At 34.6% G+C, this 72,089-nt stretch overlaps 1 protein-coding gene across 1 annotated transcript; it reads left to right on the forward strand.

The window, feature by feature from the left end:
• The first annotated feature begins 821 nt into the window (after window positions 1-821).
• Window positions 822-36,158, forward strand: LOC124356767. The gene is made up of 6 exons (XM_046807956.1): window positions 822-1,060; window positions 22,624-22,704; window positions 29,122-29,412; window positions 30,372-30,581; window positions 31,171-31,390; window positions 35,983-36,158. The coding sequence occupies exons 1-6, from the start codon at window positions 965-967 to the stop codon at window positions 36,099-36,101; spliced, it is 1,017 nt and encodes a 338-aa protein (XP_046663912.1). The 5' UTR covers window positions 822-964; the 3' UTR covers window positions 36,102-36,158.
• The last annotated feature ends 35,931 nt before the right edge of the window (window positions 36,159-72,089 follow it).

Below are 72,089 nucleotides of genomic sequence, written 5' to 3' on the forward strand. Positions count from 1 at the left end.
ACTTAATAATTGCTTCATGTTGTTTTTTTAGTTCATCACCTTTCATAACGGGCTGATAGCAATATTTTTCGATATCAGCATGGGCAGCATTGAAAGGCGACGAACAAAAATATCCCAGGGTCAAGGACGTAGCCAGCGAGGAGGTCCAAGGGGTCCGGACCTCCCTCCTAAAATTTCAATTGTTTCAATTACTCTGTTAGTAAACGATTATTATTCTTTAAATCATTCAATATTACAAGCATTTACTGCAAAAGATCGTTGTCAACACAGATACGGGTTCTAGCACTTTTTAAAGAACAACACGGGGTCTTATTTTTGTCCACTTTGAAATGGAAAATATCTGTTTTCTTGACACCCCTCCCCAAAAAAATATTCCTGGCTACGTTCTTGTCCCTCGATTTAGTGCCTATCAGTAAAATAACAACATTTTAGATGGTTCCATCACTGATTGAGAGTTAAAAATAATACTAAAATTACATAGCCACTATATTTTGCGTAGTAACATTAAAATTGTGGAATCTACAAAAACACGTGAGATGAACACTTTATAATAATAATTCCATTTTTTTTTTACATATTTTGGAGTTTCAAACTTTTCGTTTTTACATTCCAAACGTCTAACGATAAAAATACAGGATCTCAATTTGAAATATATTCATGTAATACGGCTTACAAAATTTCTTCTGTCACATGTGATCAAATGCAAGGCTGGGATGATAGGACAGTGGCACTAGCACTATTAGTATGTGTGTGGAAGGGTTTAGCCGTGTGTGAGGGGGGGAGGAGGAAGTCCCCACCCACTCACCACTCTGTCTGCTAGTTCCGCTCAGTTCCAACTCCGCTCCGACAGTCAGTTGCGCCTCGTCCCCGTACCTGTTCGGCCGGTCGCCCCTGTGTGTCCCCGACATCGTGCCGATGTGTGCCCCCGGGCCGGTGTAGCCATGTGTGGACCCCTGGCGGTGCTATGTGTGTGCTAGTGACAGTTATGTGTTTAGGCCTCGTGGTGCTGGAGGGTCTCGCGCTGCCGTCTACCCTTCACAGATCAGCGTGTTCGCAACAGGTATGTTACAACTAACTACCTACAAGAGTTCTGTCACCCATTCACGAGTTTGTTCATTCATTCGAATGGTACAGTGCACATTTAAAAGGCGTTAAAATAAAAATTCATTCACTGCTCTCTAAGGCACAATCCCTAATAACAATAACGTAATTAAACTAAATTTTGTAGCAAATTGTATTCCCATATTTTATAAACAATTATTTTATTTAAAAAATAATCAAAGAAGTTGATGTATTTCACAATCTAAGAAGGCAAAGATGGACAGTACATTTTTTTAAACAAGATTAGAAATTGAACCAAATTTTGAATTCATCATTTAAGTGACACTTGTTTCATAGCAATGTTGAACCGCTATAAACGTATAATATTACTATAAATTAAAATAAAAGTTTCAGTTTGCTCCATCGATTTTCATATATACCTGATTGTTTGGCATGGACATAACTATATATGCACCGTGAGAGAAAAGTACAGAAATAACAGTACACATTTAAAAAAACATTAAAATAAAAATTCATGCCTGCTTTCTAAGGCACAGTTCGTAATAACAATAATGTAATTAAACCAAATTTGTACCAACAAAATTTTATTCCTATATGATTTTAATTAGCAAATAGTAAATAAGGTATTTTTGCGCTTATTTAATCGAAAAAGTTGACGTATTTCACAATCTAAGAAGGCAGAATTTTAAATTTATAATTTTAGTGACACTTCTTTCTTAGCATTGTTATATAAGTGTATAAGATTGCTATAAACCAAAATAAAAGATTCAGATGCTCGTCCCATTCCCATAAATACCTCATTGGTTGGCATGGACATAGATAGCTATATACGCACCATGAGAGAAGAGTACAGAAATAAAAGTAAGCAGCCTATGTTCAAAACCAATCCATTGCTAATATCGTATGCTACCATAACCTCAATTTAGTCAAGAGGTCAATTCAGTCAAGTGAGTTATATTGTGTTTTGAGAAGTGTTGTCGAGCATAACCGTGTAATTAATAATAATAATAATGACATTTTCACATGAAAAATGCATAAGGGCCTATGTACAACAAAAATGAGATAATTAAGACACCTAGATTACAAAATATGGAATATAGTGTACTCCAGGTGAGTTGGCATTCTCTTTGTCTCATCAAGTGCACAATTGTCGTAATAGTAATCTGGAACCGAATCTATGTAAATTGTTCGTTTTGAGCTTCTTGGTCGTCGAATTTTTTTCAATTTCTTGAGACGAACATGGCTCCAGATTCCAGGAGTCGAGTCTGTAACAGCATCATTTTTCAGACCTGCACGAAGAGGAAGGTGAACTAGAGCTAAACCCAGCATTCATCAGAAATCTACCGTCACAAAAATCGATTTTAATTCACGTAAGCTCAATCTTTTAATTTGTGTTCGACTTAAAAAATGTCCTGTGAAAAATCAATTAGGACTACAGACCCTTACAGACAAAAATACCTAAGTGTAAAACGCCAAGTGCTTGAAAGTCACTTAGTGAAATATATTCTCACAAATTTCATTCTCATTCGTTTTGACACATCCTAGTATAATAAGATATCTCAAAATGCGGAACGTGTCTATGAACCCATGAAGCGTAAAATATTTGTAAATTTTAGACGTGGCGTAGGTGTAAAATAATTCACCTTATTTGTCCTTTTAACAGTTAAAATAGACTTTTAAAAAATCAAAGAATTTTTTAAGGGCTCTAGGTGAATGAAAGGTGTCAATTTTATTCACAATTCTATACAGCTAACTCAAAATTGATTCAATTAGTCTACTTAAGAGAACCCAGTACCCCCTGGGCGATCGTGGTTTTAGCTCTCCTGAAAGTACCTAAACGTGATAATGTGACGAAACAAGCGATATTTTGAAGCTTATGTACGTTCAATGGAATGCCAGTGATCAGATTTTGGTTGTTAAAATTACGTAATGGTGAATAAAACCCAACTAAAACACAATCACAAAATTGCATGTAATAACTTTTCAGTGAGGTTTTTTGGAAAAGTAATTACCGGATTCTCAATACAGTTCTTTAACGAATAAATTATGTAAAAATCGTATGAATCCGATTAAAGATTAGGTCAGGACCACAGCTTGAAATTAACATGAGATATATGGGACTAAACTCACAATAGTTGAGGTGTACTGCGCCTTCTCAAGTGAACTTTAAGAGAGTGTTGGGATTTTAAACAAACTATGCATCTCTTTGACGCGGTTGGTTCTTCTTTAAGGTTCATAAATACACAAAGGTTTTGTAAAGCTTCAATACCTCCCTCAAACACTCGTAATAAAACCCGTAATAAATCTAAAATAATAGTTTTGTTAACTATTATTTTAGTGTGCTTTGATTTATTTGTTACTGTCAAACAACAAAGAAACATTGTTATCCAGTTATCACTTTCGCTATCCTGACCTGTCTTTTTGATAACTTATCATCGCTTTGAGATAACCTATCACTACATCGAACATTTTTCCAAATAAAACCCAATATACGCAAATAATCCACAAATACATTGCAGTATTATAATACCAACACTTTGTTTACTTACGCCGTCATAACTGCAATCAGCTGATCGTGGCCTGTAGGCTATTGACGACATTGAGCAAAATAAAACAACCATCATGAAAAACAATAAAAACATAATTATGTCCCTTGTTTTTTCTACAACTTTCTCTTACTTACTTAGTCGGAATAATTCAAGAATTGGCCCCAAGGTAGAACCACACGATGGGCTATCGTTGCGCGTTATGTGCACGTTAAACCACATAATGAGATCAGTCGCGCGTCCATACAACGTCAAACCATGCCAAAGAGTTAACTGTTGACTTTTAAAACAAAGATTTCCACTACATGTTCTAAAGTGTGTCACAGTAAACCTAATTAACTAATTTAAAAACAAAACGTGTGGATAGATATGAGTTCCCTTAAGGAAACTAAAATAAGACGCGATATGGTAGTTATTTGCGTGCTGTCCGTAAATTGTGAACCAGTTCCAGCCCTTAATTCGATCTCAGAGTGATAGTACTTCCCTTGCGATATAGGTGTGTCCAGCGCCACTGAACTTACGGAAACTGTGTACTCGCAGCTCGTACCTAGATAAAACCCGTACCGTATTCCAGACAATAACTAATTTCAGCGTGACAAATTTAAAAATGTAAAATGGAAAATAAGTTTTTATATAATATACGTTATGCATATAATTATGAATGATATTTTCTAAGATAGACGTATCACTTAGCATATGGATGTATTTTAAACATTTCCTGAAATACCACTGAAATAATTAAATCTATCTCTCAGCTATTCACTTAAATTATCACAAAGTCAACACATCTAGAGACTTTTCACTGTTTCAGTGGTAGCTGTAAATTGACTAACAAATCAAGTAATCAATTTCGTCTTCTGCACATATTGTGAAGTTTTCTTTAAGTTTGATATACGATGCTATTAGTTTTACATTAGGAGATATTTAGGGTAAAACCATAAAATGTGGAAAATAACATTTTACACGTTTTGTGGAACAATAAATCAGTGTTTATTCCCTCCCAATTGATTACAATACGTTGCTATAAAATATATAAAGAAATGCTATTGATGTAATTTTTTAGTGCCCATAAAGAAACGGAGGTTCCAAGCAGATATGAGTTATCTTGTGCTTAATAGCAAAAATACACGCACAAAACCAAATTATATCGGGTAAAGAGATTCTGCATCATTTTTACGAACCATAATCTGCATTAAATGTAAGGCCTACCTTTAACCTAAATACAATACTTAAACCTCTGTCTCTTCTAGATGTTCCTATAAAAATTACTATAAAGATGCTTTTATGAGTATAAATTTATCGATATAAGCATTTAAGTCTTGAATGGAAAAAAATAATGCTACTTATTAATGAACAAAACTGTAAAACAGTAATTTAAATTATTTAAGTATTTTTTTTCATATAACCTGATAGTTTTTCTCTATTTTCAGATCCTGTGCTTCAAAAATTGCTGTATAAGAGTTAATTACTGATTTAATGTAATGTATCAAAATAAATTTTACATCACGAATATTGGCTCTTCCAATACAAATACGGTAAAATAAATTCAATTGAATATAGCACGTATTATACCACTATAAAGCTAACCTCACATGTAACATTTAAATTAAAGTATGCAGACTGCTAAGAATTTTTATTCACTGTAATTAAAAAAAAAACACAAATGGTAGATACTGTTAGAATTTTGTCTTTCATATCAAGAGTTCTAAACTTACGTTGTAATTTTATATTGGTTTTTTTCTTGTCATTAATGATAGAGGGAGGGGATTTCACGAGGTCAAAATTAATTATCGGCCAATCGTTAGCGAGGGGGGACAATTTTTTTCCTGTCCACACGATAACTCTAGAACAAACTGACTACAGGATTGAAATTTTGCATGAACTCCGTGGGTTTTGGCTGAGTGTTAAAAATGTTACATTGGTCTTACAAGTAACCATGGTGGTAACAAGAAAATCACGGAATAAATGAGTTGCTTAATCGAAATAAATACAGTAATATGGCATTTTAATACAGGAAGTAGTAACGCATGTGGATTTGGCATTGGTCTAGAAGAGTTCTATGATGGTGCTTGTCCATCTATGGGATTTGACTGAGCGTCATTGAAACCACTCAAAGGCTGGAACATTCTTTTCGTCTGCCATGCTCTATAAATGATGTTTGTCGTAAGAGCTATACACTTGAAACGTTGCTTACACCAGAAGCGAAACCTGTTATGCAACATGTTGTGTGGCGTACCCCTAGTTCGCCTATTGGTCGAAGAAATCAAGTGGACAAATGTGAGAACTAACTTAGAGCTCTAAGGTCTGGGAATTGGGTCAAGCAGTTAAGACTCTAGGTCTTGAGGTTTCTATTTTGGCAACAAACGAGAAATCAAAATTCACGGTGCTAGAGACTGGTTTCGAAGCGATCGTAATCCGATAACGCTCAGGCTTAATCCCACATAGCCTAGTGGGGAATTACCCACATGCCGGGGGCGGAAAGTCCAGCAGTACCATCAATAACAGTTTAGATATTACTTTAGATAAATCAGTTGGTACAATCATTAGATAGTATGTATGTATTTATAAACAAACAATATGGTAAGTAGCCTGCACTATTCCTGTAAAGTCGTCAAACCATTTATAGAGGTAATTAGCTACACTATTAGCTAATCAATTACAGTTCTTGACTCATTGGTCAAACCAATCCTACTAAATCTCAAAGTAAAATTGCTACCACAAAACGACGTAGAATCTAAGACGTACCAAAGTACAGCTATTGTTCTAAATGTTAAGTATCGACGAATTTAGCTGTTAATAAACTTTCTTACGCCACTATTTTGGATCCTCAATGTGTATGAAAACGTTCCTTGGATAAAACGGTTTAATTGAGGCAAGGTTCATAAAACCTTTTAGCTTTGCTTAATATAGTACCTAATATACGATAGCCAACAAAGATCAACGATTCTTTGTTTAAATTTTGTTTTGCCAGTAGAAAGATTGTGAAGTAACATGATTTTTTTCGGAAATTTGCCAACATTTTGTAATACAAAAATATCAGTAACACAAAGTTTCGGGATCTGCAATCTAATATCTACCTCAGGTGGATAGCATAATTAAAATACATGAAGCATACCAAAGCGTTGATACACGCCTACTACAACCATGCTGTGTGTCAACTTCATGTACACCATCTAAAAGACATGCACTTGATAAACCAAACACTAATTATCATCAACTGAACTATATATACATGTATACATATTCTAAATATACTGAATGTGTGTAAAATACGAGTAGGTCTGGTAGAAGTACCCGATCACTGTGTTTTTTTTTTTTTTTTTTTTTTATAAATCCGTATTCTTTAGGACCCTTTCCTGCCTTTTAATACAGACCAATCCAAACAAGAAAGCTTGTTTTGTAATCCGCACTTCTGTTGTAAGAAATACTACTATAGAAGAAGAAATACTATTAATGTAGTCCAAAAAATATTTTAGTTTAGTGCATCCATGAGAGAAAATGGCTACTATACACATACGAGTATCTCCACCAAATCTTCAGTTTGAACTGTCTGGAAGCTCAAAATCCTCAATAAAGGTATTAACGATAATAGCGACAACGGAGATTTAATTTTCATCCTTCATTTTGACGATAAATTTTACTCTCTAACTCAAAATAAAAACATCGATTGCATAGTTCTCCTGGAAGTTTAAGCTTTTAAGTCTTCTTCCAGATGTGATTTAATGATTCCAAGATTTTCTGGAACTGGTATATTTGTTGAGGGATTTTGACTTTCCTACAAAGTCCTTAGAACTTTTGATAATACGTGTTTTTTTTCCTACCAGTGGTGTTAAAATGAACCAAAAGTACATAGACATTTACTTACTAGTTGAATCACGAGAGCTTGTTATTGGTAGGAGAGAGATGTTGGGATTGTGGATGTTGTGGCCTTTTTGATTCAAGATTTTGGAAAATGAAGTGAGGAGATAATGTGGATCTTAATTTATCTGAAAAAACTTCTTTTGTGTATCCTTCCTTAGAGCGTTCGATACTTAATCTTCAAAGGCATCAACTGGGTCTTAATTAAAAATGTTTATGTTTAATCATTACTTACTGATGCTGTAATCTTTTCTGTATATCCTATTGAGTCAAGTACACCAGCAGTGTGTGTTAATAAGCTGGTATGCTTAGTTTAGTAACTTTAGTTTTAAAGTATGCAAAATTTAAAAAATAATTTTTTCCTCTTTCGCTTGCATACTAACACCGCCACGTAATTATCCATTTGTGACCTGATATTTACCCGGGTTAATTGACTTTTATATATAACCAAGGAGCCAAGAGCCACACTGCATTATTTCAGCTATTTTACATTAGAGTCAAATAGGTCGTCATCGCGCTAGTTTTGATGGAGGTCGAGATGGTGGGAGTCGAAAAGGGTGAACATAATATATTTTATTATTGACAGCTAAAGAGATAAAAATTTACTATTTTGGATAGAAATATTGACTTACAGTCTCTTGATCTCGTTGGCTGACGCTGGTTATATAATAAATTAAGTGTAAAGCTAAAAAATACGAACTATGTTTAAGAAATGTAACATTTCCTATTTTTAACTCTTTTGATGTCTTCCCATTTCGACATCCATGAAAACTAGTTTGGTTGCTAATTTTTGACGTGACAACGTCTTAAATTAGGTTGCGGCTCGGAGTCACTCATGAAAAAGTGTAACGCCCGGTAACGTTACGATGCCCGTCCAGTGGATCCGCCGCACGGGATCCGCACGGGATAAAGCAGATAACTGTGGGTCCGCCGCACGGGATAAAGCAGATAACTATGTTTATTCGTGAAAATGTGGAGTGCTTAGATTCGTCATTTACAACAACTACAACAATAAAGGTAAATAATTGTACACTGATATTTCATTATCGTAAACTATGATTGATTGATTAATTGTTAGATTGACACAAAAGTTGAGAAACTGAGTTTATAGGTTATGTCATACTATTGACAAATGTTGATAGTGTTAAGTAAATTATTAGTTTAAATCACTCTGCAATCAATCGTAATTCAGTCGATTGAGAAGAAACAGTGCGTATTGCTAGTCAAACATTTAAAATAACAAATTATAACCTCTAACCTGTCATAACAGTGCGACCAAACAAACGAACTAAACCGACCAATCACCACGCGCGGAGTTATAATTTAACTGTGTTTAGCAAGAATTTCAAATTCCAATTTTAGTAAATGTTTTATTCAACTTTACCATTTACAATAACAAATTTTAATTAATTTCAAATTATGTACAATGTTATAGTAAACAAAATATATTTCTATAGTTAAAATTTGTGCAATTCTTATTTTCATTCAATTCCTTGTTCCTATTGTGCAATTTAATAATATTCATATCAATAAATATTCTACCGAGAAAAAGACGTTGTCACGTAAAAATCTTCGCCCGTAAAACCGACTTTACAGGCAACCATAATTTTTTTTTTCTTATAGGAAATTTCTCTATGTCCTCTCCTCTATTGATCTCTTGTTTGATTTCACAAAACACTTAGTTGTGTGCTACCACTTGACTCCAGGACTAGGGAGCGGAAGGAGTATCAACGAACGACATACGCGCCCGATTTGCCTACGGACCAGTCCCCAGGTCGGTCTGTGCTGCGACAAGGTTGACCCAGAACAAAGCCGCTGATCCATGACCTCATCAGTCGCCGCGGTTCGAGACCCTTTGTCAGACTCTAAAACACGCCACGGAATATAATCTGGGATTTCACGAGTTCGTTTCCGAGAAAGTTTCACACCCGCCGCAGGTGTTCCTTTGTCAGGTTACCCAAGTTACATATTTATATTCGTCTGTTCCTTCGATAACACGTGGAAACCTTGCATCCGACACAGCGCGGCGTGACCCGGCGCGGGCGGCGTTCACACCACGACCTTCATGGCCGGTAACTACAGTAATTTGTGTTTGTCATTTGCTTAGTTTCTGTAATGTGTATATATTTGGGTCTCTTCAGTACACAACACTTCAAAACCCTTGGTACATTACATACACCAAAACTGTGTACAACCCACTTTTAATAAAAATCTTGAGATTTTGAGAATTGTTAGTCTTTTAATTTTTTGATTGATTTGATATCTCAACTTTTAAGGTGTTACACACATCTAACAGGTTTTGTATTTTTAGTGTGTGTTGTTTTTAACTGAACGTTTTAAGTCGAAATGGCGTACTTTGCGATTATTTGAGTATCAATTTCTGACAAAGTGTTTTTTTTAAATATCGAGAACATCTTTTCATGACTTGAGCATTGTAATTTTTTTAACCGTTCAATATTCATGCATAATTCGTATTAAATTAATGTATATTTTACATCGATTGACCGTGCAGTACATACTCGTATACCACATACCATTATTACCAACATACCATACCTTATTATGGTGGAAGAGGATTATAAAATTACTGACACAGATCCTATTTTTTCAGAGGAATATGTTAACAAGGACGGTTTAGGTGGTAGCCTGCTTATCATTCTAAGGAAGTAACTTACGGTAGTGTGCTCAAGGGAACCCTAACTTTCATTACGGACGTTAAAGTCCTCATTATCGAAATCGCGAGTCATTTTGTCCACCGATCAAATGTAGATCTTGAATATTTAAATGGATAAACGTAAAATGTTCTGTAAGTGTGTAATGCGTAGCAAATAACATGATTAAATTATAATGTTCTGTACACAAACATGTATTATACCGAGATGTTGATACAGTTTGATCAGGAACCTTTGGGTATTTTTTTAGGTAGCACCATACACTGAATGGATCATGCAAGTTTTATTAAACAAATTCAATTCTACTTCTAAAAACTAAAACACACATGTTGTGTATGCAAGGTTAATGTAAAAAAACCTTCTGTCAAAAACTTTAAAATTTTAATATTTTTTCAGCGACTCTACAAAATATTATCTTGTCTATATTGCAATACAACTCAGTCATATCTACCAATTCTTTGTATTGCAGTATTCTACATATATAGAGTACCTACCTACGAGGTCTTCGGTTATAGCTGGAGAATTTGATCTTCGGGTCAGGTCTAAAAGAATGTAATTTAAACATAGGCTAGAAATGCTTAATTTTCCATCAGCCTGTTTGTATGTATTTTATAGTTTATATTTTATTGCAGGAACGATTAAAGATATAATTTCAAAATTGGCACATATATTGTTAAAATTAAGAAAATTATATTATTAAATTTTAATATTACGTTTCAGTATGGTGGATGGTTAAGATTTGTATAGCTCAGTAACGTGAAAACTAACAAGAAAATTAAATTTTTAAAAGACGATACAAATGCTAAATTCAATTACAAACACTGTCATTCATAAATAGAATATAGAAATCTGTCTGGGCACCTAGAAGATAATAAATGTAAATTTGGTACAGTTATTGTTCTTGCAGTCTCAAATTAAAACAAATTTAATGCTAGATTATCTATTACCTTTCAAGATGGTGAAATTAAGTTTTACTATAACCTTGAATTAACATTTAACAACACGGTTAATAAATAATTCCGCAAATCATGAAAATAATTCAGTGCATTAAAACAGTCAAAAGCTTACATCTATTTTATTTCACTATATTAATGCACTGTTCTGTACTAATTATCGTATTATCATTTAGAAATTTCATAATATGGTTAGTGTTACGTTAATAAGCTTTAACATTTTCAACTATCCACCATCTTGAAACGATATAATATTTTAATAATACAAATTTGTTATTGACGATGGAAAATTTGAAATGAGAACAGGATTTTGGACATTTGCCATCGTTACAGGTTACAAAAGGTATAACACAACGTTTCCTATATCGGAATCTATCATTTTCTTCAGGTTAGGGGTACTAATACATAAAGAAATAAAGAACAGAAAGAAGAAAAGAGGAATAAAAGGATCCAACACATCCGAATTCTGCTTGGAGTCCAGTCCAGGCATTGATATAGCCTGTACTAATTTAGTATTTCAAATTCCAGAGAGGTTGCGTTTAAGATAATGAAACATATAAACGCACAAAAATCTAAGAGATAACATTTTAGTAAAATTATTCAGTAAATTTGTATAGTAAATTTTGAATTTCAATTTAAAATTACTAAAACGTAAACGTCTTGCCCTACAACTGTGTAAACATGTAGAAACGTTTAATCTCATGCTGAATGCTGTTAATTCACACCTTCTTGTATTTTTAGACCTTTTTTCAGTTAGTTAATTTTTGACGCTAAAAAGTTGTCAAAATTTTTTACTTATATACAATAACGAGTTTCGCTTATCCTATATAATATCGTGTCTGATGTGCGAATAATATTGGATAATGCGGGCAAATTAAGAAACTTATAATTTAGATTGTGTACATTATTAATTACACTGTGGGCTTATTGCAAAAAAGTATGAATTCAAAGAATAATCATTTTATTTTTGTATACTATATCCTACGAGGTTTGGTTAGGACCTGTAGACATATGTGGGTTTGTAGAAGGGACCAAATCTGGATGGCGCACTATTCAACAAAATTTATTAAAAATTAAAATATACACAAATGTTGCTTTTTGAAGTACCCTAAAAATGCTAAACATTTAGGCTTAATATAAAACTTGAGCTAAACATGGAGGTGGCGATCTCGATTTATTTTCTTCTAACGAAAGGAAGGGTAAAGTGATTTTATTGTTTTATTTATAAAAGCTGAGATTGTCTTGTTTTACATTTGGTCTTTATTTATTCTCTAATGAACTTTAGATATCTTATTTAGACTATTATAAAAGTTAAACTGAATTATAAATTAATGAAAGAAGATACGTTTATAAAAAGATAGTCACCATCTTGTTGGTATCAGCGCAGATCTCCAAACCATTTCAAAAGAAATCCGTGCAAGTAAAAGAATTAATTGCATTAGATTTCGAATAGCCTCTCGTGATTCACAATCGAAATTCGGAACTCGATATGACCGATTATTCGGTTGTACGTATTCCCAGAAGCGTATTTATTCCCTTCAATAGCGTCAGAGCTTCAGATGTGGAAGACGAATTATCTCAACAACAATCTATGGGAACAATCCAATTTTTTTCTTGGGGCTACGTCAATTGTTTTATATTGAATTGAAATAAGTGCATATATTTTCTATTACACTGGTATATTTCGATATAAAGTCCATATAGGAATATTCACATATTTACTTCGGCAAAACTTTGGCGTTTCCAAAACTATTGGTTGTTCTCAGAAACGTTCCTACTATTTCAAATTGTATCGAAAATCAACTGCTTTCAGATAAAAACTACGGCGTTTCTAAAACTGTAGTGGCTCCCAGAAATGTTACTACTATTTTAAATTGTGTCGAAAATCAATTGCGTTTGGATCAAAACTCCGGCGTTTCTAAAACTGTAGGTGGTTCTCAGAAACGTTACTACTATTTTAAATTGTATCGAAAATCAATTGCGTTCGGATCAAAACTCCGGCGTTTCTAAAAACTGTATGTGGTTCTCAGAAACGTTACTACTATTTTAAATTGTATCGAAAATCAATTGAGTTCAGATAAAAAACTCCGGCGTTTCTAAAACTGTAGGTGGTTCCCAGAAAATGTTACTACAATTTTAAATTGTGTCAAAAATCAATTGCGTTCGGATCAAAACTCCGGCGTTTCTAAAACTGGAGGTGGTTCTCAGAAACGTTACTAATTTTAAATTGTATCGAAAATCAATTGCGTTCGGATCAAAACTCCGGCGTTTCTAAAACTGGAGGTGGTTCTCAGAAACGTTACTAATTTTAAATTGTATCGAAAATCAATTGCGTTCGGATCAAAACTCCGGCGTTTCTAAAACTGGAGGTGGTTCTCAGAAACGTTACTAATTTTAAATTGTATCGAAAATCAATTGCGTTCGGATCAAAACTCCGGCGTTTCTAAAACTGGAGGTGGTTCTCAGAAACGTTACTAATTTTAAATTGTATCGAAAATCAATTGCGTTCGGATCAAAACTCCGGCGTTTCTAAAACTGGAGGTGGTTCTCAGAAACGTTACTAATTTTAAATTGTATCGAAAATCAATTGCGTTCGGATCAAAACTCCGGCGTTTCTAAAACTGGAGGTGGTTCTCAGAAACGTTACTAATTTTAAATTGTATCGAAAATCAATTGCGTTCGGATCAAAACTCCGGCGTTTCTACAACTGTGGGTGGTTTCCAGAAACGTTACTAGTATTTTAAATTGTGTCAAAAATCAATTGCGTTCGGATCAAAATCTAAAAACTCCGTTACTACGCGAAAATCAATTGAGTTCTAAAACTCCGGCGTTTCTAAAACTGTATGTGGTTGGTGTGTCCAAGATCAAAACTCCGGCGTTTCTAAAACTGGAGGTGGTTCTCAGAAACGTTACTAATTTTAAATTGTATCGAAAATCAATTGCGTTCAGATAAAAACTACGGCGTTTCTAAAAAGTATAGGTGGTTCCCAGAAACGTTACTACTATTTTTATTGTATCGAAAATCAATTGCGTTCATGTCAAAATTCTGGCATTTCTAAAACTACAGGTAGATGCTGGTTTCTCCCAAAATGTAATAATATTTTCAATTGTATCGAAAATCAATTGCGTTCAGATCAAATTATACTCGGTGGATGTCTGAGATAATTGAGTTCCTTAAAGAAAAAGCAGACGAGATGGTCGACATTCTTGAGGGAAATTATAGACGACGCTTGAGGCCGGAGGGTGGGGGAGGGGGTGTTTTTAATCTGCGAGACACCCTCCAGCGACACTCAGCCCTGTCAGGGTGCTACCCCTACCGTTGGCTGGGCTGGCACATTTCATTCCGAATTATAGTAATTTTCAAGATAAATACGAATATCAAAATGCATCATATTGCAAGGGTAGGATTTCGATTTCTGCAATGCAAGGTAAGCGATATGTTAATCACAGTGTACTAAATTCGTTTAATGGACAATTGAAAGGAATCCTACATATTGTGTCTATTACATCGAGTTCTAACAGAAGTAATTAAGTTAGCATTTAATAATAATGTAATTTTATCATCATACTAAGTTTAAAATTAATACTGTTAAAGTTTGAGCAGAAGTAAATTTGGAAACAAACTTGTACAATTTCGTCTAAGTGTTCTAAACATGGCTGTTCGTTCAAATTTTAATTAAGAAACTCAAACAATTGTTATAGCTAATTAGGTATATTATTTAAGAATAAAACACGACAAACTTTAGAAAGTGTTTTTAAAAACTTAGAAAGCATATTTCTTCAAAAATTAACAATCGAATATGATATACTGTGGATTGGACCACCTTAATAACGGTTTTAAAATAAAACTTAATTGATTTAATATGATGAAACAATTATTTTCCTTTTTATGTTAGATCGAAACTGGACGATAGTTACAGATTATTTATAAAACCAAAGAAAGCTAATTAAATTAAACTTTACAACTACGACTGAGTATTTTCTAAATTTGTTGTAGTCTATGTAGTAAAGTAGCCAAATAATTGTTTATCTCGCATGACATTTTTAATATTTTTATACATGTTCACGTTATTTTATATAATTACTACAATTTTTCTGTAAAAATTAATAATTTAAAAATGTAGATAAACAAAACGGCAAATAACTGCATTTGTATATTCACTACCTAGACCTTCCCTTATCAGTGTACACTATTTTCACAAGGAGATTATGTTAAACGAATACTAATGTATTTTAAGATTTGTAACTTAACGGCAAGTATGTAAATTGTATGATAACAGTACTTTTAGAAATACGATCATAAAATCTCCTTTTTAAAGAATATTTCATAATTAAATAACCTAGAAATTAATATTTAAATAACTTTAGAGCCACTGAGGCTACAGCCAGTGAACGTTAGGTGTCAGATATGCGTTTTATTAATATAATATAAGTTTAATAACATACAATTCTATTTCCCATTCGATCTCATCGGTACATTTGTTGTATAATACAATACAAGTGGGGTAATTAGAATCTGAGTGCCCTCATATACGATGAAATTGTGCAAAGTGTTTCGATTTCAGCATAATATATATATTTTGAGACTGTTCCATTATTTTGCAGGAATTTTCCTTCCTATTTAAGACTTAAATTACAATTTAAAAAAAAAAACAATTTAAATTACAAATTGTTCCAAAAGCGAGGTTGTGTGTTGTTTAGTGATCTAAAAATTTCAAAACATACTAACACTAATGTATGTAAATTCCTTTGAGTTATTTTAATGTGCGATTTTGACACTTAACTCATAGACATCCCTGCAAACGTAATATTAGAGATTATTGGCTATTTTAGTGGTCATTTAATTTTAAAACCACCCTCACTTATAGGTTTACGAGGGATGGGGGGAGGGGAAGTTTTGATATTTAAACAAGCAAATTTAATTTTTAAAGTTCAATTTAAATTTTCTCCTCTTTTGATGCAACAACAAGGGGTAATTGTTGAGAGATTTTAACATCTCAGAAGCTCTGACACCATCTCTTTTTGAAATTCATTGTTGAAATCTTGAAACAGAGAGTCTTGGAATACTGTGTCTTTAAAATTTAATTCAACGTATATGATGAAACAGATAGATAAGATTTCCTTAATTAAAATAAAATAGAAATTATACTATTATCTATAATATTAAATTAGCAAGGCCAGGAAACAAGAACTGTAGTTTTTGGTTGTTATAGTCATACTTGTTACAGCAAGCTTCGGAACAGTCGGAACTCTCCAAAAGTCCGAGATATTCCATCGCTAACTTTAATATTTCTTTGTGATAAAGTTCCTTCATCGCAAATAAAGCTAGGAATAATTATTGTGATCAAAGAATACTCCTTTACCAGAGTTTATTGGGGTGGATACTTCCCTGATCAAAGGTTACAACCCCGGTCTGTAATGAGTCAGTATTGTAAGACATCCACCATCTTGGTTTACTTAGACACAAAGCAAGATGTTGGTGTCCTCCCACCTTGCCATTTTCTCAACCAAAGTTCATTGTCGGATAATTATAATGTAGCCTGGGTTTCTTTATTAATATTTTCCTGCATAAAACATCTTCTGTTAGGGGTATCATTATATTAACTTCTGTGCTTCATGATTTAAAATGTCACTAAGACTTACTACTTTGATACTATTGTGGTTTTCTATATTAAGTAAAATTATTGTACAATCTAAACATTATATTTATTCAGTATTAATAAAATCTATGTTGATAAATATACTCGTTTATGAAATTAAGTACTTCATTATCGCGCGTAAAATATACAAAGCAGAAGTAGCCTACGCCAGACCATGTGTAACCGGCTTCGCTGTTTTGAGGATATGGGCGTTATATAAACCACAACTTTATGGTTAGTTCCATTGTCCGAAAAGCAAACCACAACTTTATGGTTCATTCCATTATCCGGAAAGTAAACCACAACTTTATGGTTCATTCCATTGTCCGAAAAGTAAACCACAACTTTATGGTTCATTCCATTGTCCGAAAAGTAAACCACAACTTTATGGTTCATTCCATTGTCCGAAAAGTAAACCACAACTTTATGGTTCATTCCATTGCCCGAAAAGAAAACCACAACTTTATGGTTCATTCCATTGTCCGAAAAGCTGCCTAACCTTACTACCACAAAATGTACTAAACGTTATCTGTAATATAAAAGTCGGACTACCGTGCCCCCGGACCCCGCTGCTTAAAGGATGTGCGATGATGAATTACAGAGTGCGTATACTTGAAGGTATCCTGACCAGCACATCCACTAAAGAAACATCAATTCTGCTTATTGCAGAAAAAAAAATGTACTTCAAAGTTCCGAGTCCATAGCTTAATTTGTTCTCAATATAACCCCATTAGTGATATACGATAACTTCACTAATACTCAGCCAAATTTACAAAAATCCAGGCCTATATATCAATCCGGTTTTGATATATCATGCGGAAATTTAGGCTTCGCTCACGCTCAGCCAAAGTCCCGTGGAGATACACAAACCATAGTCTAACTCAATGTTGCCTATAAAGAAACTTTTATGTCTATACCTCAATATTAGTTTTCGAGATAGACAGTGGACAGATAGATATCTTCGCTAACGCTCAGCCAAAGTCCCGTGGAGATACACAAACCATAGTCTAACTCAATGTTGCCTATAAAGAAACTTTTATGTCTATACCTCAGTATTAGTTTTCGAGATAGACAGTGGACAGATAGATATCTTCGCTAACGCTCAGCCAAAGTCCCGTGGAGATACACAAACCATAGTCTAACTCAATGTTGCCTATAAAGAAACTTTTATGTCTATACCTCAATATTAGTTTTCGAGATAGACAGTGGACAGATAGATATCTTCGCTAACGCTCAGCCAATAAAGTTGATATTGCTAATAACTATGTTTACATATCTTTTAGTTAGATACTATTAAATTCCTCTAAGTAAGAATCATTTTTAAATATTGATTTGCACAAATTTGTATCGTTTAGACTATTGAAATTAATTTTCTTTTATCAAAGACAGTAAAGAGTTGATAATAACTCATCCAGAAACCACTGTCGCTACTAGGAGAGTTACTATCAACACATCTTGTAATCTTCAGAGTGTATTGATACAGTCGTGGCAACACACTATCAAGTGTGGTGTATGCTATCAATCTATCGATATCTGATCGATCACGAGGAGAAGTTGCCACTTGTTTACTCCCCTACGCGGCAACAAAAGCGTGTAGTAACAGGGGCAGAAAATGGCCTCTTGGCGTAAAAACAATATAGGATGAATGCGCAGTTACGCTAAAAGGATAAAAGGGTGTTCAGCGCCCTAAAAAAGGTAATTTGAACGCAACAGCGGGGGAATAGCTACTGAGTGCTTTAGCCCATTTTATACTCGAAATTGGCCGTTTAAGGGGGATCATGACGTGACTAAATGACAAAAGCAATCACGGTCACGGCGAGGCGCGGGCACTGCATCATGTCAGCTGATGACGCCAACTGCTGTAATGACGAGCGTTGCTTATGGTAATTGCAGAACCGTTGTTGTCATTACACCTGCCTCAGGATGTGTACCGGTCCCCTGCCGAACTGAAGTGCGAGGGTTGGTAATACTGAACACTAGTTGGTTCGAACGTAAATTACTGTTTTTTCATTTAAAATGAATCCTAAACAATGTTATTATATATAAATTTAAAAACAAACGTACTGGGTTGTGAATTCCACCAAATAGGCCAACAATAATAATAGGCCTACATAAAACAGTAATTTTACTATAGTCGATTGACTATAAGAAACACATTAGTTGTTTCAGACATGTTGTTATGGAAATATAGAAACTATTAAAATAGTTATTTTTGTTACACTATAATAACATTACTCGTACATTCTAGAAGCTTCTTTCTTATTGGAATTATTTATAAATTTAAAAACAAACGTTCCAATAATATACTCTTTATTTCTGTGAGGCCTTTCGTGCTCAAGGAACACATCATCAGACCCACATCACTGAATAAAAGTGGTTACAATAATGTAAATAATCATTAAAAATACAAGGAGATAATATTCTATGACAGGACAGTATGTCTATGTATATATATATAAAAAATATATATATATATATATATATATATAAGTTGATATTTAATTAGGTCAAATAAAGAAACAGTAAAATTTTGAAAAGGCCCAGGTTCATTATTTACTAGATTACTTTGGTTCTTCGTTGTAAAAATTGTTTCATATGCATCGAGCAATTTTTTATTTTGAATTTCTTTTAGTAATTTTGCATTTGAAAAAGAGTATCCAGTTTGAAGTAGATGTTTTGCCATGGCCGATCTTTCTTCTTGTTGGAATTTTTAACATGCTTTATGTTCCTTATCTCTCTGTTTTAACTTTCATTTTGTTTGGCCAATGTGTTTTAAATCACAATTGTTACAATGTTCCTTGTGTTCCTTGAGCACGAAAGGCCTTACAAAAAATTAAAAGTACATTATTGGAGTGTTTTTTTTTTAATTTATAAATAATTCACAATACGAAAGTAGCTTCTAGAATGTAATGTTATTATAGTTTAACAAAAATAACTATTTTAATAGTTTCTGTACTTCTGTAACACCATGTCTGAAACAACTACTATGTTTCTGTCAATCGACCTATAGAAAAATTATTGTTTTTTGTATTATTATCGTTGACCTGTTTGGTGGAATTGACAGCCCAGTTATGTTGAGCAACATTTATATTCTAAAACTCATCCAATTTTAAATTCCCATTGTTTTTTATTTCTCACAAAATTTAGCTCTATTATGTAGAAACTATATTACTCAAGTAAAATATTGTTTGATCCACAAGCAATACTGATGGATTATCAATTGATGGTATTTGGCAATTGTACATTACAAATTGAGAATTTTAAAACATGTGAACTATGATTTTCTGTTCAGTAAGAGATTTCGATCTTTGCAATGTCCAAAATGAGATGTAAAAATCAAATATCTATTAGACTTTAACAAAAAATAATAAAGTCTTGTGATAGACCGGATAGACTTAATCTCATTGTCTGATCAATCTCTGCGTTTCTCTGTAAATAATTTCCAATTCTATTTACATTTATAGGATTCCCTTTGATCATTCGTGACTGTTGAACATTTCCTCACAACTGCGCTAAGGACGGAAGCGCAATCAACCCTGATTGACCAGAGGATCCTCCCCCGGGCGCTGATTGCCGCAGACCCCCCAAGAGAAGCTAGCACCTGCCACTGGCACTGCTGACCGGTTAATTGGAGTGATATCTTAATAGCTCATCTGCCTCCGACACTCACAGAAACTCGTCTGTTTGGTTTCCTCCCGTTCTTCTTTCAGTGCAGCCGCTGATACCTGCGGGGAAGACAGAACCCTTCTGACTTTACGATTGTCTTCAACCTTCAAAATCAGTTGGTAATCGTGGTGCTCCATTGCTGTTCTGGTACTTAAAAGTCAGTTCTTTTAAATTTCGAGTTAGACTGTGAGTCTTATTCACGTTGTTTACACAACTTTATGGTTCATTCCATTGTCCGAAAAGCAAAAATACAACTTTATGGTTCATTTCATTGTCCGAAAAGCAAACCACAAATTTGTGGTTCATTCCATTGTCCGAAAAGTAAAACATAACTTTATGGTTCATTCCACTGTCCGAAAATCAAACCTCAACTTTATAGGCAATCCCATTGTCCAAAAAGCAAACCACAACTTTATGGTTCATTCCATTGCCCGAAAATCAAACCACAACTGTATGGTTCATTACATTGTCCTAAAAGCTGCCTGAATCTTACTATCGCAAAATTTACTAAACGTTATCTGTATTATATAGGCCAGACACCGTGCCCCAGGACCCCGCTGTTTGAAGGATGTGCGATGATGAATGACAATGTGCATACCCTTAAAGGTATCCTAACCACCACTAAAGAAACATCAATTTTGCCTATTGCAGAAAAAGTTACTTCCAAATTTCAAGCCCATAGCTTAATTTGTTCTCAATACGGTAAGTGTTAGTATACTTCACTAATCCTCAGTCAAATTTCTAAAATTTCAGGCCTATGGCTCAAGAACGGTTGGTAATCGTGGTGCACCATTGTTGTCCAAGTACTTAAAAGCCAGTTCTTTGATTTTCGAAATAGACTGTGAGTCTTATTCACGTTGTCTTATTCTTGAGTATTGCCTCACATATGTTATCTCATTCATGTCCTCATGAACGCACATGGTAGGACTAATCCGATATTTTAGACGTTGAATATATGTCAATGTGCGTATGATAATGTTGTATAAAGTTTTATCTTGAGGTACTTTTTTATATAATAACTAAACATTTTTGAGGAAGATGATCGTTCTGCGCCTAAGATTGCTCCTATATCGTTGAGTAATAACTATGAGGGCTGTCCAGAAATTAACAGACGTTTTGAATTTAAAATGAACAAATTAAAAACTACTTTATAATATACTTTTTAAAGGTAAAACATTTTGTATATTTAATCTTTATTTTTTATGACACTTATCGTAACGTGGCACGCGTTCTTTCCAACGGTTTGCACCGACATACAGTTAGATATTGATATCAGAGCATTCTTGTTGACTGTCTTTTCTTTTATAATTGACATGTTCCATCCAAATAGCGTCCCCTGTTACTATACAATCCGTAACTGTTTTTTGTTGTTGTAATCTTCGAGGGAGGTCAGTGCTGCCTTGTTTTTGTGGTTTTTTGGATTGTTTGAACACGCCAAGCACAAAATGTGATAACCAATTACATTTTCATGCACCAAATTTAGTGAAAATTGATTAATATATTCCGAAAGCTGGTATATCGTGAAAAGTTTATTTGCATCACAATTTTATCAGTATCAAATCTTTGTTTTGTATTTTTGGGCAACAAAAATCTAATTCTAGAACATAATTTACAAGCTGCGGAATTTTTAGAATGTTACCATAGCTCTATGGGTATGAGTTCTAGAACAATTTGAGACAAAGCGGAGTCTTTAATCCCGCCCCGCTATAGCCAAAACGTCTGTTACATTCTGAAGCTTTATGGACATTTATCCGTTAGGAATTTAGTAACCTTATGTCGTTACTAAAAATGCTCATTCACCACACTTAATATCTACCATTAATGTTTTCAACATATATATTAATATTGAAAACAAGTATAAAATACACTACTGATGTATTATGAAATCAACTCTGAAACCCAAAAATCGATAAGTTTAGAATACTTGTTTGTATATTTATGTCTGAAGTACAGTGTCTCTTCTTGATTTCACCATGAACAATTATGGCAGAGAGACAATGAGGAGAATAAATCTTCGTCCAAGGTATAAAACCCTGACTATTCAGAAAATTAAAGATCCAAAGGGTGGACTCAACTGTAATCCTCAACACCCCAAAAAATATGTATTTCAAGCGGCGTTGTAAAAATTAATCAGTACATTTTAAGAGGTTCTGTGTCTATTTAGCTTTACTTCATATAATCTGGATTTAAATCTGTGAGGATTAACACCACCATTGTTATGTTTTAGTGTGTGGTGAACTGTGAGCGAACCATGGGTGACCCAGATGTGGCAGGCAACACCTTCTGCTGTGACTGCAAGTCAATATGTGTAAGTTCTATTTAAATTAATATTACTTGATCATAAACTTCAAAAGTTTCAAAAAATTTCAAGCATACAGTCCTTAAATAACTGAGCAGAGTTAATTCATATACAGATAGTACACTGAGTTCAATTGCTCTCAGAGATATAAGGTATTCATTCTGATCACTCTAAGTAAATTCAGTGAGAAGGTCGAAATGTCCTCTCAAAGAAGAGTTTTCTTTCATTCAGTGACATACTCCACTCGTGGCAATGGCAATTTTATTTACACATATTTTCATCTCTCTTGCTCCCGGAGTGGTGAAGCCTATAATTTATTGTATTTACATGTGTGATCTCTCCTTAACAGATTTATACGATTATTATCACCTTTATCATTATAATGGTATTGTAAAGAGTGGTAACACAAGAGTTTATTACTCTTCATTACAGTACAGTAAAGTACGTAGTTACTTTCAGTAGCAGTTGTGAATAATGTTATAGTCTAGGAACGGCTAGATTTTCTCTTATTGTTATGACATATTACATTATAACACTATTTTTTATAATGTAAGTTGTGCAAGTTTAAACATACAATTTATGAAAAAGACTTAAATTTTGATTTCTCATTATTAAATAGATTAATGTAAATGAAAATGATGGAAATCACTATATTTTTATTTCATTCCATCCATAAAAACCGTAACATAAATAAGACACAAGCCACCACTACAGTTTGAGGACAAGCTAATATATATGAGAAATAATAATATGGAAAATTATTGTGCCACAAAAAATGAATATATAAACAATACAATATACAATAATCAAGAATGTAAAAATAGCTATAAGTAAATAACAAGTGCTAAAAGATCTATAAATAAATAACAACATTTACTGAAAAAGATCTATGAGTAATAACAGCAAATAAACTAATAATATAAACAAATAATACAATATGCAAAGGAAACACATGTTTATACTCCATGTAACTTTGCATGCCTTTTCTGAGAAATATATCATTCGCTGTACACAATGGTGGGAAACGTTAAATTAAAAAAATAATATATTAATTTATTTGTTCATTCATAATTCTATAAATGGACATATATTCTGTGCAACTGCAGTGAATAGTTTACTAAATGGGGGGTGGATCTTTAGAGAAGTATTTCAAACACTTTACACAGACGCTATTAGCCAGCCGAATAACGATAAGCCACGTGTAAACAAATTTCCATGTAAAAATGATACAGGAGTTTTATAATACCGGATAAACCAGGAGACTGGAACCCACGCGAAGTACAGGAAGTCTTAAAAGTGTAGAGATATTGATGTTTAGGCAAGCTACAAGCCGAGTTGACCAAAATATTGTAGTTTGATTCCAGAGACCAAGGAAAATCAGGGCAAGAGAACCCAGATTCCAGAAAATTTCTAAAGTCAACAGTATTTAAGATCGGATAAATTTACTATGGCTTAGAACCAATGGCTAGAAATGTCGATAGAAAATTAGAGAACACATATACTATAAAGAACTAGCAAATCCAGAAGTCCAACGTTACAAATCCTAAGGATTTCGTTTTATGTGTATGTTAAAAGTATTATTTTATTTCATGTTTTTAAGATTTACAGAAGTAGTTAGTTTATTAATTTTCCAAATTTTAATGTACGTGTTAAAATATCATATTAATTTCTGTATGTTATTTAAATGCAATTATTTTCAATTTTCATTCATAACGTAATATTTAATTTAATTTCATTTATTAATTTGTTGTCACAGGTTAAGTTTAAGAAAGGGCCATGTGACCCTAACTCTGCACGTATAAAGTTCTCGGTAAATTTTTATTTTCTAAAGGTTGGGCTCAGGACATTGAGACACCGTAACATCTTATTAGGCAGAAAAAAACATCGTTCTAAAACCAAGCGACTAAAACTTTGAGAATATTGGACTAAAATTTGGTTGTGTCACAAAATTATCGAATTATTTGGTAATTATCAAGATTTCAGGATGTTCTGATATTTTGGAATAGGATGAGAAGCAACACAGAAGACTTATAGTCAAAAAATGTTTTAATGAGTGTAATAAATTTTAATGGTGTTACGAAAATGACAAAACTCAGAAAACACAATGACAATATTTTTAAAACAAAAAACCAGAATAACAAGAGATTTAGAGTCGTGTAAAACCCTCTGCGTGTAAAACCCCTCCGGCATGATACTGTCACCCTAAGACAAAGGAAGACAGAGCCTTTCTAATGAGTGCTTAGAGCTAGTTAAGATTATTAAAGAAACCGTCAACATGTTATGAAAATCTGAAGCCATCAATTACAGCTAATTATCTTCTTCAACTTTAGGATGAAAGAGAGAAAGAAGAGCCTTGAAAGAGCAAAGTAAAGTAAAGTAAAGATGTCTTATTTTACCAGGCGAAGTTAGGGCTAAGAAGCCCTCTATAACACGTAATCTGGGGACCAACGGCTTAAAGGTAACTTCCGAACCACCACCGATGGTGCTGCTTGCAAGGACAGGATCGCTCAGCGGTCACCCATCCAAGCAGCAGCCACGCTCGACGTTACTTGATCTGGTTGTCATGCGATAACCCGCTTCACTGCGCCACTGGCTAAAATACGAGAGAAAAAAGAAAGAAAAAAAAAAGAGTTTATTTTTAAGCATTTAAGTAAATACTAATTCTGTCTTAAATTTGTATAGAATTTATAGTTAATCGCTGGGCTTTTCATAATCGCAGAGTATCCGGTAAGAATAAACAGCCTGAACTCTTATAAAACGTCTAGAGTATAAACTTAGACGTACCATATGATATGAAAACATTCTGGAATGTATAAACAAAACCCCTTAACTCTTCCTGTATTTAAATCTCAAGCATATTTTTAAATACTCGTAAAGAGCAGTGTTTCTCTCAACAAAGAAATGATTCTTCTACACCTGCTCAAAAAATGTCCATTATACGGAATGGACACTCGGAGTGGCAACCCGGCCGATTTAAAGCAATTAAAATCTTACCAAACGAGACTATCGTTAAAATACAATAAGAATGTAACACTTTGGAATGTTTCCGACTTGAAGATTTCAAATTCAGTCATCTTTCTTACAGGCATAAAAACTAAAAGCTCTTTTGCTCGAGCTATAATTATACAATTACGAAGACATTGCGCGTACAAAAGTGAAAGCCCTCCCCTTTGGAAATTACACCCTTTAATACCTGCTAATATTCCCCTGACCGTGCATTGTTACGCGAGTAATAATTATAGAGCAGTCGTCGACGTCGGTCTGTCTGTCTGTAAACGCCTCTAATTTGAGGGGAGAAGTGCTCTCTTTAGGACGAGCGTTCATAAGAAATGATAGGGTTGCGAGCCACCGATAAACAGGATTCATCGTTTTCCTTTTGTGTTCTGCTACTTTTTAGTTTATACGGATCAAAACTATTCTCAAACCGAGCAAATGGTGAAGTGAAATATTTGCAATCTACTCAAATTTGGAGCTTGTAACTAATTCAGTCGATCGGTAGAGCATTTTTTGTCATTCGTGCATAAAACTGTGAAAACTTATTATTGTGTAACAAGTTGTATTTCATGAGGCAAATTTTGATCACCACTTAAACCCCAGAACATATAATAAAAGCGAGCGTTTCGTGAACTGGAATCTGTTCCCTTCTTCAGGTGTCAAAATATAAGACATAACCAAAAAATAAAAAATGCATGTACAATATTTATAAAAAAGAACGACATACAGCAATGGTCCAGTGAAACAAAAAAATTCAGTAACACTACGTTTCGATATCTGCAATCTGATCTCTTCTTCAGGTAATAACTAACCTAATACATAATTACAAACTAGGTTAAAATAAACAAATCATACCAGAGCGTTGTTGACACGCCTAAGTCGGAATAACAAACCACCATGTTGTGTGTCAACTTCACTAACTCTAAAACTTACACTTAATAAAAACAACTACACAACACTAATCATTAAAACTGAACTACAGAATACAGGTCACAATACGTCTGCATTCGTCTACCAACCACCTACGACTCGAATATAGCAATGACTGTTGGAAAAATTTTAATGTCAACTGTGTGTTTTTAAATTAGCTGGTCATAAATTATTAACAGAATCGTCTAAACAAACAGCCAAAGTTTACATTTTTTTGCGTGTTTGAAAATTATTTCGGGAAATTCAATTATGTTTTATTAGGTTAGTTTTTACTCTAATGAGAGTTAAAAACTGTGTTTGTGTAATGATAATTGTAATCTAATACTTTTAGTAAATAATAAGCTTATTCTTTTTGTTTATATTTTAATTTTCCACGATAAAAAAACACTTATTCGTGCCAAAAATGTTTTTTTAGTAATAAAATAACCTGTGCTATTCAGCTTGCATGATTTACCTTACGCGGCTTCACCACTTAAGATAATTTGTAATAGCGTGCATTTAGGAAATGTCACTTGTCGATTTTTGTATCAACTAAATCACAATTCTCCATTTCTTCAACATCCAACTATGCATTGACTAGTGATTTAATAAACACACCTAACATATTAACTTATTATATTATACAAACACCCATAATATTGTTAATACTCAAGGTTTTATTTTCTATTTTTAATTAATTGTGTCAGAATTTTAGATGCAATAAAACCTGGTTAATAAGGTAATATAATCCGTTGATGTTTCAGATGCGAACGTAGTGTACTTAAATTAATACATTTAGAGCTCGATATTTACTAATTACATGTTTGTAAAACGTGTTTGGAATTTTGTTATACTCGTACATTCAACGTGCCAAGAAGCAGGTTAATGGCCCATCCAATGATCCGAGATGATTAGGAAAATAGAAAGTGGAAGAAACTAACTGACAGTGCGGTGTTAATTACACCAATTAAGGCAGTAAGTAATTGGCGATATTATTAGATCTGGGGATTTATTAACGCACATTTATTAACTAGCCAGGTGTCTCTGTGTTGACTTTCTAAATGAAAGGTCGTCAGAGAGACCGGCTTCTACAATCAAGATCAGCACAGAGAGCTGTCCTGCACTGCATATTTACAACTTTTTCAGTTAAATAAGTCACCTTCCTTTTCACAAGTTTAGATTTATGTTGGGGAATTGTTTACTTATCCTGGTCAAATCTTGATTTTAAATTTAATAAAACCTGTTATATTTTGAAACGATGTTAAGCAAGTACAAAACTATAATTTATAATGTATGTAATTTTGTACGTGTAATATACTTATTTCTTATTCCTCTCGCGCAAAGTAAAGATCAAACTTTTTTCATATTCAAACTTTTGTATTCAAGAATAACCATTTGTTTACAATGCAGTTTTTTTATCCTCTCTATCCGAAGCTATTTGAGAACAAAAATCTAAGAAAAAAACATCTAAACACATACTACAACTATTAATTAATTAAAAATAAAAACGTGGAGATGAAAATTCGTATCCAAAATTTAAATTCCAAATACATTGTACCATTTTACATTAATAACCTTATAAACAACCAAAACAAACATTGGTTGTATATATCAATAAATATTTTACATGTCACAATACATAATTTTAAATATTTTTACAATTATATTTACATAACAGAAAACATCTGAAAAATACATAAAGAAAACTTTGATTTAAAATTTAAAAGTTGATTATAGATTATTCGGCCATCTTAAATCATATCATGATTGGATTGAGTATTATTATACACACTTATACATACCAATGTGTTATGTATATTTTTCGATGTGATAATTGAAAAAAACTAAATTTTAACAAACATCACAGAAAACAACCATTTTCATAACCATAACTATCAAATAAACTGATCGATGAAACACTCTCTCTGTCTCTCTAATTCTCCTCTTTGCACTCGTTGTACTCCGCAGTGTAGTGGGTACAACGGCTATCGCAAGATAACCGGATCAAGCAACGTCTAGCGTGGCTGCTGCTTGGATGAGTGACCGCTGAGCGATCCTGTCCTTGCAAGCAGCCCGGCCAGTTGGTGTTGGTTCGGAAGTCACCTTTAAGCCGTTGGTCCTCAGGTTAAGTGTTAGAGAGGGCTGCTTAGCTCTAACTTCGCCTGGTAAAATAGGACATCTTTACTTTACTCATTCTTCTTTCTCTCACTCCCCTCTTTTTCCAGTTTAGTTTTTATATTTTTAGATTTCTTCTCCTCATTGCTCTCTGCCATAACTGTTCATGTTTTATTTATCTTATCTATCTAGTTTATAATGTTTAAATTAATTGTTATCTCCGTTACTAGAGGCTTTAAATGTCAATCGTGTAAAAATATCAATGACATTTTTCTGAAATGGCCGTAAAATTTTAAATTCGTAACAACAAATTAAACCATGCTAACCATCGTTACCCCAATCTTTACACACCATTTTTATAAATAAATGTTTCTTATATAAGAAACTTAGTGTTCGTTTTATTTTCAGGACAAATTATGCCGGTTACAAGATGGAACAGGATCAAACTCTGTCCACTCCGAACCATCTTCTCCTGCCAACTCATCTCTTTCTCCAGAGTCTGCAGTGGTCTCAGGACTCTCTGGCAACAAGATGAAACACCTGCTCGCATCCTGCAGGACTTGCAGACCGAGGACGCGGAGGAAGCCGAGGTCTCCGTCATTGAGAGAGGCTGCACTCATCGCTCGGAGTGTGGGTCTCGACCTCGGTGCACCAGGAGACAAAATGTCCTCGGTTGATGATCGTATCGTCAGTAACGAGGTAAATATTATTCATAAGTTGTGCAACTATTTACTACATGGGAATCTGCCAACAGTTCTTTGCAACAGACTTACATTTACAGTATTTTTAAACTTTAGCTTAGTTCCAAACTATGAAATATTTGATCAGTCCAAACTTGCATAAATTGAAAACTTATAAAAAAGGACCAGGTCTTGTAACAGCAAAACTGTACGTTTTAAGGTAATTTTGAACATTTTGGTAATTTTTTAAGATTGCACCCATCTTTTCAAAAGTGTACCTGATGGGATAAAACCATTTCAATTAAACATTTAACTATGGATTCTGTACTCTAGGGTGCCCAAACATTTTTGGTAGTGTTAATTTCGGAATAAAATACATATCAGTAGTGATTCACTCCCTCATTTGTTTAACCTAAGTTATCCTTGTAAAGTGTATACCTTACGAATTTCAACGATGTACAAATAAGACTGAACCTTTTTTCTAAGCAACAAAAAACTTGATTGAAAAATTGAAGAACTTTTGCGATTCGTATTAATGTCATCTTTAAAATGAAACACATCCCATAACTATACAACCAAAATGGACGTAAATTTGGTTAATAGGTATTTGACATTGTTCTTATGGGTCTAAAATCAAGGTAGGCGGCAGCATAATTAATAATAATTATATTAATAATATATTTATTATAATTGACAACAGATAGTTAAAATATTGGCTGAATTATTCTTGAAGATCATTCACATTCTCTCTGATTCACCATCTTTGGGTAGAAGGGGAGAGAACTTTTATCACGTGTGTGACATAAACATTAATTGACAAAAATAAACAAAAAAAGCTATATTTTTTACTAACTGTGTGTTGAATAAATTTAACATTAATTGATTTGGCTTTGGAATTTTGATTAGGCCTACTGACAAATGCACGTGTTTTTCTATGCTTTTCTTGTCCACATATTATAACACTGAATGTGCCTTTAGATGATAGCCGACTGGTTCCCTCAGCTGACATCGATGTCTCGGGATCTGGACGTGGTGAGCGCCAGAGTAGCCTGGGAGCCCCTCCTAGGGTCGGGACCCTGGTACCTAGTCACCTGGGGGCCCGAGGACGGGGGCCTCAGTGGAAACCTGCTCACCAACACCTCGACCATCTCACTGTCCCTAGGATCCGATACTCTTTACCACGTACAGGTACGTTTAGTGGTCGCTATTCTGTTGGGTCTACCTCAGGGCTTTTTCTTAAGCCCAGTACTTTTTATTTCAACTCTGGTATGACATAATCACTTTAATGACGCACTCAAAATACATTAAAACCACGAAACATTTGTGAATAAACTATTTAAATAACTAAAAAGCATTTAAATGTTGAAACAATGTTTAGAAATTATAAAACTGTTTTATAAAACTGAGAAACAACGCACTTACTAAACTAAACTGTAATTCAATCTCGAAAACTATTACTGTAATTGCGTTGGACGGAATAAAAGCAACTAAAATAAACAAGTGTTCTTTCCGTTTGTTTAAATAAATACAGTTTGTACAAGGACAGCTCTACAGTGAATATTCAGATTAGGACTATTTCCACTATAATATTATGTACTTGCTGATAACTGTATCTAGAGGGTATGCATTACTAAGAGCTAAAGATATAAAAATGTAATATATGAAATGTTATCATGTGTATTTCTGTAGGCTAATCAATTTTGTTTACACCTTTAAATAAAACTGTGGGACAAGTGACACAAGAAATAATTGTTTAATAATTTAACAACTCTTGCAGATATCTGTGACCAGTACTGGACAGACCAGCCAGTGTCTACTGGTAGATACGCACTCGGCCCTCGCCCCAAGGCTGATGTCCCCCCTCTCAGGGGCGGAGGGTGTGGCGGGGGCGGGGGCAGCTATATTGGTGTTCCTCCTGGCCATCTTGCTGCTAGCCGGGCGGAACCGCTCTCCAGCCAAAGACAATGACCAGCCTCGTGACGCCAATCGCTTTAAATGTATGTATCGAAATACTTAAATTTTTATCTCTCCTTATTTTGACTTTTATGTAGTCTTATTCTCACAATATGTTATAGGATCCGTGATTTAAAATCCGTAATTTTATTTCCGTTTTAAATAACGCTGTTACTTTTTTCTGCAAATATTAATTGCATATTTTCTATATAAGAAAGCCCACAATTATCCAATAATTTTAATTTTCACATGAGGCATTTCGACATCTAATGCCATCATCAGGTGAGAATCAAACATTTTAAATAGTATAAATATTTTATAATTTAAAACAATTATTAGCTGAATAAGCTTAATACAAGATTTGTATAGTTAAAAATAAAATAAGTATATATATATATATATATATATATATATATATATATATATAAAACGTTCGGGTCAAAAAAGAATTTAGTTATATTTTAAAGAAAGAATGAATTTTGAATCGGTCCAAAATCATTGTTTAGTATTTCACATTTATGTTTTTTTATGTATAATGTTCCATGAGCGTGGAGTTGTTCTTGTTTTTATGAACTAGTTTTAATAATGTGAAGTTTTTAAACGTCTGATTTGTTTTTAATAGCTGATTTTTGTTTTTTTTCCGTATTTATAATATCTTTCATGTTCTTTAAATCTTATTTAATAGTTCTTTTCGCCTGGCCAATGTAAATCTTATCACAACTTCACAGTTAATTTTGTAAATTCCACTTTTATTTTCATCTCAAATTTTATCTTTTCTATTTCCAAATAGATTATTTATCTTAATGTTGTAGAAAAAGTTATGTTCATGTCAACATTTTTTCTAAACAGTTTTTTTATTTCTTTTTTAAAATGGACCATAACTCAAGGATTATCAGTTTTGTTTTTCTTCATGTTGACCTTTTAAAGTAGTTCTTGATGTTTTTGATAAATTCTTCTTTTGTGTTTTTTTATATATTTTTTTTAATAAACTGTCAATTATGTTAGTTGAGAATTCATTGAAAGCTGCTATACGTTTTATATTGTTTAGTTCCCGTCGAGTACTCATCGCTCTTTAAATGCGTTGTAAGTAATCTATTAAATACATAGTTTTATTATTTTACCATACTATTGTAAATAGTTAGTCGTCTTTGATTTTACTCCTCACAAAAAAATATTAAAACCAACAATTTACCTCATAACAATAGTAGTTTTGCGCAAGGATTTAGTGACACAGCCCAAGATGGAAGGATGCATTGTGTACAGTTGAACAATGAACATAGAGCGTATCTTTTATTTTTTTTGTATTAATCTTCGTTTACGAAATCTACTTCAAATTGCTCCACTTGTGTGTTTTCCTGGAGTTTGGTCTAGAAAATTAGATTAGCTTGTTTTGCTCTTCTAGAATAGTGATAGATTAAGTTTTCTAATGAACTATTTTAAGAACGTTCCTTTCAACACTTTCTATTCTTTTAAACATACCAAAAAAAGCAATAACTTTATTTTCTATTTTAGTATATAATATACCACAAATTTTGTATTGGCTATATGAAACATATTGTTTTGTAATGTAAACTTAATCCTACAATTCTAAAAATAATTCTTTTTACTTGGTGGCTACAAATGGTAGATACAAAGGAAAATATTTATGTAGAAGAAGAATATCTGGTAATACTAAAATTATACCTATTTTAGAAATTAACACTCTCAAAATGTTTCGCTTATAAGTCTTTTATGTAACAATGTTTTAGTTGTGAATCAAAATTTGATTATCTAGGGCCTGGTTACTGAATACAAGTTGCCTAATTAGGTGCTCTTTTAGAGTAAGTAAAATAAACTACTATTTAGAGACTTATCCAATAAAGAAATTCAGAAATTTTACGTCTAAAATTTACTTCAAAATAATAAGAAAAATAGTACACAGTTATAATAAATAGTTTTAATTTGGTTAAACAAAAAAAAGGTATGATGTGACGAAAAGGAGTGATGTACGACTTTGAGAGTAAAAGAAGATTACTGTTTTGTTGTACAAAATTTAAACACTGATTTGTATTTATTATTTTCAATAGTACAATAGTAATTGACTTTTTGGATCTAAATATATTATGAGTATTTTAAATGTACTGAAAAATTATTGAAAACCATGATTGATCTTTACGAAGCAGTATGTATTATAAGAGTACGCATGTATAGATCAATATAAAAAAAATATTTTGTTTTGTTAATTTTTCGAAATGTCACTTGTTTACGTTTTTTAGTGTATTCTTTATCCCTACTGACACAGCTTCACGTTTGATAAGTCCACTACTGAATTGTTTTGTTACCTAAACCCTCGTACAGTTTGGTGATCGATCGACGATCAAAAGCAATCCCAGAGTCCAATGTGCAGCCGGTACATTGGGCAGCAGTAACAATGAATGGTACAATCACACTCCCCTGTGTCCAGTAATGAGCGGCAGATGAGCTTCCACTTCCTCTTCCACCTGTAGCCGGTACATTGAGCAGCAGTAACAATGAATTGTACAGTCACAATCCCCCGTGTCTAGAGATGAGCGGCAGATGAGCTTCCACTTCCTCTTCCACCTGTAGCCGGTACATTGAGCAGCAGTAACAATGAATGGTACAATCACAATCCCCTGTGTCCAGTAATGAGCGGCAGATGAGCTTTCCACTTCCTCTTCCACCTGTAGCCGGTACATTGGGCATCTGTAACAATGAACTGTACAGTCACAATCCCCCGTGTCCAGAGATGAGCGGCAAATGAGCTTCCATTTCCTCTTCCACCTGTAGCCGGTACATTGGGCAGCAGTAACAATGAATGGTACAATCACACTCTCCCGTGTCTAGTAATGAGCGACAGATGAGTTTCCACTTCCTCTTCCACCTGTAGCCGGTACATTGGGCATCTGTAACAATGAACTGTACAGTCACAATCCCCCGTGTCTAGAGATGAGCGGCAGATGAGCTTCCACTTCCTCTTCCACCTGTAACCGGTACATTGAGCAGCAGTAACAATGAATGGTACAATCATACTCCCCTGTGTCCAGTAATGAGCGGCAGATGAGCTTTCCACTTCCTCTTCCACCTGTAGCCGGTACATTGGGCATCTGTAACAATTAACTGTACAGTCACAATCCCCCGTGTCTAGAGATGAGCGGCAGATGAGCTTCCACTTCCTCTTCCACCTGTAGCCGGTACATTGGGCATCTGTAACAATGAACTGTACAGTCACAATCCCCCGTGTCTAGTAATGAGCGGCAGATGAGCTTCCGCTTCCACTTCCTCTTCCACCTGTAGCCGGTACATTGGGCATCTGTAACAATGAACTGTACAGTCACAATCCCCTGTGTCCAGTAATGAGCGGCAGATGAGCTTCCACTTCCTCTTCCACCTGTAGCCGGTACATTGGGCATCTGTAACAATTAACTGTACAGTCACAATCCCCCGTGTCTAGAGATGAGCGGCAGATGAGCTTCCACTTCCTCTTCCACCTGTAGCCGGTACATTGGGCATCTGTAACAATGAATGGTACAATCACACTCCCCTGTGTCCAGTAATGAGCGGCAGATGAGCTTCCACTTCCTCTTCCACCTGTAGCCGGTACATTGAGCAGCAGTAACAATGAATGGTACAATCACACTCCCCTGTGTCCAGTAATGAGCGGCAGATGAGCTTCCACTTCCTCTTCCACCTGTAGCCGGTACATTGGGCAGCAGTAACAATGAATAGTACAATCACACTCCCCTGTGTCCAGTAATGAGCGGCAGATGAGCTTCCACTTCCTCTTCCACCTGTAGCCGGTACATTGGGCATCTGTAACAATGAATAGTACAATCACACTCCCCTGTGTCCAGTAATGAGCGGCAGATGAGCTTCCACTTCCTCTTCCACCTGTAGCCGGTACATTGGGCAGCAGTAACAATGAATGGTACAATCACACTCCCCTGTGTCCAGTAATGAGCGGCAGATGAGCTTCCACTTCCTCTTCCACCTGTAGCCGGTACATTGAGCAGCAGTAACAATGAATGGTACAATCACACTCCCCTGTGTCCAGTAATGAGCAGCAGATGAGCTTCCACTTCCTCTTCCACCTGTAGCCGGTACATTGGGCATCTGTAACAATGAATGGTACAATCACACTCCCCTGTGTCCAGTAATGAGCGGCAGATGAGCTTCCACTTCCTCTTCCACCTGTAGCCGGTACATTGAGCAGCAGTAACAATGAATGGTACAATCACACTCCCCTGTGTCCAGTAATGAGCGGCAGATGAGCTTCCGCTTCCTCTTCCACCTGTAGCCGGTACATTGGGCAGCAGTAACAATGAATGGTACAATCACACTCCCCTGTGTCCAGTAATGAGCAGCAGATGAGCTTCCACTTCCTCTTCCACCTGTAGCCGGTACATTGAGCAGCAGTAACAATGAATGGTACAATCACACTCCCCTGTGTCCAGTAATGAGCAGCAGATGAGCGTCTTATAATAACTTTGTCAGTGGTAACTCTGAAAGTGGTTATTAAATAACTTCAATATCTAAATTTGAAACTCGATATCACGTTGCTCTATTATAATCCACATAGTCTAATATGGTAATTATTGTCTCTATATTTCAGTTTATTGATCATTCGATTGTGTTACAGTGTACCCGCCGCCCGTGACGATAGCTCGTCTCACCCCCGTCGCCACCCCCGCTGCCGCTCCCCACCACCACCTCGGGCACACTGGCTCTGGCTGTCTAGCCATCTCATACCAAATATAGACTAAGCTCTCTTTGTACTGTTATACTGTGTAAATAAATGTGTACACTACATGTAAACTTGGATTCTTTGTTCAGACCAAATAATTAATGCAAGTTGATCATAAGTTTTATTGCTCCTCACAATGATAAGATAATGTTGCTGTAAATCATAAACTGATCATGATTATAGAAAATGTAATAATATCTGTACAGAATGAATAATAACCAGTTTTATATTTTTTTAAGTTCAAGTAGGTGTAATACACGTGCTATGTCGTGAAGTGCAGGCGGCACTACCACATACAAAAACAGCAACAATTTCGTGTAAAGATTATCCCATTTTGTTCCGATTGGTGCCTGTATGTCCAGTGTCCATATGTGTTTTATTTTGAAATCATATCTCAACCACAGTTTAAACGAATATACGCAATTTGGCAATTATGCCAAGTGAGCAGTAGCAAAAAGTGAAATAAATAACACTTTCCGTTTCAGGCACTTATTTAGGTGGCACTTCTCAAAGTTCTCCAAATTAATTATTTGGAAAATTGTTAAAACGAAAAAGTTTGTATTAATAGGACTTGTTATAGATTTAATAAAAAACGTTATGTTATTTGTGCAAATTGGTTGAAATAGTTACGGCTAATTTATTTGTCAGGCGTATGCAAAAACAAATTTCCTTGTGAAATAATAAATAGAAATGTAATACTTATTTGAACAATCTTTTAATCATACAAAAATCAGTCGCTAAAAAATCACTATTTTTATCTAATAGTACCCTTCCCACGCGTGAGAAAACAAGCATAAACACCCTGTACATCACAATTGGAATTTACAATAAGATAATACAGTATATTCGGGAAGGCTGTAGTGACGTTTTAGCTAAAGCACAAAATACAAGATTGGCTGATACTGTTATAGCGGTTTTCTAATATTTTTGTTTAGTTTAAAACAGCTTAAAATTTAGAATTGAATAAGCCGTGTTTTATTGACAAATACTGTAAATATTGACAGTCATGTTGGAAAGGAAAATATGGTGAGTCCGTCCATCACAACTGTCGTCTGTTAAAGCATCATTACGAAAATTACACACTTTGTGTGGTTGTTTATTTTGTGGTTGCAATTGAGTGGTGAGTGAAAACAATTTTAAGAAGGCGGAGGTTTATAAAAATATTTGTTTATATACTTCAGAAAATCTGTAATCTAAGGACGTTTGAATTTGCCTTGGTAGTTCAAAGTTTTTTCGATGATCCAAACAAATATTTTTTACCATTTTTAATGTTGAAACTGTATATCTGTGTACGTTTCATGTAACCTCACTAACAACTCGGTCTACGTAGCTTGTATTATATGTTTTCAAAATTATTATACACTTTGTTATATATCACTCTATTGTATTTTTATAATGATAGTTTTATAGCATACGTAACAGTATCTTCTGTTACTCTTCTGACATAGGGTGGAATCATGAAGAAGACGACAGATATAAGTTTTTTGTTTCTGAAAAAAACATAGCAGTTTTTCAGTTTTGCTGACGTATATATAGCAATGAATAGAAAATGTCCGAAACCCTGTTATCCAATCATCCATCGTGGATAATATGATTATTAAAGCATCTCAACCCAATACTATAGCTGCTGCATTCAGACTCATGTCTATAAAATAAACACTGTTTATTTAAATTTTTATTTATGGTATTGTTTATAATATTAAAATCTTCTCTGGCAGTACAGTTCATAATTAATTTAGGTATCATTTTTTTTTTTTGTATTTAAAGTAATTACAGTAATTTTGTTATTTTTCACGTGTTTATAGTAGTTCGAATGATGAATGCAAGCATGGAAAAGGGTTAGAATCAATGGATTTATTAAGGAGTGTTGAGATTTATGGAGGATGAGAATAGTTAAAGTGCAGAAGTATACTACCTTTGAATATTCAAGAGAAAAAACCTCTCATTTAAACGATATTCTTCTGAAAAACACGTGTTAAACTGTGTGTTATAAGTAAGTTCTGTGTGGCAACGTAAGTCGTGTTTGCTTCTAGTTTTAATTTCTTTTGAACGTTTAAGGATATTTGACAATTTAAGTAATTTAGAAATTAATACTAGTTTTGTAATTATATCCAGGATTCGTTGATTACGACATGTGTATTATACACTCAATTGTTTTTAGAATTATTACTGTTTCTATTTTTAGGTAGATGTTTTACACACAATCGGCCTCTTTTTGTAACTATTCCCACGAGAGCAGATACGAAAACATTCTAGTCGACTTAATAAACTTTTAATAACTTTATAAACTTTATAAACTTTATAATAAATTATGGTGATTTCTTTATAGGAGTCACGTTTGGCAAAGTCATGTAGATTTTTTCCCCGTAATTTCAATAGACCGACTGTGTATAAAGAATCTGTCTAAAAATAGATACAGCAATAATTCTAAATACGATTGTATTACACATCTTGTAACCAACAAAGTCTGGATATAATAAAACAAATTCATTTAATTTTTAAATATTTAAGTATACATGAACGTGTTTTATCTATACTATATAACGTGGCTTGTGGTACAATGTACCACAAAAATCAAAAACATTTTAACTTTGTATAAACATTTATCTTATAAATATCTCGTCTAACTTTGTACACGGTTTCGTACACCATTTCGTTCTGATATAGCAGCCATTCGCAACTCCGCTATTGCCTAGAGAAAAATTAATTGTTTTAAATCAAATACAATTTGGGTCCCTTTGTCTAAAATATACGATAGTAATAATATTTCAGTAGTCACAAGAGCTACTTAATATTTTGGAAGGGCTACTTTAAAGTTACATTAGATAGTGCCACCAGATCCTTTAAGAGTGACCCTAGATTTTAGTATTGGGTGACATATCTTCTCATAGAATATGATATTGGGAAAGGTCGTAACTTGAAGCAACAATTGCTCTAAACCAAAGAATCGGCAAGTCAGGACACAAATAGAGTTGGGAGAAGAGGTGGAATGCTGAAGCAGGTAAGTGGAGGAGACATTGATGAATCCAGTGCTGTTATCAGATCAGCCGGACACAAGAAGTGTTATCAGTCGAGTACACCTGGCTCTCCCTCCGCCTGCGTTCGTCTTCTCCTGTCATTTTTCACTTCCTTCTCACATCGTTTGTCTTCATCAGCCGCTCGCCACCTGGGTCTGACGTCACTCCTTGTATACTCGACAGTAGTTGAGAGATGTTCACATTATTACTTCACTTCGCAATATGAAAATTAAAAAAAAAAAACAATCTATTTCGCTACTATTCTTTGTTTAAAGTCATTATTAACGTTGGGTTGTTTTCCATCTCAAGACGTTTCAGGAATTTGTATCTGATGTCTTATTCAGGTGCATAATTAGGTTAAGTGTGAAGGAAATGTAAAAACTGTAAATGCATGGCAATGAATGAACTAAAGTGAAAATCAACAACAACAAAATCATTTTAACATCCATATCCTCCTTAAACTTCACTGTTTTTAGAATCAAATATTAAGTGTATTATGGTTTTGGATATACAGGGATCTTAAACAAACTTGGTTTTGATCTTGATATAGCCAAACGCATTGTAACGAGAATATGAATGGATGAGTATTGAATAGCTTATAAAATGTGAATGAGGAGTGGCCTAATGTGGCACAGGATACAATTAGTCTGGCCTTATACCACAGAGGAAAAATACTATCCTAAGATTGCTCCATAGACACTCGTCAAAATCCAACAACCAAGATGTTTGTGTATTTATTTGAAATTGTAGAGATGTCATCAGATAAGCTCCAATATTCTGGAAAGCTCTGACTAGAATAAGATGTAATATCATACAGTACCATCACTCTATTCATGTACAACGTTAGTATTTTCCTGTAGTAATAACGTAAAAATGTATATATATATATATATATAATATATATATATATAATATATATATATATATATATATATATATATATATATATATATATAAAACAAATAATTCAATTTAAGTTATACAACTTTATACATTGGAAGTAAATAAATTTATATCTATTTGATTATGATTATTCATTTATGAAATACTTAAATAATTTATAGTTTTTTGTTTTAAGTTCGTTAAGTAACATTCATTTGGCAAAAAGCCTTTGTGCTCCCTATTGTACTTCTATCCTTTAATTAGAAGTATTGCTGGAATATGATGGTTCCCCTCTTTATTATACGTTGGAATATTCTGTTACTACACTTTATGCTGCTTTTTGTAATGAATACAATGCGAAATAACATTAATAAGACTATAACTGAAATAACAATGGCTTATTGTGACTGTGAAAATAAACCAGAGCTCAGCTTACTTTTCATACACTATTTCTTGTAATGTACTGAAACGAATGCTTAAATAATGGAAAACGAAACAAAGAACAATGGGAATTAGTACATCCCAGACACATGTTTGGCACGAGTATCCGTTGGACATAAACAAACCTTGGAATCCATTTCTAGTAGTATTGTGTGACGTAGAACAATGCTTGTATCGTGCAAATCTGCGGATTAAAAATTAATTATTACAAAAGGAACACTTTGATCCTTCCATACAAATCACCCACTTATGTTCGAGCGAAAGTATTATTCAGAATTGTATTGTTCTTTAAAATTCTATGCTGAGACAGGTGCTATGCGATGACAACGGAAACACGTAGGGGAAACAATAAAATGCTCTACTAATGGTCGGTCATATTGTATTCTAATGTCATCCGATAGCGCGCTAAGCGATTTCTTCTGTAACTGTACAGTACAGCAGAAGCTACTGGTGTGAGGTGTCATGTGAAACTGTGACGTCATCACATATGGTCTACTGTCTGTCTGTCTACTCGCACAACTTGCACAAAACGTCTTCACTCCACCACTTCCGGTCTTATCTGAACCACACAGCTGAACCGGGAATAAATCATGGTGGCAGTTGTACAGGAAGTCGTCCGTCAAGGATTGTACCGCGTTTTCCCCTGGATAAGAAAAGGCGACGACTTTTTGCAAAATGTGCCAAAACATTCCAATATTCTCTTTCCTAGAAATATTCAAACACATTTACCTAGAAGTTGAGTTAGGTGCTCCTTTTTACCGGCATGATTAATTATTACTTTACCAATTTTACCCAAGGTTAACAAATTTCGAATCCTGTAAAACTGAATATAGTTAACTTAAGGCTTGAATGGTACCTACCAGTGGTGTTTAGAATGGCGCTTTGAAATAAGATATGGGTGTCTTAATAAAGTGTATGTCCATTTTGGAAACATAAAGGTACTCTAATACGAGGGCATGATACTCGGCAATAATGTGAACAATCATGGTACGTCTACTGTTCAACACCTATCCAATGTTAACCGTGGGAGCGTTAGTATAATCAATGTATTTATTTTACAGTTTACTGTTTTTAACTCTGAGAGGGATAACATTTAATTTAATATTTCGCATGGCAAAGCCTCCTTTATTCGTGTACTCGTTGGCTTAAACACTCTTTATAAAATTGCATCTGAATTTAAGAAATTGCCTGGTTGTGAAATTTGTCAGGTAAACCAATTCAAAAACATTTAAAATGTATAACGCGTCCCTCGTATTACAGTAATTTATATTTCAAAAGCCAAATTTAATCGGAAGATTTGTTTCACATTTACAAAAATTCGTTTTTTTGTTGGTTAACAATCTAGTCAAAGGTAAGTAAGTAGAGTCGAATTGGTGGAATATTGATGGTAAATTCCAAACGGGAAATCGAATTTGCGTAACTAGTAACTGAAATTAACTTTATTTAAATTACTGTGTGTCCAAAGTGAGGTTGCAGTTTTAACAATGGATTAAATATTTTCAATATAATTCAGTTTAGTTTTATTCGTTTGCATCGTTAATTTGATATCTCCGAGTTAATTAACTGTCGGTTGGGACCACAAAAGCTCACCCATTGTAATAATTTAGCATCTGTCTCTGTCTAGATGTTGACACTATGAGCAATATCTATAAATAATATACAAGTTTGATTAACACATAAATTGCATATTTATATAACACTGATTTTTTTAGAAGTGTGGAGACGTAAATTATTGCCATTGCTCAAGATTTTTACCATACATGTCTAATATTACTCATTTATCATATGCTGCATATTGCGCGTAAATACACACATTAAAAGAAGATGTCTGCCAATATAAAAAGTAGCCTATTCTGCAACGGTGGAAAAACTTTCTAGTCTAGTTAATTAAGGAACTCCCATGTGTGTTCCATGTGGTCAACACATTGTACAAAGCATCCATTATTTCACAATACTCAATGCAGTGTGTTTCAGTCTTCGATCTCCTCACTCTTCTACCATTCTCTTTTAAATTAAGACCTCTTGTATAAAAATTTATAACATAGATCAATAAACCGATAAAAATCGGTATCAAGCGACATCCCTGTTTATTATACAGGGTGTTCCGTAACTCTTTGGACAAAGGTAGGACTATACCACGTAATTGCTCAGGCCAAGATAAACATATTTCACAATATGAACATGCGTCTTTGATGCTTAGTTTCCCATCTGTCTGCATTTATGTGATTTTTATAAAAAAATTAATATCTTAAAAAGTAATAAGTTCAATTATACCAAATTTGGCTCAAATGTTTACGATAACAAGGCCAATTACTGAAGGTATTATCATGAAATTATCTTTAGTATTTTCAAAATGGCGGCCATTACTTTTTAAACTTTGAATATCTTAAATACCGGCAGATTTTCTCAAGAATTACATAAATAACAGATTTAGAAGATATTATCACAAATATAATGGCACCAAAATTATTTAAATTGAATAATAAATAATTGATTTAGAGCAGATTTACTGTAACAAGACATGGTCCACATTGAGGTTGTCAGCGAATATCTAACAATACAAAAACTGAATGAACGACCCCTGGGTCTAGATTACGATATCCGTTCTTGTAATGGATTCGACGAGTGTTGAGAGTAAGGTGCCACCCTCCACTGCTGTGACTGGCTGTTTCACATCTGGTGTATGGTAGTGCCAACTTAACTGCCTGGAGCCTTTGTTTGTAAACACTTTTTCATCAACGACACGATCGAGGGGTCGTTTGGTCTAAAAACGAAAACCTTTCCCACCAAGTCAAAGGTCACTCTTTTTGTAGTGAAAACAGTAACTCTGCGCTGAAATTCTGGGAAGTCGCACAGTACTCGAGGACTTCTCTGGTTTTCTCAACAACTGGTTAGAACTCCAGAGACTCATTGCTCATCTCAATTCACTATGAGTCCTGGTCTTGGCAGACGATTTTATTATTCACACTTACGGATTGTGTGCTTACGGACTCCACAATAAATGTGATGAACTCTCATCTTACGATGACACATTCTATCTATACCTTCATCGCCCAATATGCTCTCGAGACTCCTTGTGGATATCAGACACCGTAATGGCGAATCCAACAAAAACCGTTCTCGTATGAGAGAGACATTTCAAACCCAAAAATTGTTGTTACGCTCTCTAATGTGAATATTATTACGTTAGCCAACTGACGTGACTCAAGCTGGGGTAGACAAAGGTGAGTCGTTAACATGAAAGAGAAGAGGGCGTGAACATTAGCAGCGACACGTTACAAATCGTTCCATCACTGCCACCGTCATGTCACCTCCTGTCACGGTTAAAAGTAACGGTTACTACGTTCACCCAACTTGCTGTTAACTGGTAAGATGGATTTTCAAACCAAATAAGTTGTTACATCTTGCATCAAGTCTTACGCGAACGTTTTGTAGCAAACTTTATAACTTAACAGAGCTTTTTGTTTTTCTCATCAATAAATATATGGTTTTAAAATGACAAGTTAAAAAGAACTATAAGAACTATTTATCTGGAGAATTTAGGCATAGAAGCCCAAAGGAGACCTAAGGTTTAGACGATCTTGTAACCATCGACAATTCCTTAAGGGTGCTGATCGAAGTGCTCAGTGTCCCATTCAACAAGTTTTAGTCACGTTCTTTGATGCGTGACTCAATTATCTTAGCGATTACTATTATAACTACTAGGTAACTTCGAATAATAATAAAGCAGTGTTAGTTAATTACACATAACGTAGCTGTGGTGGGAAGGGTTGATTCAATGTAAATTTTGAGTTCACCTCCAGTTCACCTTCCTCTTAGTGCAGCATCTTAAATACTTCTAGTGCAGCTATCACAGACTTGTCTCCTTTTATCTGGAGTCATATGTACCAGTAGAAGATTTTGGATCTCTTCAGACAAACATGACAAGATCTCTACAATCTGTGACATCGCCAGATTTCAAATTTTCCACTAAAAGAAAGGTGCTGAGCTGGACTTAACTCAACATTCACAGTGTTAGCTGCTGATAGATCCCACGGTCACCAGCTAAGCTCTAATTAAACAAATCAAATAGTATTTGATAACCTAAAAATATTCAAACAAAATAATTGAGTTCCTTGTTTTTCCTTAATTAATAAAGTACGTTTAGAGATTGAGGTTTCCCTGTTATTTTTATGCCAAGAATTGTTAAGCCTTTTAATGTTTTTTGTTTTTGTTATTGTTGTTTAATAATGATTCTAAAAATGAAGAAAATCTTTTAGACATTAAAATAATAGATCTTGTTCACAAGCCTTTAAATACGTAACAAGCTTTACAATGACTAAATTCTTGGAAAAGCACATTCTAATAAATAATTATATTATAACAAATCTTGTACTCGTATATACAGTAAATAAATGTTTGTTATATTTGGTAGTACCTTACAATTAGTTATTACATGTTTAAACACACTCTGGCCATTTTTAACAACACACTCAGTTGTTTTGTATTTTATAACTTGAGTGAAAAAGTATATTGATACGTAAATAAGTTTTTAAAAATTTTAAAAACTTTAATGCAAGTGAGATCACTGGTTGTATAAATCCGTATTGATTAATATTATCTTACCTAATTTATAAATGCCAATCGCACAGTGTAGCGGGTTATCGCAAGATATCCAGATCAAGCAACGTCGAGCGTGGCTGCTGCTTGGATGGGTGACCGCTGAGCCATCCTGTCTTTGCAAGCAGCTCGCCTGCCGGGTCGTGGCTGGTAGTTTTGAAGTCACCTTTAAGCCTTTGGTTCCTAGGTTAAGTATTAGAAAGGGCTTTTTAGGTTCGCTTGGTAAAATAAGATATCTTCACTTTACTTTTAAATGTGAAAGTGAGTGTGTTTCTTTGTTATGTTTTCACGTGTAAGCTATTTAATAGATTGCAACTGAAAAGTTTAAATAGACATTCTTAAGATCTCTGTTTATACATAGACCTATTCTTGTTTCGACACCCCTCTGGACTACACCCCACTAATCTATAAAGTTGTGAAATATCCCATGTTATTCTCTAAAGTTGCATTACAGAAAACAAATATTAACTTCTAGAGCTTGTTCAATTTAATCAACTGTTTGTTTTGCGTTTAATTAATTTAACCACTACTTTCAATTTGTTTTTTTATAATCTAAATGCCTTACGGCTGACTTGGAATTACACCATGAAGTCAATTTTCACTTTAAAAAATGTTGCATTGATTTCATCTGCGATTGCCTTCGATCATTATTCCTCGATTAGGCTATATGTTTCTTTTTATGGTTGACAGAAATCGACCTATTTCCTTATATAATGTTGCGTCAAAACTGGATAACAGTTATTTTAGTTTTTCTGGAGTATCGTCATCCAGTAGTCTTCCAATTTGTTGGAAACATGAGTTCCTTGCATAGTCAAATTGAGGACATTTCATTAGTAGATAATGCGCAGTCTTATTCATTCCTGCAGTGCAATTTAAGCACAGAGGAGTGAAATAAAGTTTCATTTGATGAAGAGTCATGTTCACTGTGACATGTCGTATTCTTAGTCTGATTATATTTACTATTTACCTTCTGCTAAGTCTCATATCTTGGTACCATGGCAGTAAAGGACTGATAGGTTGTACACTCCAGGAATACCACCTGGTCTTTTGTTCGTATTTAGAAACAAGTTGTTTTTTTCTTCAAGTATCTTCCTCTTTTGGAACGATTTGACGTCAGATAATGGAAGGGCCATGTCTTATTCCATTCACCACTGCCTCTTTTGCGAGCTTGTCAATTTGTTTACATTTATAGTGTGAAAGCGTAGAGTAAGCTTGAATGTAACTATACTTCTTATGTCAACCTTTTCTGCAACCACCGTTGAGCACAGAGTACGAAAATATCCAGATAAGAAAATTAAAAGCTTAAGTTTAAATATTTTAGCAAATATTAAGTATGCAGTCAGTACTATAATGAACATACAAAGCCAAAGTTACTATTCAATTTTTACAATAAACTTAAAGCATGTTATTAAAACCATCTTAGTGAGCCATGCTATTAAAACCAATTTTGGGGAGCCCCGACAAAAGATAATCGGCCGGGCCCCGTCATGTCCGGCCCTCATGTCCATCGACACGGTCGCTTCAAATACACGTGAAGCGGGGCCCAGCCCGGGCCCCAATAAACTTGGGCCTGGAAGTTGAGTATGGGCCTGGATATACTATCATTTACCATTTAAAGATTCAACCATAGGTACAAGTCATCGTTTTCTATCTCATCTTCCTAATGCACAACCGCTCAATGTCTTAGGAATACTATAAATAAAGTGGTATTTTCAGTACATTACATACACATACTAATAATTGGTTTCTTATTTAAGAAATGTTATTTCATTCCTTAACAAGTTCGCTACTAAAGAATATGAGTTTCTATGAAATTTGATTACTATGTTGTCTTTTGACAGAAGTAGGCTTTTGAGACTTGTGTATGTGTAGGACCTATGTATTTTCTTGGTTAGAGAAACAAGGAAAACTCTTAAGACCGGAGTAAATTGTAATATCCATAAATGCAATCTTTTTGACAGATTTTCTTGATGGTGGCAATATGAGTAACTCAACATTGGCGTCAGAAATATAATTCACTCGAACCAGAATTACTCGTAAACGTGAAAAAAACTAAGAAATTGGGTGCGGAGCCGCGGGTAACTGCTAGTTTGTACTATAAATATACAAATAATATATATCCTTACTCCGAAAAATGTTGCAATGTACCTTTTGAGCAATACTTCTTCACTACTTCTGTATCCGTCAATATCAATAGATCATACCACCTAGACAGATAAACTGCAATCATATCTGACCGGTTTAAAATGATAATATTCCTACTTCCTAGTGCTACCTACCTGTTTCATATAAAACTAACTTAATTAATGGTTTAAACAATTTGAAACGTGTACTAGATGGATATTCAAAATATATTATTATTCACTGTATAAAATGTTCATTCAGTTGGTACTTTAATATATTATAATCAGCGATTCTCTTTACCCCTAATTTTATTACACAAACAATTAAAAAAATAGGGGTCATACACCTTTAATATACAGACTCGTTGAAGTGAAAGTTGCCCGATTCTTTTCATTCGGGTGTAAAAACTTTGAATGGAGAGTCGCGATGAATAACTAAACAAAACAGAATCCTGGTGATAACGAATATAAATGAAACGGCATTCGAATATAATGGGTGACGCTGAGCTCGAGTTTAAATAAAATTCAGAATGAAGCATCGTGACCTTTTTATATGGGGTTGGCGTTACTTTTATGAATTCTTTATTCCAGTCGAAACCGTTCACAGTTCGCATTCATTTAATTTCAGCACTTATTGCTAAATCTAATTCTGTGGAATGAGATGAAAACTTAAAATATTGAGTCCATGAATTTCCACTATGAAATCCATGCTCTATTATATACGTGGCATTACAATTAAGAGAATTGTGACTGAAACTAAATATCAAAAATACAAGTTAAGTCTTTTTGAAATAATTAATTCACCCTACAGTCCGAAAAGGCAGAACATTGGGGGGGGGGGGATATTTTTAAGCTTACTTTTTTAATAATAATATTATTTTAACATTATATTTTAAATTTATAATATATTATATTATAAATTTAAAATATAATATTATATATAAGGGCTCTGTGGTGTAGTGGTAGCGCACTCAACCGGCAAAAGAGACACCCGTGTTCGAGTCCCGGCGGGGCAAGTACAACATTTATACAAGTTAAATAATGTATGTATATATATATATATATATATATATATATATATATATATATAATGTATATATATAATGTCTGTATGTAATATATATATATATATATAGATAGAGAGAGAGAGGGAGAGAGAGAGAGGGGAGAGAGAGAGGGAGTGAGAGAGATGGGGAGAGAGAGAGAGAGAGAGAGAGAGAGAGAGAGATACTTTGATACTTTCTTTATTTACCCTGCCCCGGTTTGGACCAGAGGTCCACTCTTACACCGGGACAGGCTCAAATTTGTACAATTACATTGTTTTTTTTACAGAGTTGTGGCACACAATTTTATAATAACACACATGAAACATTGACTATTATTTAAATCATTATAATCTTAATTTACTTTATCTAAACTTTAAATTGTTAATTATAATATATTATTTGACTAAAATAATTTTACTTTATAATTTTGGTCGATTTAGAAAACACTAAATATAATATATAATGTATTTGTAAATATATATATATATATATAGAGAGAGAGAGAGAGAGAGAGAGAAAGAGAGGGGGGGGGGATGAAGTGGGGGTCAGAGGGGGGATTGTTCAGAGAGATTGGGGACAAAAGAGAGAGAGAGAGAGAGAGAGAGAGAGAGAGAGAGAGAGAGAGAGAGAGAGAGAGAGAGAAAATAATGGAACTTGTGATACTTTAAATAAAATTACTCGAAGTGTATACAACCAAAGACAAGAGCTTTAAGGCCTTTAAAACGTCTAAGGTTGTACTTAATAGGTTGTACGAAAAACCTGGGGTTGGAATTGTACTGGTAAAGGTACAGTTAATAAATACTAGATATTACAAAGTTTACTTAATTTATATAATTTTAACTTACTTTAAATTTCAATATGGCAAATACAACCTATAAGCACCACTATTTTATGTTTTTAAATAAAGAAAATATGTCTTGCCACTTTGCTTCCTAATATATAGTAATAATTTACTTAAATTATATGTCGAGGGGTAGCCCTAGTGGTTCCAATGTCCTGTGGAATTTTTCCTAGAAACTGAATCACATAATAAAACTTTAAAATTAATTCCCTTTACGTTGATGTCGACTTTCGCATATTTAGTCACAAAAAGGAAGTTTTAATCAAAGTAGTCCTCAAATATGAATCACTCTAGGACTCAGGAACTTGATCATGAATGCAAAGTTGGATTGAAATATGAATCACTCTAGGACTCAGGAACTTGATCATGAATACAAAGTTGGACTGAAAAATGAATCACTCTAGGACTCAGGAACTTGATCATGAATACAAAGTTGGACTGAAATATTAATCACTCTAGGACTCAGGAACTTGATCATGAATGCAAAGTTGGACTGAAATATGAATCACTCTAGGACTCAGGAACTTGATCATGAATACAAAGTTGGACTGAAACATGAATCACTCTAGGACTCAGGAACTTGATCATGAATACAAAGTTGGACTGAAATATGAATCACTCTAGGACTCAGGAACTTGATCATGAATTCAAAGTTGGACACAAAGTACTTAGATCGTGGACAAGGCGCGCGAGCAGATAACCGGTGATTTGTCGAACGACTACAAAGTTCAAGAGAGAAAAAATGCAGTGTGCCAATAAGGTTGTTATTTTGTCAAGAATTTAGTTTCAAGAACATCGAACAAAAATAATACTATCCAGTAACAGGGTTGCGAGATATAGTAAATATATAATATAATACTAATGGCACAAGGTCTAAAAATTTTAAAATTGTTTTTACGTGGTTTGAGAATAAAATAAAGATATCTGTCAATTCAATCGACTCATAAATTGAAAATAATACGTTATCTGTGTGAATATCAGGAGAGTTTCACTATTTTCATTTATTTTGGAAAAGAAACTGAGAAATTTTTCATTAAACCTGAAGAACCAAACCAAAAGTTGATAGAAGATAGAAATGAAGTTTAAGTAATTAAAGTTAATTTTTGCAGTATTGGAGGTACTAAATAAAGTTCCAGGTTGATCGCCTTAGAATAATTGATTAAAAATATATTATGAATGAAAACATTCTAAAATCCTCAACAGGAATATTAAAGATATAAAATCTGACTATAAGGCCTGAATCTTATCTCTTATGTGCACGAATCAAATAAAGAAATGTCTCAGAGCTAAGAAGTAGCAAACCAAATTCCCTTATAAAAGTTGAGCAATACGCGCTTCTTTGAGCAGATCCATTCATATAAAACTTGTATACGTTTTAATTTCGACTCCGCTAGACAGACTTTTTACATTTCAGATATTACTTACACAGACGACACAAAAAGTTCGAATAAACTCTGTCAAGAAAAGGTAACCCTGGTGAATACAGACAAAGCTCGTCCTCGTTTTGTGAAACTTTTAATAGAACCAAAAGCAGCGACCCTACTTCGGGTTGGTTTCATTTAGTGCGCCCTTTCCCAAACCTCTCCACTGCCTTCACTTTGGTTGTTTCTGACATTTACAATCCATGAGAGAGAAAGATTTATATTATTGTATTTGGTGAGAATATTTGGTGGTTATAAGTCATCATAAAATATCAGATGGTCTGACATTTTTATAAACAGTAAAGAATAAAGTAATAAAGGAAATTTAACTTTCAAAATAACTTATATTAAAGCAATCTCTTCCCTCAACAACTCTGTAAATACATGCAGTGTATCCAAAATGTTTCCAAATAAATTTGTTTCTGGGACAAACACGATTTAGAACTATGTATAAGTATTTTCATTCCACAGTTTTTGTAGCAAATGTACACTATAACGTTATGAGTACTCGTATAAGTGTAATAGTATTTGCTTCTAATGCTCCGTAAAACCTGTTCTATGTTTATTTTCACTTTTTTTACTTTAAAGTAAAATATTTACGTCAAGGTGTCAATATTTCCTGAAAATTATGGCTCCTAAAGATCTTTTATTAGGTGATTGGTGGAGCCAGATGCAAGACTTTTTAATGATACTATAATCCAAGCTTATTACACAGGCGTCCAGGGCAAGGAGTTTTCCAAAGAACATGTTTCTAAAGATTGGAGACTCCTCTTTACATCTCTTATTGATGCTTTGAACTTGTAAATTATAATTTTGTGTACCAGATCAGACTAACATTATTATTGCTTTAAATTTGATCGATTATACGGTATTGTCTAAAGCACATAACATAACTATCTATGGTGGGAAGGAATGATCCAATGCCAATATTTAATTAAACTCCATTTCACTTTTCACTTAGCGCAACGTCTTAATTCACTCTGTCACAGACTTGACTCCTGGAACCTGGAGTCTACATCCATCTGAAGAGATTTTTTTTAATATCAGTGACGAAGACGATCAAAACGAACCCATTGCATTGTTTTAACATCAGTGACACCTAGGCAACAAAAGAGGTCCGAGTAGTTTACCCTGCAGCCATCCTGTGTAATTTAGATGGATAGGTGTTACCATTGTCTCATAAGTTTTACAAATTACCGACTTTTATGGATATCTTCAGTCTGATGTGGACTCCAGATTCTAGAAGTTAAGTCTGCACTAAGCGGAAGTTGAAACGGAGTTTAACTCAATATTCTCATTGTTTAATGATTATTTGATCGAAATCAAAAACCAATCAATGGTTAAACTATATGAAACTGGACTGAAATGCAGTGGGTGTAGTTTATATAATGCATATAGAGCAAGTTAATAATGTTCCAATTAATTACCGGAGATAAAATACAGCTGAAATAATTTTTTACATCATATTTCTAATTATGCAAAATAACCCAGTGCCATAATTTTTACAACATTTCATTATTGTAGTTTTAGATATGTTTGCCTAATATAATAGTGCCTAAAGGGCAATAAAATCTTCCCGCTGCAGATGTTTCCGTTTCCGGTTGTTAAACTGGTCTAAAATTGGCAGAAACTACAGGCGGGTTGTTGTTTGTTTGGAGAATTTAAAACGGAGTCAGAGGAAATACAAATTTGACTGCTGTATGATAAATTTCAAACGTTTCAATTGATGTACATGTAAAAATATTAAAAAATATCGTAGAAAGAAAAGTCTAAGACTATCGTTTTTTATAATGAGTTTTAGAAAAGTAATTCTAAATTAACCATATTTCTAGAGAATGCTGTACTCAAGTGGATTACAACAAAAATTAAGAAACGAACATTAAATAGGTCATAGTTACTCAAAATGTTATTAAGGCAATTAAAATAATTATATACTCAGGACCTTACTCAGTAAAAAGATAATCGGCCGGGCCCCGCCATGTCCCGTCCCCATGTCCGTCGACACGGTACCTTCAAATACACGTGTGGCGGGGCCCGGCCCGGGCCCCAGTAAAATTGGGCCTGGATGGATTTACTATCATTTACCATTTAAAAATTCAACCATAGGTACAAGCCATCATTTGCTGTCTCATCTTCCTTATGCAGAACTGCTCATTATCTTTGGAATACTATAAATAAAGGAGTATTTTCAATACAACACATAAACATACTAATTTGTTTCTTATTTAAGACATTTTATTACTTTCCTTAAACCGTGAATTACTTAAGAATTTGGGTCTCCATGAAGTTTGATTACTATGAGTTTCGTGTAATCCAGATTAGTTATGTTTTAGATTACACTAAAATCCTAATTAATCTACTGCTTTTGACTTCTAGATATGAAAAAATGTGTCCAAGCCTCAGGAGGAATTGATTTATTTCCGTCTCTTATACAGAATATCAATGAAACTGTAGGAAGAAAAGAATTGTATTTTAATATAAAATCTGAAGAAACGAATATTTTCATTCGCATGAGCGCATAATTTTATTCTTGAAGTTGGGGCACAAATTTTTTACAACAAATAAACAATAACTATTACGATTTAGAGATTTATCAATAATTTCCCATTTCCCAGACTGCGGTAAGACGAAGTGGGGGACCAAAAACTGTAGACAAAAACCTCATCACGTTTATCTCCGGCGTGTGCCGCCTTGTCGTCAACCTGCTCGGGGACACGCCCCTCTGGGTCGGACCCGGAACCCAATTTGTCTTGAAGCCACAAGACGCGGCGCCTCTTACAAATCTTCTCCAGTCCTTTGCCGCAGCCAATTACACCAGTAGCTAGGGTCACGGCTCAGGCTCTACTCACTTGTCAAGCGCCTCCTGTTAGCCCACAACTAACGGTAACACTAAACACCACATCTATCTTTCCTTATTCGACTTTTATACCAGTAGCTAGGGTCACGGCTCAGGCTCTACTCACTTGTGTCAAGCGCCTCCTGTTAGTCCACAACTAACGGTAACACTAAACACCACATCTATCTTTCCTTATTCGACTTTTACACCAGTAGCTAGGGTCACGGCTCAGGCTCTACTCACTTGTGTCAAGCGCCTCCTGTTAGCCCACAACTAACGGTAACACTAAACACCACATCTATCTTTCATTATTCGACTTTTACACCAGTAGCTAGGGTCACGGCTCAGGCTCTACTCATTTGTGTCAAGCGCCTCCTGTTAGCCCACAACTAACGGTAACACTAAACACCACATCTATCTTTCCTTATTCGACTTTTACACCAGTAGCTAGGGTCACGGCTCAGGCTCTACTCACTTGTGTCAAGCGCCTCCTGTTAGCCCACAACTAACGGTAACACTAAACACCACATCTATCTTTCCTTATTCGACTTTTACACCAGTAGCTAGGGTCACGGCTCAGGCCCTCTACTCACTTGTGTCAAGCGCCTCCTGTTAGCCCACAACTAACGGTAACACTAAACACCACATCTATCTTTCCTTATTCGACTTTTACACCAGTAGCTAGGGTCACGGCTCAGGCCCTCTACTCACTTGTGTCAAGCGCCTCCTGTTAGCCCACAACTAACGGTAACACTAAACACCACATCTATCTTTCCTTATTCGACTTTTACACCAGTAGCTAGGGTCACGGCTCAGGCTCTACTCACTTGTGTCAAGCGCCTCCTGTTAGCCCACAACTAACGGTAACACTAAACACCACATCTATCTTTCCTTATTCGACTTTTACACCAATAGCTAGGGTCACGGCTCAGGCTCTACTCACTTGTGTCAAGCGCCTCCTGTTAGCCCACAACTAACGGTAACACTAAACACCACATCTATCTTTCCTTATTCGACTTTTACACCAGTAGCTGGGTCACGGCTCAGGCCCTCTACTCACTTGTGTCAAGCGCCTCCTGTTAGCCCACAACTAACGGTAACACTAAACACCACATCTATCTTTCCTTATTCGACTTTTACACCAGTAGCTAGGGTCACGGCTCAGGCTCTACTCACTTGTGTCAAGCGCCTCCTGTTAGCCCACAACTAACGGTAACACTAAACACCACATCTATCTTTCCTTATTCGACTTTTACACCAGTAGCTAGGGTCACGGCTCAGGCTCTACTCACTTGTGTCAAGCGCCTCCTGTTAGCCCACAACTAACGGTAACACTAAACACCACATCTATCTTTCCTTATTCGACTTTTACACCAGTAGCTAGGGTCACGGCTCAGGCTCTACTCACTTGTGTCAAGCGCCTCCTGTTAGCCCACAACTAACGGTAACACTAAACACCACATCTATCTTTCCTTATTCGACTTTTACACCAGTAGCTAGGGTCACGGCTCAGGCTCTACTCACTTGTGTCAAGCGCCTCCTGTTAGCCCACAACTAACGGTAACACTAAACACCACATCTATCTTTCCTTATTCGACTTTTACACCAGTAGCTAGGGTCACGGCTCAGGCTCTACTCACTTGTGTCAAGCGCCTCCTGTTAGCCCACAACTAACGGTAACACTAAACACCACATCTATCTTTCCTTATTCGACTTTTACACCAGTAGCTAGGGTCACGGCTCAGGCCCTCTACTCACTTGTGTCAAGCGCCTCCTGTTAGCCCACAACTAACGGTAACACTAAACACCACATCTATCTTTCCTTATTCGACTTTTACACCAGTAGCTAGGGTCACGGCTCAGGCTCTACTCACTTGTGTCAAGCGCCTCCTGTTAGCCCACAACTAACGGTAACACTAAACACCACATCTATCTTTCCTTATTCGACTTTTACACCAGTAGCTAGGGTCACGGCTCAGGCTCTACTCACTTGTGTCAAGCGCCTCCTGTTAGCCCACAACTAACGGTAACACTAAACACCACATCTATCTTTCCTTATTCGACTTTTACACCAGTAGCTAGGGTCACGGCTCAGGCTCTACTCACTTGTGTCAAGCGCCTCCTGTTAGCCCACAACTAACGGTAACACTAAACACCACATCTATCTTTCCTTATTCGACTTTTACACCAGTAGCTAGGGTCACGGCTCAGGCTCTACTCACTTGTGTCAAGCGCCTCCTGTTAGCCCACAACTAACGGTAACACTAAACACCACATCTATCTTTCCTTATTCGACTTTTACACCAGTAGCTAGGGTCACGGCTCAGGCTCTACTCACTTGTGTCAAGCGCCTCCTGTTAGCCCACAACTAACGGTAACACTAAACACCACATCTATCTTTCCTTATTCGACTTTTACACCAGTAGCTAGGGTCACGGCTCAGGCTCTACTCACTTGTGTCAAGCGCCTCCTGTTAGCCCACAACTAACGGTAACACTAAACACCACATCTATCTTTCCTTATTCGACTTTTACACCAGTAGCTAGGGTCACGGCTCAGGCTCTACTCACTTGTGTCAAGCGCCTCCTGTTAGCCCACAACTAACGGTAACACTAAACACCACATCTATCTTTCCTTATTCGACTTTTACACCAGTAGCTAGGGTCACGGCTCAGGCTCTACTCACTTGTGTCAAGCGCCTCCTGTTAGCCCACAACTAACGGTAACACTAAACACCACATCTATCTTTCCTTATTCGACTTTTACACCAGTAGCTAGGGTCACGGCTCAGGCTCTACTCACTTGTGTCAAGCGCCTCCTGTTAGCCCACAACTAACGGTAACACTAAACACCACATCTATCTTTCCTTATTCGACTTTTACACCAGTAGCTAGGGTCACGGCTCAGGCTCTACTCACTTGTGTCAAGCGCCTCCTGTTAGCCCACAACTAACGGTAACACTAAACACCACATCTATCTTTCCTTATTCGACTTTTACACCAGTAGCTAGGGTCACGGCTCAGGCTCTACTCACTTGTGTCAAGCGCCTCCTGTTAGCCCACAACTAACGGTAACACTAAACACCACATCTATCTTTCCTTATTCGACTTTTACACCAGTAGCTAGGGTCACGGCTCAGGCTCTACTCACTTGTGTCAAGCGCCTCCTGTTAGCCCACAACTAACGGTAACACTAAACACCACATCTATCTTTCCTTATTCGACTTTTACACCAGTAGCTAGGGTCACGGCTCAGGCTCTACTCACTTGTGTCAAGCGCCTCCTGTTAGCCCACAACTAACGGTAACACTAAACACCACATCTATCTTTCCTTATTCGACTTTTACACCAGTAGCTAGGGTCACGGCTCAGGCTCTACTCACTTGTGTCAAGCGCCTCCTGTTAGCCCACAACTAACGGTAACACTAAACACCACATCTATCTTTCCTTATTCGACTTTTACACCAGTAGCTAGGGTCACGGCTCAGGCTCTACTCACTTGTGTCAAACGCCTCCTGTTAGCCCACAACTAACGGTAACACTAAACACCACATCTATCTTTCCTTATTCTACTTTTAAACCATCTTAATTCTTAAACGTACATGTCAGTAGGGTGATTATCATCAAGGGTTTTCGGTAGAAACGGAGTTGAAAACAGCTGACACATTTAAAATCTTGAAATATTTCGTTTCGCTAAGGAGAACCACCTCCAGTCAACATATGTTTTGGCTCAACAAAACTGGATTTTTGTCGCGGTTTATACTGGAAATCCTCGGTGGAAGTATTTCATGTTTAGCCTTACATTGAGACATTTTCGGTTTTTAAATGTTCGCAATCACAGACCCCAATATACTGATCGCCAGTCTTCCTATGCAAAGCATATACAAGCTGATAATTTAATAATGGCACAAATGATGTTGGAAAGCCAAATTTCTGTACACTAAAGAATATCTGAACCCCTCACTTTCTCACCTTCTTTTTTTGAGCTAGAGACATCGTTATTAAAAGTACCTCTTGAACAACGATATTAGATATCGAAAACTATTATTTTAAAAACATATTAGTCAATCGAGAGCTCTTGCACTTAATGTTCCTATTGTAGATTTGAAACAAATCAGACTAGGCCCACGGGCTCCTAAGTATTATCGTTTACTTTAAAACAGCTGATTATAAAACACCCATGTTGCTCGGCAAGTTATTCTCAATCCACTAACCTAGTTAATACCGATTGGTTATAACATCCAGTAACCAACTTATAGATAACTCAGCAGGGATCACTTCTGGCTGGATTGTACCTTCCAGTTGAACCTGCCACTGAGCACAGCAAAAACTGATGTGTCACTTAAATCTGGGCAACCTTATTGACCTCCAGGAGCGGCACATCACTAACCGCAAATGTCGAGATTCTGGGGCGCAAGGATAATTCGATAGGTCTAGTCTACAGCGGAAGATGATTGTTGGAGTTGGTGAGGTTCGTTCCCTGAGTGTCAAAGGTTCTTGCTAGCCTCAAAATAAGGGTGTGCCACCCCTTGCCTACTTTGACTGGAGGCTGGTTCTAAGATGGCCTCTCCTTCTTCGAGGGGACATGATTTTGAGATTAGTGTCCTAAATTCTTCCTCATGGGTCTCGATAGGAGGCTGCCCCTAACCCTGCGTTACCCATCCGGAGTATCCTGTCACCCCGGAAGCAGCGCAAAGGTCCTTATAGGACTAGGTGCAATTTATAAGCTTCTTTCCTAAGAGAAAGATAACCGACTTACATCAACTTGTTGGCTCAATATTATTTACGTAGATTTATTTCTGGAAGTTGAGGTCAGAATTTCAATTAAGGAAATATCTCGGAACTAATTCACCCACTGGCATTATTATGCCAATGTCATAAAGAATGCTCCAGCAGATTGCAGCAGATTAGAAATTCAGTTATACATGTTGTGTACGTCAGAAATAATATTAACCCATGTAGTCACAAGATTATTACATCGGATTCTGTAATTCATTTAATTCCTCTAATCTTCTACTCTGATTCTAAAGTTCACAGTTCTAAAATTTCACTATTGTTATATTTACAGGTGAATGCAAACAAACAAAATAAATGTGTTATACCTTTATTGGAATATTCATACAACACACTGTTACATACACCACTTGCAAATGGACCTGAGCATTCTTTGCTATTTACTACACAGTGTGTTTTTCTCTGAAGACTTGGCTACTTTCAAAGTAGAAACAAATATCGCTAAATTATTTTATCAACACTTAGAAGTATAAATACTATTAGCAATACTTATTGCACAAAAGACAAAATAAATTACTTCATTTTCATACTTTACATTAACTGTTTATTTTATAAAATAACAAATGTAGACTTTATAAAAATGAACTATAAACGGAGGCTATATACTAGATATTTGTAACTCGGTTTCAATTTTTTAAACTGTATTAAATCTGTATAGTGCTTCATTTTTAAGTTATGGTCACTCATTAATATGATTCACCTAAAACGTTTTGGAAAAATTGTGATAGTTTTAATTTATTCTTGGGTGAGATATCATATTATAAGTCCTCTGCTTAAAGTTTACTACTGATGATGGATGATTTGAAATGATAATAGGTTTTAATATATTTTGCATCGTTATATATTTCAAAGATATAAAACTATAAGTTTCGAGAATTGAAGTCTAACCTCTTTATCAGGTGTTAAAACCCCTAATTCGTAAAGGTAAACTTCCACACAAAAATTAAAAGTGCACAGTTTTGTGAAACTGAGCATTCAACTAATAATACATAACAACAACAAAGCGGTCTGATTAATGAAACCGTACATAAAACACTAAATTCTTTTTTTCTGTACATTCTTCAAGCTTTAGTGCTTAACTCATTTAATTTTAAAAGTTTTTAGTAATAATAGTACATTATTTTTAAAAAGTTCATTGATAAATCTATAACTTTATTACCTTGTACATTTAAATATACCTTTGTTTTGTACATTTGTACCTTGTATAACCTTTCTTAAACATTTTATAAGAATAATCATGAAAAGAAAGAAAACTGAATCATCCTACCCTTTGTTTTTGAGATTAAATATTCTTCCTTTAAGATATATATTTGTTTTTTAAGTTTTAAAAATATTTTTCTTGAGAAGTAAGAACCATAAGTCAACAAATAAATTTAAACTTAAATTAAGAAATGCAGAAGACTTATTAGAAGTACCAAAACCTTCAAATACTTTCTTCACAAAAACTTTTATTTTTTTAGCACCAAAACTTTTTAATCTGTTACCGCAGCATAATATAAAGAGTCAGTATTCAATTAATATTTTTCTCAAACACCTTAAAAAGTGGCTATTGTCTATGAAGATTGTGAGATTGTTTCCTTTCCTTGTAATCTGTTTCCAATAATGATAATAATGCATCATCTAATTATGTTCTAGTTATGTTCATTATGTTCTCCATGTTTATTTGTTTATTTTTTTAAATATAGGCTTAGTTGATTATTTCATGTATAGTTAAGATTTTTGTATTAATTTAGTAGAGTTTTCCACGAACTTAACTCAGATTAAAAATAAATAAGTTTTGCAAAATATTACTGTACTGTTTGTAAAGCTGTTAGTTTTCTGTTAATTTTATGATACGAGTATTATTACTCCAAACAGGCTTTGCCTTGGAGTTTTTTCTCTTTATTTCTCATAGTGATGTATAGTGTAATAGTAGTTATAGTTGCATATGTATGTATTGTTTATGTGTAAGTAAATGTAATGTTTTTTTGGTTACTCTGTACAATTTTATAAAAATCATATGTCACTTTTATTTGTAAGGAATAAAGTTTCTTTCTTTCTTTCTTTTATTTTTTATTTATTTTTTTTTTTGTTTCAATTCATTTTCCTCCAGTCGTATTGCGCACTTTCTGTGAGTAATGTACCAATTAATAGTTTGTTTTGTTTTGTTTGCAAACTGTTAAATCCGTTTCCACGTTGGCAACTTATAGAATAAATCTAATGTAAGTGAATAGTTATAACTTCCAATAAGTTTTTTTTTAATTTCGTAGAATTTGCGTCTTGGGCATATTTATAACACATACATAAAAGGTTTAGTAGTTATAGAGCGCTCAAAAATCAGCTTTACAAAAATCTCGCACTTCAATTAGCTATGTAATGGAGGAACAATGAAGCCCCCTACTAAGAGCACTAGGAAGGTGAATTGGAGCTTCACTTGAAACATTCACATGGTATCTACTTTCCCACCATAACTACGTAATGTATATAAAACTCGGCTGCTCCACCATGCTTAGAGATCGTGTCTATCACATCGTAGTGCACTCAATTGTGTACCTGATGAGACAATGTGAATGAATACCTCTCCACCTATATTACACTGTATCTTGTGGTCTAGGTGTCTCTGACGCCGAAAAGATGTAAGGAGTTCATTTTGAGCTTCTTCGTCGCCGACTTTTTGTTCTTCAGACGAACTAGAGTCAAGTCTGTAACAGCGTCATATCCCAAACGCTTCACTAAGAGGAAGGTGAACTGGAGCTTAACTCAATATACAGGCAGCTATATAGTCTTAAATTTATAATACATAATTTTAAATGTGCAATACGATTTGTATACAAACGTTTCTACTTACAGAGTAAAATTTTAAAGCGAAACATTTATCCTTTGTTTGAAGTTTATTTTTGACGATGGAAGGATTGTGAAGGAAACAGGATTTTTCCGGACATTTGCCATAGTTCAGTGAAACAAAAAAATCAGCAACACTACGTTTCGAGATCTGCAATCTGATCTCTTCTTCAGGTAAATAACTAACCTAATGCATAACTACAAACTAGGTTAAAATAAACAAATCATACCAACATTTATATTGAATAATGTTGGCTAAAATATCTAAACTGGAATTTAAATCATGTACTCACACTAAAACTTTGTAATGTTTAACAATTAATTGTAACATTTAAACTACTTTATTCTGATATTTAATGGGTAGATTCTTAATTCTTGTTCCATTACTTGAAACAGTCTTTTGCAGCCTTACGATTAATTAATTGGAATTTAAAATAATTATGAGTTGTAAATCCGGGCTTGCTTCTCCACCGGACCCGTTGAGCGCTCAAGTGCTTCCCCCAACTCAACAATTAATTTTAATTGACTCGTTTACTTCCGTTTTCCAGGGCCGTATCGACCAATGTTAGCACCCAGGGGTTATGTTATGGCCTGACTCTAGATACAACCTCCTCCCCCTTTCCAAAATAATTGGATGTGGAGATAATTCGTTACTCGTATGAATATCACACAGACAGAACCAATTATGGTAATTATGAATGTTTTTCAACCTTCTACTGAAATATAAGGCATGGAACTCTGCAAAAAATACTTGTTTGTCAAATCATGAAATTCTAATACCATTCACCAAGAATTCCATATCTGATCGTATTATGCTTCAACACTCATAAGCTATTTTAATTAAATAAAGTAGATTTCACTGTTGTAGAGTTGCAGATGCATTATTATAAAATAATATAGAATATGAATTGAGTTTATAACTTTTTTAAATACTAATGTTATACTCTGTTTTTTTTAATTTCAGAGACAACGAATTATTATTTTACTCGTACTTAATTAGGCACATTTATATGAACATTGAAAATTTCAATGAATTTCATAAAGTAATTTCCGGGAGTTAATCTTTTTTTATTCCTCCGATCACGACATCCTGAATCGAATAGTTACATTTTTTCTTGTTCATTCTTCTATATAATGTAAGACACAGTACTATAATATAACATCATATCATTACTCGTTACTTAATAATTCGAATTTATTGCAACCAATAAGTCCATATTTATAGAAACGAGTTTATACGCTTATAAAGATTTAATTCTTGCAAGGTTTTAAGATAATGGAGTTTATACATGTTTTAAAGCGTATATTAACATGTCAACCAATTGAGTCTCATACCATCGGTGTTGTAAAAATTAACCTTCCTAACCATCAATGGATTTCAGTTTAATATTTCGAGTTGACGGCCAAACACGATATCTAACTTTCTTCCGACTGCCCCGGAGGGAAAATTTTTCTTTTTCGTGAAACAGAATTCGGACCACCAGTACTGGTAAAGGAGGATTAGCGGGGCTTTAAAAGAAAATTAAACATTTTTCACTGGTAATATAATTTGCTTCGATTTTGGAATCAAAATCAAAATTAATTGGGAATCGTTGGTTAAAACCACCAAAGATCGAAGTGTGTGTATGTAACATTCTTCTGTTTAATTTTATTTACCGTCCTCTGACTTAAATAAAATTGACGTTTTAAACAATAACACGTTTCCCAGACATAATAATTTATTTATTTCATCTAAATGACAAAGACCAAATACACTTGCAGTTTATTTTGACAGGCTGTAACGCACTGCAGTAAAATAACCGAGAATATAAACCTGTCGTTCCTTCTACTGCTGTCGGTCAGCTGTGTATTTCTGTAGTGCTGATAAAATACGCTATGTTTATAACTGCCATAACTCTAGAGGGCAGTAAAACACTTTAACACTGAACAGAGCTGATGTATTTGGCAAGCAAAGTGAAATAGATACCTCCAAGCCTGCGAGCCAATTATGAGAAAGATTTGTGACCAAGTGCTCAAAGTTGGATCACTTGATTAATGAACAACCAAACAGTGGGATTCTGCTATAGTAGAGTTTAAGTAATGAATTGTACACAAAAGCACCTGCCTGTGCAATTAAAACAGGTTGCAGCTTTAATTATTGTAGTAATAAAAATCTTCACAGAGCAAAAAGCGAGGTTTCGTTGGGCTGTAGGACACGAGCTTATGTAGTTTGTCTTCAAAGGCTAGAGAGGTTAAATTAAAAGTCTATTTCCACAAATGTTGTTTTTGGGTTGAAAATTTAAGTTATAATTTATCAAGAACTGTTTGAAATATAATGAAACTTTTAACAAATCTGAGTATATTTTAGGGAATCCATAAAACACATTGGTCAAGGCGACTCCACGTTTTTGCAATATTTGTAAATAAAACTTTATCCGTTCCCAAATTTCCCCCCTTCCTACATTTTCCACGACACAATTGGCATTATAAGGAAACTAGAATCATCAGAGATAGATAGTTTTTTGGAATTTGAAGAAAATGAAACCTCTTGAAAAACGTAGCATGTATAGTTGTTAAACACACGCGCACGCGCGCGTGCGCGCATTAGAGGATATAAAAACGTGTTAATAGGACTAGGATCGGGTCAATTTATATACTTTCGAGTACATGTGTTTGTATGACTCCACTGCAATACTTTTACATAATTAATTTTTATTTCCCGCAAGAGGAATTAATCATTAGAAATACAAGTTAAGGAACGTTGGGGTAGGGTACGATAAGCGGACCCGGTTTTATATATCGAAGAATGTAATCATCGATACCTATTATTCGCATCTCAAATCCTAGACTATCAATCGATATAAAAGTATATGTAGTCCGCAACAACAAACTTATGTTTTAAATTAAAATGTGAATTTAATATTAACAGTGATCAAACAAATTATTATAACCAAAATTAGGAAAACTGAAGACGACCATATTATTGCTCCTCTCACAGTTAAATTTGTTTCTTTCCCACAAATTTCACATAATGGGTTTTTCTGTACGATTCCTACATGTTGAAGCCACGAAAAACATGTCTTATCATCTTTCAAAGCAATGTTGTGTAGTTTTCTAAAATTGACTGCCATTCTTAATAATCAAATGTTACTTGTGTAAAATTGAAATATTACCTTACGTGTATTATTTGAAAGTGTTTACAGCCGTTGATATAGATTATTTAAGTTAATTTTTCAAAATAATTAATTAGTATCGATTAATTATATCGATGGTTATGATTGAGTAATATCGTTTGCCAATTTCGATATAAAAAAGCGGGTGCACTTATCGTACCCTACCCGAACGTTGTTTTGTATACTTCGATAAGTAATGCTAAAACCATATTTCCTTTCAGTAATAAAAAGCACATCGCAAGGAAGAAACAGTTTGTTGCTATTCAGAAAGTTCAAGGGGAAGTGAACTAATTCAGTGCTGAAGTCACACAAGTTGTGTACTCTCCCCCTTCACTTCGTAACTTACTGCATAACTTGTCACTCGGGGGACGAGAGGGTGAGACACCTTAAACTGCATCCTTTCATCTCGTCATGTTTTCTTTAAACCCTTTTGTCAAACTTTTCCTTTTCATACTCAGAAGTGTTTGAAATCGACTAGTGATAAGACAATTTGTTTGCGCTCCCCCGATTACGTTTCTAGTAATTTACCTAAACACTGACACTATTAATTAAAAAAGACAACTTTTGTTTGTATGTACTACAAAGCTATACATTTAACAATTTCTCGATCAAACATTTTAACAAATGTATTTGTCTGCATATTTTTATTTGGCACATTTAAATTTTATTTTAAACACTTTTTCAACAACCAAGTACACGGATGAAATTTTTATTATGTACTTTATCATATAATTATTTAAGACGTGATGATCATGTATCTCCTTATTTTGAGCAATTATCCCTATTAAAATTCAAATAACTTAGAGATCTTCATTTACTTAGACTCTTGCACGCAATAATCCATAATGTTTTCCAATTTATTTGATCCAAAATTTAGTTTTTATGTCTGATATTAGTGCTTGTGGGACCCGTAGTAGTGCATCTTTATTATCGATTCCAATTCATCGGACAATCTTACATAATAAATCTTTCACTGTTTCCGCATGTCGATTGTGGAACGCTCTCCCAGATATCAGAATTATTGACAAGCGCGCTCGCTTTGGGGCCTTTTCTGTTGCGGACTCGGCGGGAGTGACGGTTGGTAGTTCTTGTGGTCGCACTTGGGGTAACTGCAAATCAAATCAAATCATATTTTATTGCATTTTTTTACAATTTTTAGATTGCATTGCAAATGTCAGTAAATCATTGTAAATCATTTTGTAAATAGTTTACACATGCCAAAGTTAAGGCATTCACACATGCATCCAAACCAACATTTCCACACATTCACCCAAGCACACTCTCACTGACTCCAGATCCTATGCCTCTCATAAATCCCAGCGGCTCATCATGAATTCATCGACAGAGTAGAACGCTCTAGACACCAATAGGCGTTTTATGCATGTAAGCTGAGTGAATATAGAATGAAAGCTGGTAAGGATGCCTTAACCAGATTAGTTGATTATTGTACTAAAGATAGTATTGTTATAGTTCAATAAATGTATTCAATTTTTAATTATTAAGTATAAAATGTTATGTTGAATCGTAATTAAGTATTAAACGTAATTTAATTTTACATTCCAGTTACGATAATGTAATAGGAATGATTTTGTTCTTTTCTTTATCTCTGTTTAGAGGTTATGTGGAAGAGAGGACTTTTTAGCCCTAACTTCGCCTCTAAAAATAAAGGCATTTTTCATTTCATTTCATAATTAAACATATCCTAATCTGCTCTATATCCCAAATCATCGTAGTCTCTTACTTAAATTAACAGCACCCATTTTTCTGTCTCCGACTGTACCAGCCGATGCGCTGGTTGTACAGTCTGGTGAACAATAAATGACACATTAGTCTTCTAATGGACAAGGAATTGTCGTCATTAGAATAAATCCCGGGGCTGTCAGTCTGTCTGCTGTCTGATGAAGGAACAGGTGCGGTCGACGGTTCCCGCTCGTAATTTACCCGAACGTCTCCGAACCCGTGGGGACGGCCTTGGGGTCTTAGAAAAACGATATCACATTACCGATCGACTTTTTTTGTAAACTTGGTGTTATGAGATGTTTTTACGGAAGAACCCAGAGTAATTCAGTTAGTGAAAGTTTAATAATCAAAGTTGTAGCTGGATGTCAGAACCAAGCCAAGTTTGGGATGAGCGAGCCAGTTTCTTGACAATGAACATTCCGTGTCAGCCAGTTGGGAACTTTACTTCATGTCTCTCCCGAGATGACAGTGTCGCTGCTGATATATAGTTTGTTGCCCGAGGTAATATATGAGTTTCCTAGTCGTCTTTGTGCCTAACTGTCGGTAATATTGCTATGTTTATCCATCTCCCAACAGCGTTCTCGGTAATATTTTATAATATGGCCTGCGACTTTGTTGAACAGTGCTTATAGTATATACAGTACTTTCTATCGTATATTTACTGGAATAGTTGCACAGTTATTTATTTATTTTCATCCTACATATTCGTAAGAGTTACTAAAAAAGCAGAAGTTCGATTATCTATTATTATACAGCAAAAAGGATACACTTAGCAACACTTTATTTATTACTGTAAAGCTACTAACAGAATTTTTTATGGTACACGAAACTACAGACTTAGATTGTAAAATTCCATATTAATACCTACAATAAATAATAATAAATAAATATTACATTACTATAGAAATATATAATAGTGCAGTAATAAAATATGTAAAGATATCTACAAAGTTGTATAACTGTATAACAGTACAGTACATAATTTATGCCCGGTTTACGAGTGAATGAGTTTTAAATTTAGTTTTTATACAACAAGTCGCCAAGGACAAACTCATCAAAACAGTATAATTAAATCAAATTTCCAAATACGCCAAAAAAACCAACAATATGCCATTTCCATATTGTTTAAAAATTTCATGAAGAAGTGAAAAATGTTCCTCCTTGTTGGAGAACTACTAAATATCTTTCTCATTATTTGATAATTTGAGACTTCAACACGCGAATGTACCTAGTTGCCAAGAACGTAGCGAGTAAAAAAATGGAGGGGTCCAGACAATTGACTTTTTTCCTGTAGTGGACAGAGACTAAAGCTCCATTTTGTTCTTTAAAAAGTTCTTGAACCGTTACTTTGCTGAGAACGATCTTTCAGCAATACCTGTCAGTAATACTAAATTATTTAAATAATAATATCGTTTACTAAAATATTTATTGAAATAATTGAAAATTTGGGAGGTCAGGACATCTTCGACCTCCTTACTGGCTACGTCTTTGTATTATACCTTTTTAAACCTATGAATACTCCTTAACAAATCAAATGTATGCTTGCGAGGTTATACAAAACGCAATTTTCTTTCCATCACTTTCAATCCAACCAAGTGACATAATAGTATCGTAAACAAAACCTACCTGGAAAGAACCATAAATTCCTTCCTTTTTCCCCAGGATGGTAGGCTTGGTAAAAACAAGAAAAAACATTGTTTATACATTTTCAGATTCGATTAGGATAGACTAATGTTTAATTAGACTGGCAGCTGAGGGAATAACATTATCCTCCTCCAGTCCCGCGACAACGCCACCTGTCCCCGGGTTGACGCCTAGCGCCACGGTCCAGGTAGCTTAGTGTCACCCGCCATGTTGAAGCCCATGGCTGTCCAAACACTATCAAACAACACGGTCGCGACTCGGCGTATTATAATGCTGAGTGAGGAGACGTGTCCCATCGGCTTTAGATTACATCTCGCCGGACTTGATGCCATTAGGAGATCATCTATTTACTTTAGGCTCCCCTCATAATCGCCGGTTTAGGCGCTTGTACGGATCCACTCCACAAAGATGGGCTTTAATTGCTTGCCATTTCAGCTGTCTTGTGGGAGTAACAAGGGGGCATGTGTTGCTATTCAATCTAGGTAGCGTACTTTTATACCTTGAAGTGGTCAAAACTCATAGAAAAATGTTAAAATTTCAAAAGTTCTTTACTGTTAGTTTCCTCCTGTTGTAAATTTGAGTTCTGCGGTCATCGTATTCCTGGATTGCAGGCTTTGTAGTACTAACAAGATAATAAATAACCGATTTAGATCAAATTTACTGTGACAAGACATGGACATAGGACACCCTGTATAATGACATCATCAAACATTATAGCAAAACTTTAAAATTTTAAAAGTGCTTTACTCTTAGTTTCCTCCTGTTGTAAAATTATGTTCTGCGGTTATCGTATTCCTGGATTACAGGCTTTGTAGTACTAAGATTTTTCGTGGTACATGAAACTACAGACTAGGCTATAAGAATTTCACATTGCCAACTGCAATCAATAAATCCATAAAAAGATGTAATAATAGTAAAAAATATATAATGGCATTATCAAAGTATATTGCAAAAGTGTATAATTTCAAAAGTTCTTTTCTCTGAGTTATCCTCTTGCTGTAAAATTGAGTTCTGCGATCATCACACTCTGGATTGCAGGCTTTTGTATTACTAACAAAACTTCTTGTAGGACATGAAACTACAAACCTTAGGACAAAATTGACAACTAAAATCAAACAGCAATCAATAAATATTAAATAACCATAGACAGATGTAATACACCCAAAATATATAATGACATCATCAAGTATATAGCAAAAAATTACGTTAAAATTTCAAAATTGCTTTACTCTTAGTTTCCTCCTGTTGTAAAATTGAGTTCTGGGGTCATTAAACTCCTGGTTACAGGCCTTGTAGTACTAAAGTTTTTCGTGGTACATGAAACTACAGACTAGGCGATAAGAATTCACATTGCCAACTGCAATCAATAAATATTAAATCATATAAAGGTATAATAGTAACAATAGTAACAAAATATACAGAGTGTCCCGTAACTATCTGAACAAAGGTATACGTCATGATATTGCTCCCAGGTTGTGTTAAAGAGGGCTTCTTAGCCCTGACTTCCTGATAAAATAAGGCATGTTTACTTTACTTAGGTCAATACAAATATATTTCACCATATAAATATTGGTCTCCGATGCTTAGTTCCCATCTGTCTGTCTGTATGTGTTTTTTTGAAAAAAATGTTATATATTAAAAACTAATAAGTGCACTTATACCAAATTTGGTTCAAATGTTTATGATAAAAAGGCCAATTACCGAAAAAATTATTGTGAAATTATTTTTAATATTTTCAAAATGGCGGCCATTAAAACATTTTTACTTTAAATATCTTGCAAACAAGCAGAATTGCTCAGGAATTACATGAATAACAGTTTGTAGAGGACATTATCACAAATCTAATGACACTAACATTATTTAAATCGAATAATAAATAACCCATTTAGAGCAAATTTACTGTGACAAGACTTGGTCATGGACACCCTGCATAATGACATCATCGAAAATTAGCAAAACGTTAAAATTTCAAAAGTGCTTTTCTCTAACTTTTTTACTTTCGTAAACCTGTTTTCTATATTGCCTTTTATGTATTTTCCCAAATGTTTTCATAACTATTTAACCGGTTTTATTAATCTTTTTTTAACGAAATAGGGTTGCTCAGAGTTGTTCTACTTGAATTTTAAAGGATTGGAATAGAATCTAATTAGTAAAACAATTTGGAATTTTTACACAAACAACCACATGGAGAAGCAAATTGCGAACACGCAGTGTATTGAAATTTACTATAACTTATCTCGAAATATCGGGAAAACAGAAATTTTCAAATTTTTTGGAATGACATCCCTATTGGAGGAAAACTAAGACATCCGTTCTGGAGCAACAGGACAGAATTTAGTACGGAAGTTGGAATTTTCCAACTCACTAAAGATACCTCAGATTTACTGTGGGAAGTTTCCTAATCTACACCAGGGTTTCCAGAAAATACTATCTTAGAAGTTCTTCGAAACATGACATAAAGCAACGAAAGGAAATAAGACGCCAAGATGGAGTTCTTCCAGTTGCCATAATTTACCTCAAAGATTTCTTTGGAACATATCGTTGACCGTAGTAAGTGTTAGAGTAACGTCTCTATTGGGAGCAACGTGGAATGCCTATTATTTAATTGAATTCATTGCCCATTAGATTTAGATTTAGCTGCAATATAATGAATGACCCCTACTACAATATGCTTTTTGTTCTTATATTTTTTAAATTTCTGCATCACACAACTGTAGATAATTTCATTATTTTAGTATATTTTAAGTAAAAACTATCACTACAGCCCAACAAGAAAAAATAAAAAATATTCATTGATCAGTGTGCATGAATGAATTACCCAACCGACTTTCATTGGCGGAAAAAGTATGAGTGGTATACATTCCGAAAAAGAGTTGCACCTATCTGAAAATAATACAGGTACAAAATATTTCATTCGGATATGAGTTAATATTGTAAGAGTTAATATCAACTCTTTTGTTCCAGAAATACACCAATCAGTGATTAGGTAGGTTTTTGTAGATCGAGACTTGATAGCTTTATCAAGCATTTGAACCCTGTAATAAGATTCACTTACCATTCGTTCTTTTCTTTCGTACCGTTCGTACTAATTAGGCCGAGATGTAGCTGGAATGACCGAGCGAGCAGGTTGTGGCGGTGCGGTGATGTGTGCACGGCAGGCGGCACCACGCTCCAGCGACTGTACCTCCGCCGCCGAGCCAGTTCCGCATCATTGATGAACCACTGACTGATTCCAACCAGTCCGAAACCGTCTTGAATGCCGAGATTCGTTCTGCGATTTGCTCTTAATCAACTGAAAGAGCGTCCACCAACCGTTCCCTCTTTTCCCACAACGCAAATGAGCAGCGTATACTCATTCAAGAGCCTATGAAACTGGAAACTAACGTTAAGGTACTTGAAATCCACGTGAATACAGTGTATTGAATGGTAGCTGGGTTAGTGAATTTCAGTGTTCAGCGTTCGGTTTGTAAGTATTTCTTGGAGCAAAACTAAACACTTTTCCAACTGCTCCTTAACTTTGCCTATGAATTTATTAAAATGTCGACATTTTGGGAAGTACAGTGAGTCCACAGTCAATTTTGTTTATTAAAATTTATTTCATTCATTGGTAAATATAGGTTAAAAACAGGACATTTGTTACAGGTTTACAACATGTAGGCTAATGGTCCGCACACGTAATTATAGGAACACATAATGCTTCTAATATATAATGCTACGATTACGTAGTAAGAACACATAATGCGGCGGCGCGTAAGGTTAAAGACATGTAGTTGTACCAAACTTAAGTAAGTACTACAAACTTCGTAATATCTACCTTGCGTCAATATACACTTTGACTTACATTACAGGATTACATTGAGACATAAAGCATTGGTAATGTCAAAAATCCAAGCTTCGTAAACGCATCCTTACATTAAATTAAAATTTCTCAATGACTGCCTTTGCCTGATACTCCTGACTTGGAAGCTCTTTCTACTCTATATCCCTCACAACCTATCCAGAAACAATGTTAAGAAACGATCCCCTTAATGCTTAATCTTGTTATGGACACGTAATTGGCTGAGCATTAGCAAAGCCTATCACTCGAGGGGAAACATTTAATGTCTGTCTGTCTACCCGCATGGTATCTTTAAAAATTACTTGCAGTTTTGAAATTTGCATGAGCTTATTATTACTTACGCAACACTAAGTTCGACGATGGATACGTCATTCTACGAGATTTGGCTGAACGTTTGTGAACATTTTTGCTTTTGGCTTATGGATAACCAATGTGTAAGCAAACTGAGATAATCGTACAATTTAACAAGTTGTATAGTAACACATGTAGCTACAGGACTCGACGTTTTCATACCTCAACTAAGTCTGTTGGCAACACATTTGATTATGTATAAATCATAAGTTACAACATCCAATGCCAAAATCTGTTGCTATTTAAAACGTGATTGGTGCGCTGTCTAGCGGCAAGCAAAGGAAACGTAGATTTAAATAATAATTAAAAAAGAGGAGTAAGTCTAAATAAAAAAAATAATGATTATTTTTATAACATTTCAGAAAACTAGTAAACACATGTTACACTGAGTAAACTCTCACAAAAATAAAAAATCAGCATTTTAAATGTATGTAATTAATAAAATTGTGTAATTACTA

Source organism: Homalodisca vitripennis, chromosome 3 (genome assembly GCF_021130785.1).
Source record: "Homalodisca vitripennis isolate AUS2020 chromosome 3, UT_GWSS_2.1, whole genome shotgun sequence".
NCBI lineage: Eukaryota > Metazoa > Arthropoda > Insecta > Hemiptera > Cicadellidae > Homalodisca > Homalodisca vitripennis.

Bases quoted from the DNA above. Each gene is read 5' to 3' on its own strand.
- LOC124356767 (XM_046807956.1), top strand. From the start codon at position 965: ATGTGTGTGCTAGTGACAGTTATGTGTTTAGGCCTCGTGGTGCTGGAG. The intron at 22,705-29,121 runs GTAAGTTCTATT...TTTTATTTTCAG, and splicing joins GTGACTGCAAGTCAATATGT to GACAAATTATGCCGGTTACA. The intron at 31,391-35,982 runs GTATGTATCGAA...ATTGTGTTACAG, and splicing joins TGACGCCAATCGCTTTAAAT to TGTACCCGCCGCCCGTGACG.